This window comes from Festucalex cinctus, chromosome 6 (genome assembly GCF_051991245.1).
Source record: "Festucalex cinctus isolate MCC-2025b chromosome 6, RoL_Fcin_1.0, whole genome shotgun sequence".
Lineage (NCBI taxonomy): Eukaryota > Metazoa > Chordata > Actinopteri > Syngnathiformes > Syngnathidae > Festucalex > Festucalex cinctus.
In genome coordinates, this window is record NC_135416.1 from 28,053,573 (window position 1) to 28,125,661 (window position 72,089).

Sequence of the window (72,089 nt, forward strand, 5' to 3'; positions counted from 1 at the left end):
AGTGACTTATTGAGTCTACACACCAATTTCTTTCCTGTTTTCGACTTCACCTCAAACCCTTCAGGCTGCTCCATATAAATTTCACAATCTATAGGGGCATGCAAATATGCAGTTTTAACATCCATCTGATGGAGCTCTAAGTCGTACTGAGCTGCAAGTTGCATTAGCACACGGACTGAGGTCATATCAGGAGTAGGTGAGAACGTTTCATTATAATCAATACCAGCCACTTGACTATAACCTTTTGCCACATATCTAGCCTTGTAAATGGTCTCAACTGGGTTATCTTTAATGGCAAAAACCCATCTTCCCCCCACTGCATGTTTACCTTCAGGTAAAGATGTTAATGTAAAGGTGTCATTTTCTGTTAAAGAATCAATTTCTTCTTTCATGGCTTTAACCCACTGCTCTGATTTTGAAGAGCTCAAAGCCTCCTGTACTGTCAATGGAACATCACAAGTTACACGATAACAATAATCAACATCTATTGACCCTTCATCTTCAGTTTTTACTTCGTATTCATAATCAGTATAATACTGCGGGGGTCTTCTTTCTCTCTTTGGATAGCGAGGACTTTGGTTTCCCTCATCACTTTTTAGATCACTATTGGACTCACACAACTCGCTTTTTACTTTTTGTGGAATTACATTGGACAAATCAAGTTTCGGTTGCTGAAGGTCAGCTCTCATTTTGTGTTGGAAATAGTCGTGCAAATCATCTGTCTGAGTATCACATTCATTTGTATTCTTTGTGACAAACTTCACTAGCCTGTTTTTCATTACTTTACCCGTATTTGGATAATAGATTAAAAATGCAGGACTGTTTTTATCATAGCCAACAAATATTCCCTTTTCACAGCGCGTGTCTAACTTTTTCTTATCATATTTGTAGGCAAAACACTCTGTACCAAATGCTCTCATTTTGGACAAATCGGGTTTCTTCCCAGTTAATATGAAATATGGGGTTTGTTGACGACGTCTATTCAAGCATCGATTTCTAATTATAGCTGCAGTTTGTACTGCATATGTCCACAACTCTTTTGGTAGTCCGCTCTCAATTAACATACATCTTGCCATTTCAAACAGAGTCCTCCATGCTCTTTCTGCAGTCCCATTCTGATGGGGTGAGTAAGGAGCTGAGGTTTCATGTTTGATAGCGTTTCGACTGAGCAGAGACTGAAACAAAGAAGATGTAAATTCGGTTCCATTATCTGATCTCATACATTTTATTTTCCCATAAGGAGCAACATCTGCTATAAATTTTTCCGTAGCTTTAACTGTGTCACTCTTGGTTTTGAGGAAATAAGTGAACATAGCTCCTGAGTAGTCATCTGTAAATGCTAAAGCAAATCGAAAACCATCTTTTCCAGCTGGTTCTATAGGTCCAGCCAAGTCTGCATGAACAAGTTCCAAAATGTTTTTAGCTTTTTCATCAGAGGCTGTGTTTCTGCTCTGTGCAAATTTACCTTTGATGCACACTTCACATTTCAAATTACATTTCTGACTTTTCCCTTCAATTTTCATACCTTTTGTGACACTTTCCAGCTTTAACACGTCATCATAATTACAGTGACCCAATATTTCATGCCATGTCTGGACATCATAACACACATTGCACTCATCAATATCATTTTGAATGGTACTCAAATAATATAGTCTGTCTTTTGTATTTATGTCAAAAATCATACCATCTTTATGGATGAGTCTATTTTGTCCCTCCTTAAAGATGACTGTGGCTCCCTGCCCCGTTGCCGCTGTGACCGAAAAAACGTCTTGGGAAAATGACGGGACGTAGAGCGCCTCCATCAAGTTCACGTTGACATCGCGGCCTTCGCTGTTCCTTATGCGCACTTTGGCCGTACCTTTCTTCAGCGCAATCCCGCTTGTCCGCGCTCCGTCAGCCAACTCAAGAATGTGGCGCTGAGGTTTGAAGCTTGGATCAAACTCCTCAAATTTTTCGATGTCGGTGATGATGTGCTTCGTCGCTCCTGAGTCGACCATGAGGCCCTTCGCATTCACTGTGCTTACAGGCTCGTGCACCTTAAATGCGAACGTGTGGTCCTCCTCGTCCACCGCTTGCTTCGCTTCATCCCGCTTTCTCCGCCGACATTGTGCGTCCTTATGCGTAGCATTCTTGCAGAGACTGCACCATTGTCTTTTCTCTCTACGCTCTCCAGTCGATGCGCACTCCGCGGCTTTGTGGCCTTTTTGTCCACATTTAAAGCAGGTGATCTTTGCGGCCCAATTGTCTCTTCCTTTAACCTTCATCACGCTATCCTCGCCTGAGCTCGAAGCTCCAAACTTCTCGGTGCTTTCATAGCTTCTCAATTTTGTTTTAAATTCGGCGAAGGTTATCTTTTCGTCACTCTGCGTAACATGAACAGAGAACGGTTTAAACGTGTCAGGCAGGCCCTTTAAAACCATTGCGGTCAGCAAGCTGTCACTCAGTGTCTCTCCTGCGTTACGCAACGCTGTAATGGCAGTCTCTGTGCGAATAATGTAGTCCGTGACACTTTCGTTCACACCTTTTTGAAGAGATGTCAGTTCAGTGTACAAACTAATTACGCGCGGCTTTCCTTTACCTGCGTAATGGTCGCGCAGGATCTGCAGCGCTTTCCTGCCATCATCCGCGGCGTCCCTCATCACAAGTGACAAACTTTTGTCGTCCAACAGCTGAATTAGAACTGCGTACGCCTCTTCATTTTTACTGGTGTCTTCATCTGCATCATCCATGTCTGCATCGGAAGGTTCACTCAAGATCGTGTTCTTGAGATCGAGCAGACGCAAATGTGCCAGGAACTTTGTTTCCCACAGTTCATAATTCTTTTCATCTCCGTCAAAACATAAACGATTCCATCGGCTTCCAAAATCTTTCCCGTATCTACTACTGGGCCCATAACCTGTTGGCGCAGCCATGCCTCAGGACTTGGAAATGCCGGCAGACGGAGGAAAACACAATTGACAGCAGCAGTTTGCGTTCGGCCTGCATGCAACTCACATAGTGACTGAGTGCACAGCCATTTATTTGAATGAACACCGGTGTGTAACCCCGCCCACACCCAGTAGTAGATTACGTCAATTAAGGACACCTGACAACAATCCAACATCCTCCCTCATATACATATTGCATCTATGGTGTCATAAATTCAAGCCGTGGATCCTTTCTAAAAAACTATTAGCCAAGGGCTTACAGGAATACCCTTTGTAAGAGACTAAGGTGTTAATCTACTGATAAGAAGCTGATTTTGGTTAAATTGTTGCAAAGATCGGCTTTAAGATTAAAGATTAAGGGTTAAGTAGAGTATAAATCTATTAACGTATCAAGAAACTCAAAGTTTCATACTTTCAATTCTCTTAGTTTTAAATAGAAGGTATAGAATCGCTTGTATCGTAATACAAAGTATACTTCAGACTAAAGCATCAGATATAACAGTTTGTTTTACTAATGGGAAAAAACACAGGAAAAAAAAAAAAAAAAAAAACACGCACACACGCTGTCAGACGTCTGACCAATAATGTCCACGGGCAGGAACTGCCTGAGTTTGTGAATACGTATTCTCTCCAGAAATCAGTATTTTTTAAACTAGTACAATTATTATCTTTTTTAAACACACACACACACAAAAAAAAGTAAACAAATTTTCGCTACTCTAATGTCATACATTGTTCCGTCATTCAAAATGTATAATTTACAAATTGAATACCTTTGAATCAAATTTTTAGGTTTTACATTCATTATCAACATTTTAATACCCTAGTTTACTTTTGTAGACAAAATTATACCAACTTTATTGTGTTCATCCTACCGAGATTTCTTTATTACATTGCTATCAAATACAATGCACAAAACATCAACCGATTAATTTCACGCCTCACTCTAATTAAAATTAAAATAAAAGTGTACACACCCTTCTTCATGCACAAATACATCTATGGTGTCATAAATTCAGACCGTGGATCCTTTTATAGAAAACTATTAGCCAAAGGCTTACAGGAATACCCTTTGTAAGAGACTATGGTGTTAATCTACTAATAAGAAGATGATTTTGGTTAAATTGTTGCAGAGATCGGCTTTAAGATTAAAGATTAAGGGTTAAGTAGAGTATAAATCTAATAACGTATCAAGAAACTCAAAGTTTCATACTTTCAATTCTCTTAGTTTTAAAAAGAAGCAGACGTCTGACCAATAATGTCCACGGGCAGGAACTGCCTGAGTTTGTGAATACATATTCTCTCCCGAAATCAGTATTTTTTAAAAAAAACTAGTACAATTATTATCTTTTTTAAACACACAAAAAAAGGTAAACAAATTTTCCCATCCCTCCCAAAACAGCGTACTCTTATACACATCATAAACATAAAATAATAAAAACATACACGTCTAAGCATACCTATAAACATCACGTATATATAAAATGTACAAATTCTAGCATCCATCGTCTTATAATAGATACCATATAAAAATAAAACGTATCCTTTGTAACCGAAACGTAAATGAGTTAAGTTTGGTTTAATATAGGGATAGTGTTCAGTAACATTAAAAAGATGGCTGCAGGGGGGTTTAGTATGATACTAGTTTCGATCTGCTGTCGCCAAAAATTTAAAATTAACCCTACTTAATATTTAAAGGCTACTCTAATGCCATACATTGTTCCGTCATCCAAAATGTATAATTTACAAATTGAATACCTTTGAATCAAATTTTTAGGTTTTACATTCATTATCAACATTTTAATACCCTAATTTACTTTTGTAGACTAACTTTAATGCTCCCTCTCTTAATCATACGCTGTAACATCCTTTGCCCTTTAGATGGCGCCGTTTACCGCGGCGTGAGGGAGTCACACCTCCCCGCCACCCCCCATTGGCTTTTACATAGTCACACAGATACACAAGTTTTTAGTCTAAGAAAAAGGACGCGGTTCTGAAATGGGTTAAATAACCGCCCTTTACGCACGAATAATCTGTTTTTTCGTCTATATTTCCCCCTCTCCATCGGATAGAATTGGTTAGAAACAGAAACTTTATTTTTTTTATTTTATTTTTAAAAAAAGAAAAAAAAACCTCGAAGGAGACGCGACTTCATATTCCGAAACACCGGTAAGTCTCTTTTATTTATTTAAAAAACTCGAATAAGTGAGCCTCGTACTAATTTACATTCACGCACGCACATACCCGATAGAGGGCGGTGGTGGGGGCTTCCTGCCGCCCAACATGGTGATAAGGGGGGTCGGGGGTTCCTACGGTTGGTACCCGTTCTACTTCAAAGTAGGTAGCTTTATCAGTAATTCGAATTACAGGGGGGGGGGGGGGGGGCGCTTCCCCCATTGCTACTTCAAAAGCTGGTGGTAGGATCCTTCCTGTAAGATGAAAAAAAAGTTTATTAACACCTGGACAACAAAGCTACTGTTTGGGGGTTCAAAGGAAGTACGTAGACAATCGGTGGGGGGTGACCGGAACCCTATGTTTGTTAAAGGGGGTGGGGGGACCGGAAAACATGTGTTTGATGTTGTGGGAAACAGAATGTCATCAATCATTTTTGACAGAAGCCGTCTTCCGGCCTCTGATTGGCTAGGACGATGAGGGGGGTGGCTTCCAACCTCTGATTGGTTAAGACGATGAGGGGGGTGGGGAGGGGGGTGCAGAATGTCATCAATCATTTTTGACATTTGCCGTCCTGGGGTTCTGATTGGTTAAGAAGGTGGCAAGTGGGTAGGGCTTAATTCAAAATAACGGCTTCTGATTGGTTGAGATGCCGGAAGGGGGCGGGGCTTACTTCAAAGGGGTTTTATTGGGGGCAATAAATCACTTTTTGACATTTGCTGTATTGTTACTATATATCACTAGGCTTTATCAACTTCCCTTCTATCTGGGCTGTTGCGGCGAGCATTTTTACCACCGGATCAAATTCTGGTTGGGTGCTGACCAATTGCACAACATTATATTCGCTGAATATTTCCACCCACCATCTTAGCCATATTTCACCTTTTTCTTTTGTCTGTCCAACACCTGGATGCTTAACTACAGCAGTTAGCAAATATCCCTGTCCTGTGAGTTCAGCATAAAAAATGCCTTTATCCTGAATAGTATCTTCTATCAACCCTCCGAGTTTATCTGGGGGGATAGACGGGTTTAGACAGTTAATTGCTTCTCTTCTTTCATGATGCCAATTTCCTATACCTTGCCCATGAAGAAAAAGCCGTGTTTGAATATGAGGTTGTCCATGAACTGACTGTTGCGGTGCCTCAGGCCCTTCTTGACCCGAGGTCACTAAATTTTCACTGGATTCGCTTGGCCCTTGCATTCTGCTGCCTTACGATTTTAAAATAGTTGTAGGTCGAAGCTATTTTTTCAGTTGCCTCCCTCTTGCGCATAGAGGGTCAGGGACTTACTATAGCCTCTGGTTACTCAATGCCTCTGGTTACAGAGTCACTTCTTCTCTACTAACAAAAGGGCTATTACTTTAGCTAACTTTTATTAGTAACTTCTAGTGGTGGGATATTTCAATTAGGTTTCCTTCCTATTTCAACATTCCCCTTGATCAGCCTTTTTTGGCGTATTTCTGAGCCCGCCTTGCTGTACAGTTTACCCTGGACCTGAGCAGTCAGCCCAAATAAACTGGTGTTATTTTTATACCCTAAGGTCTTCAAACAACCAAACACATTTTTATTTGTTACCCTAAGACTGATCTCCACTATTTTTAGACCTATTCCAGTTGTAGCCTACAGCACAATTTCCCTCTTGGATATTTATGCTGCGGGTGCTGTTCCAGGAAACTCTATTCCTCACAGCCACTGTTTATACGTCTAACTAAGCTTATCTGACACTAAATTTATGTCCTTTCTGGGGTAGCGAGGTCCTGGGAAGTCAACCTCAGCTACTCCCCGTCCAGGTTCTTCCTACGGACATGAATCAATTAACTTTAATCAATTTCATGTCCCTGTTCGGGCGCCAAGTGTCTGATCTTGCTTACCTGGCCAACTCTCCGTTACAAAGGGTTAAGGCCCCCCTTTTATCTCAAACCGTAGTAACACGGGATTTACAGAGATGACGGGGACGCTTCAAGCTAGCGTAGAAAAGGATTCGTTTAGGTTCTCACCGCCCCAGTTTTAGAGTGTCAGCCCCGGCTTCCATTAGACTACACCCTTAACGAGTAACCTTTGATGATTTAAGGATATAAAATCTAATCACACTCTTTTTACAGCGGCTCCTTTCCTTATGATCGATTGCACTTAGAATGACCTAAACATGTTTTACTGTCCTTGTTAGAACCGTAAGGGCTTGTTTTATTTGTTTATGTAAGCCGAAATAACCTTTCAGGAATTTTTGGGAACGCAGCCAACATGTAGATGGAACTATTATCTATTCAATAAGGTATCTCTAAGTATGACTCAAATAGTGAGAGAAAAGTGTTAAAGCAGGAAAGTGAAGGTCGGGTTTAAAAAATCAATGATTAATGTGACCACACACATGAAAACCCTAAACCACATCTTGTCTTTCTTGATTTATTACTTGATCAGTGTTCAAACCAATAGCAAAGCAAAATTTGTACAATAATGAATATATGTTGATTAATGACAAAAAATAATGATTCACATCATAAATTCAAACAGAACCGAATCACATGTACTCACAATTTGTTGCTCCTTACTCCAGACCATCAATTGAAGAAACAAGAAAAAATAAAAAGAAAAGAAAAATCAAAAACCAAAAAGAAGGGCAAAAGCTTTGAAAAAGAATTATTCCTTTGCTGGGTAGTCACAACAGGTAGCTATTCTGTGATGAACCACCTGGGCCTAATTATCTTTGAGCTAAACTAGTAGCTCAAAGAAAATAATTGAGGAAGTTTACCATTTACTACCCCGGCTGTTTAATTTAATAAAACTGATCAAAACAAGGGGAACTATTATCTTCTAACAGCCAATCAAGACAATGTGTCTACCACAAATTACTCTTATTTTGATTGTTAGAATTACTTCCTCATTTAGCATATAGGGGTAAATGGGGCGCAGAGACGAAAATGCCCTTCTCGACAGAGAGAGAGCCTCGATCTTTTTTGGACGCGCAGTTTCGTTTCGTCCCCGCCAATTTATACCCTCGGGATGCTGAACATAGCATGACTAAGCACAGATGAGTGTGTTCCAGTCAATCCGTACCAAAGTTTGAACTGCTGAGTTCTAAATGTCTGGTGCTTACTTCCTCTTTTCAGTTCCTCTTAACAATGCGACCTTAACAGTTTTGCAAAACACATTTGTTGACAAGGTCTAATTTTCTATGCTGACAAAACATTCATGACTTTAAAATAAACTGTACTTCCCATTTGTGGATAAAATCCCTTCAAAGCTTTTTACTCATAATGCCCCACACCAATACTGATTAATATAAAAATTCAAACCAAACTCCAAACAAAATACATGGTATGTTAAAACCACGTCTCTTGCAATCTCATGGTGGCCTGTCAAAACCACATTTCTTGCCACCTCATAGTGACAGGCCAAAATCTTTACTCCCGTACTCCATATAAGTATGTGTGCTATGGCCGATGAGTGTGTGTTGTGTGTATGCAACTGTGTTACCGTAAATGGATGTATGTGTATGTGTTGTGTTTTATGCTGGCTGCTGGTTCACAACTATATTTACCAATTATGGGGCATGTTTAAACGCTAATGAAGTTGACAGTTACACCAAAGACATTTCAGACTAGTGTTGTGTGACATACCAGTTTTGTGTGACATAGCGACTATCTCAAACAATCATTGCATCGTTGCATTCATTTGTTAATACATGGCACAGGTTCACATTATTCATGTTAGTGACATCATCCATATTTTAACTTTTGGTGACATCTGCTCAGCCCTCAGCCCGTGTTATCCGTCAATAGGTTCTTCCTGAGAAATCAACATTTCTTTTACCTTGGTTATTGTTTGTTTTAGTGGTAGTGTGTTTTCATAATCCTGCTAATTGACCCCAAAAAAATTAAATGAGCCGTTAATGACCACCTGTTCAGGGCCTGTGGGGAGCGTGCCGTAGCCCGACAGAGTGTTGTTTAAACATGATTACCACCCAACAATGTGGGCTGGGGGCACATGATGGAGTGTGCGTCGAAAGGGAGCCATTTGGGTGTTAATGATGTTTTGGAGGCTCGAACAGACTTCAGAATTGAGACTATTGAAGTGACACAGAGGCAGAGTGGCTCTTGTTGTCGCATCTGTGTGGATGATGCCACTGGCTATTTACGAGCGCCGTAAAACCTACAGAAAGCACAGGAATAGGTGAGAGGACACAGGCTAGGCCTCCTTTAGCAGTATGGCAGTTTAATTTCTTCTGTTACCAAGCTGGTAACTTTACTCGTATACCAAAACAATTTTCCCCAATAATTGAATTGAAGTGGCATTAACTCTTTCCAGCAAAAAACAAACAAACAAACAAAAAAAAACCACTACAATTGTTTTTGTTACGTTTTTTTTAATAAAGAAAAATAGAACTTCATTTTTTAAAATATAAATATCAAAATGTAAAAAAAAAAGTGATGAGAGAAAAATAAAAACTGGCTTTATATAGTGTAATTAAGTCAAACAAACATACTGTCATATTTGTGTGACTGCCTTTAAAGTGGGTTGGGCCTTGTAAATGATATCAGGAGCTGCAGTCAGTCAGGTTCGCCTTTTTGCAGTGTGGTTAGTTCAGTTCGCATCTTTTCCATGTACATTATTATTGCTTTCATTTTGCATTTGTGTGTGTTTCGTTCAATAAACTTCTAAAAGTGCCATGGCGATGTTGGCTTTCCTTTTTTGGGGGGATAGTCGAGAACGCGCCGTCGGTCGATACCAGTATCGGCTGCCCTCTTGTGGCTGTTATACAATCAGGAACGATAAATTCGAAGAATATGAAATTGCCATTTATTTCATGTAACTTTAAGGAAAATGCTTTATTGGGAAATATAGGTCTTTCTTGAAAAATTGTCGATTATTATTTTTATTTTATGTATCAAAAGTACGTGTGGTATAGTTACCTTGTATCGGTATTGGAGACTATTCAAAAGATGAATACTCGTACTGGTATCAGTCTAAAAAAAAAAGTGGCATAGAACATTCCTACTTGTTTTGCAATTCACTCATTCAGTGTCATATGTGAAGCACACTTGTAAGTCAAATTTTGACTCCCAACACAATGTAAACAAATCCACCAAGTCGACGCCTTCGTAAAATAATCGCCTAAATTACATCTCGGCTGGATTACTGTAATGCAGGGCCGGCCCGACATGATTTGGTACCCTAGGCGAAAATGTACATGGTAGCCCCCCCCCCCCCCCCCCCCCCAATCCCATAAAAAAAAAAACACAAAAAAAAAAATTATAGATATATTATATTTAATAGCACACCACACAATAAATACCAAATTCCACAAACAAATAAAAATAAGAAAAATAACAGAAGTACAATGCAATGCAACTTTTTATTGCATTTTTTGCAAAATGACAGTATTTAAAACCTCAAAATGTTTTCACTATGTACATTAATAATTGTGTAAGATACAAAAAAATAGTAAATGTATCAATATACAAACTTTGATATATCGTAAAACTTTGGCAATAAGGTGATTCACAGATAATGTGAATAGTGTGCAAAAAAACTTCACTAAATAACTTAGGAACATAACGGCAAATACTTAAAAAATAGTGCACGCCGGGACCTCCTTGCAGCAAAGGCATCAATTGGTGCGTCAAAGGATAGCTGCCTGGATACTTCTTGATTGATGCTGATAAGTGCCACTCTAGTTAGCCGTTCTTGTGACATGGTAGACCTGAAATAGTTTTTTATTAGTTTAAGCTTGGAAAAGCATCTCTCAGCTGATGCTACAGTCACTGGTATGGTAGCGGCCACTCTGAGTGCTACCCACATGTTGGGATAGATTTCTCTAAGTTTTTTCTCCTCTAGAAAAACTAAAAGTTCCATGCTTGACATATTGGATTTTGGCCAGGTAAGAAATGACTGCATCTCTGCTAAGAGTTTTTTTTTTTATTTATTTTTATTTTTTATTTATTAGAGTACATATTGCACAAATAAGTAGACCCCGAGAAAAAGGCTTGTTAATTCCAGGCCTAGCAGACATGTTGCTACCCATAACAGTCATGGAGCGCATAGAAAATACTAGATGTAGTCGTTTTTGTTGTGGGTTGCTTTTTTTTTTTTTTTTTTTTGCATTAGTTAATTTGATTAAATTGAAGATTTTGTAATCTATGCATCCTATTACAACCTTACTTTCATGTTGTGAGTTAAGTGCGTATTCTACAGAAAACATTTTGTCAATATTTTGGAAATTGTTCTTATGTTTATTGAGATATTGAACATCCATCCATCCATCCATTTTCTTGACCGCTTATTCCTCACAAGGGTCGCGGGGAGATCCATCCATCCATCCATCCATTTTCTTGACCGCTTATTCCTCACAAGGGTCGCGGGGAGATCCATCCATCCATCCATCCATTTTCTTGACCGCTTATTCCTCACAAGGGTCGCGGGGAGATATTGAACAAAATCTTTACATTTTTCAAAGGTGGTATACTCATATATGCTGAGCACTGTACATGATGCAGCAATAGCTGATATAACTGAAATAGTCACCTGGATCTAGAAGATCGAGCTTTGTGTCACTCAAAGTACTGCTGATTGGTGCTTGACTGGCTGTTGCTTCAGCTGTACATTAAACAAAATACATCACTTCAAATTATTTTGGTGTTAAAGCAGGGAAAACAAATCCATTTGCATTATGATAGAATACAATGTCAGAAATTATGGCTGTTTGTATTAAATGCACCATCCATGCACTTACATTCAGTAGCCTTTGGTGAAGATGACACTGAAGGATTTTTTACCACAGCTTCTGCAGGTGCTTGTTGTGGCTGCAAATATTTTCTCAGCGAATCTAGTTAAAAAAAAAAATACATTTACTATATCGATGTTTACATTAAACCAGCACATAATTCTTATTTTCAATAAATTAATAAATTAATGTGGTTATGTGAAACAATGACTTGTGCAAATCCATTGGCAGGTATCTAGACTTACTGGCTGTTTTAGTTTAAACTCAGCAAGCGTTGCCCCACTCTTGTGTGCAAAGTAGCATGGATGTAATGGTGCAGTAAACAAGTTACAAGCAAGCTAAGAAGCTAACGCTATTTTCGTGTTTATTTTATAAACAATGATGATTGACAGACATACGTACCTCTACCCTGGGCCCGTTTTTCCTCCTCCTCCTCCTTTCGCCGCTTTCTTAATGCAGCACTTGAAGGCTTGGACCTTTTCATTGTTGTCGATGTCAATGTATAAACAACACAAGTGTGCCAACCATCTATCTATCTTTCTAAAGTGCTGCCACTACACTCTGAGATGATATACGACCCCTCCCCCTACCTTTCATTCATTGTAAGCGGCAGCAGCGGGTCAGGTTCAGGGCGCCAGGACAGCAGGTCGTGAACTCACAGTCATTTATTTGAAATAGAAGTAATTTAAAAAAAAAGGAACTCAATAAAATATATTTTCTATATAACATTTTATGCTAGAAAACACGAGAGGGGGGGAGGGCTTTTTGTGTTTTTTAAATTTTATTTTTTTTCCTTTCTGCAATTTGGCGCCCCCTCCACAAGATGGCGCCCTAGGCGACCGCCTAGCTCGCCTGTAGCCTGCTGTAATGCACTTTATTTTGGGATCAGCCAGTCCTCCCTGCAGCGTCTCCAGCTTGTCCGAAATGCTGCTGCTCGTCTCCTTACTGGTGCCTGTAAGAGGGAACACATAACCCCTATTCTGGCCTCTCTTCACTGGCTGCCCATGAAATTTAGAATCCACTTTAAGATTCTTCTATTTGTTTTCAAATCTCTCAATGGTCTTGCCCCACCTTATCTCGCCGAGCTCTTGCAACACTATACACCTGCCCGGTGCCTCAGGTCAGCAGACCAGACTCAATTGAAGGTACCGAGGGCTAAGCAGAGGCTTAGAGGAGATCGAGCCTTTGCTGTTGCCGGTCCCTCCTTTTGGAACGAACTTCCGCTAAATATTAGGCAGTCCCCCTCGTTATCCTCTTTTAAAACGTCTTAAAACACATCTGTATTCTTTGGCTTTTGGCGCACCATGAGACTTGTTCTTGGTGTTTTGTGGTGTGTATGAGTTTGATGTTTAGTCTACTTATTTATGTATTTATTTATCTCTTTATTCACTACTTATTTATTTACTTATGTAAAATGTATTTACTTATTAAAAAAAACTGTATTCGCACTTCAAAATGTTTGCTTTGTTCTTGTCTTCTGCAAAACTGATGTTTATGTTTATGTACAGCACTTTGTATACAGCAATGCCTGTTCTTAAAGCGCTTTATAAATAAAGTTGAGTTAAGTTAAGTCATTTTATCAGCTTCTTCAAGAAACAGAAAAAAAAATTTGAACCATTTGCATCATGAGGTTCGGAGCCCCTAAAGTGACATGGGAGAAAAAAAAAAAATTAAATGTTTCTCGTCCGGACGAGAAACTTTCTCGTCCGGACAAGAAACATTCTCGTCCGGACGAGAAACATTTAATTTTTTTTTTTTTCTCCCATGTCACTTTAGGGGCTCCGTAATGAGGAGATGATTAAGGCAAAAAAAATATTTTTAGAAAAAAAAATGACTTCTGCAATTATTTTAAGAGGATTACGAATTGCGAGTTCGTAACTCAAAACAGTGTCATTTGTGTCCCTCCTGAGTCCCGGTTCCTCTGCACGGCTTTGTTCTTTTTCCGCTGACAAAATTCCATCCCATTTCTCCTCTCACCCACTTTGACTTTTTCCTCATCCGACTTCCCACAGATCTGAAGGATAATGCTCTTTTCCCCCCCGCTCAGCCTCTGAATCAAATCTAATTTCTCTCAGGCCCACTCCTGCTAATTTAGCCTTAATGCTCCAAATCTCCCTCCTTCACCCCCAGCGCTCTTATCTGTCTGAAGCTCTTTTACTCACAATGAAATTCAAGTGTAATTTGAAAACCTCCCTCTGAATCTAATCAAATTCTTCTCACCGTCTCTCACTCTAATGTGTATTTAAAAAGATCTAATGCTATACAGTACTTTCTCCCTCAGTGGCGCAAGCCCTATCCGCTTCCTTATACCCATTTGTGAAATGCCAGAAAAAAAGATGTTTGGAGGGAAATATGATATATTTCTATAAGACATGAGATAATCCAATGCTTCGTCCACATTATATCTTATGATCTTGCAGAACAATTTCTTCACATTTCTTTCTACATTACTTTTTTTTTTTCTTCTTGCTCTCTCTAACCTCCCCTCTCTCCTCTCCAGCCCATCCTCTCGTCTAAGGTGTTATTAAGGGTGCGAGATGTCTGGTCAGAGAAAATGTTCCCACATATCAAAAAGCCTCCTGGGTTCTGGGTGGACGTGTCCAAGAGGAGGAAAAGGTCGTTGAATACAGTGACTGAGGAAAGATCCATGAGGCCGAAGCTGGGACTGAAGGTGATTAATACCAGCAGAGCTGAGGCTACGCTGTTGAAAGGAGGGCGCTGGGAGCGCTGCACTGCTTTGTACTTCATTTGCTCCTGAAAAATCTATCTTTTCATCGTGTTAAATGTTTTAGCACGCTGTCCGTCTTTATTAGGATCAGCTTGGATTATGAAGCCTATAACAGGACGGCATCTTGCAGCTCGCAGCACTTTTTCGCTGTACAATCTGATTGAGTTCTATCGCAGCAGACTCATCTGAACATGTCAGGCTTTTTGTATAACAGACAATGCTGGAGAAAAAAAAAATGCCTTCCCTAGATTATTCCCACAAAGCACACATTTATCCGTATTGTGTTGATAAATTTAAACAATGACATTTGAGTAAAACAACAAACGATTTATTCAATGAGTCAGTCTGTGGGTTCCGTCAGTGGTTATTTTAAATAAACAAAACCAAAACATATTCTATTGTTTATTAGACTATAATGTGGTAATTGTTCCACCTTCAAATCTTACCAAGTTTGATCAAATCCCACACAAGATCGTATCAGAATTGTCCAGAATGTTTCAGCAGTAATTAAGGAGTCTATCCCAACCCTCGCTTGATGCATTAATTGAAAATAGGGATGCCAATACCAGGCCTTATTTCAAAGGTATCAGCACTCAAAATGGTGGCCGATACCTTAATCAAATCAAATCAAATCAAATTTTCTTTACATAGCACCTTTCATACATTAAAATGCAACTCGAAGTGCTGAACAATTAAAACATCCATAGTACAATAAAAAGATAACCCACCCCTCCCCCCAACATCCCCATGATCATACCCACAAACACACGCACACAAACCACAACATGTCCAGGCACAGAAAAACCCTGTGAGGTACTACCACAGGGAGTAATATCATCCCAGAGACCCCAGCCCAGATTGACCAAGGCCCGTCCACAGTGAGGTGCGCCACAGTACCCCGTGGTCAAGGATCCCCCAGGACGTCGTCCTGCCCGCCCACAGGGGAAGACCGACCATCCCTCCCAGTGCGGACACTACCCCATGAGGAAACACTGGAGCTAAAAACTTAGTAAGAAACAAATAAAAACAGTTAAATGTTAAAAGAAAACAGCTACACACAAGAAGAAAACAGAATAAAAAGCAAAAACAAAGCTAAAAGACAATATGATTAAAAATAAAGAAATACAAGGGGTTAAAAAAAAGGAAGATAATTCAAATGCCAAACTAAAAAGGTGAGTCTTGAGCCATTTCTCTCTCTCTCTCTCTCTCTCTCTCTCTCTCTCTCTCTCTCTCCTCTCTGTGTGATCTGCCGTGGATGTTGTGCAGCAAATGGCATGCACTGCTGTCTGACACGACGAGGTAAGGTAGGACTCAGACGCAGGAGTAAGGTAGGCCACCAAGGCAACAGGTTTATTTCCGGCCAACAGCTGTCTCCTCTCAAACTGAGAGGAGAACGGGGAAGCAAAAAAGTGGAGAACAAAAAGCGCTCCACTAGGGAGGAAAAAACAGGCAAAAGGTACTGGGGACAACTAAAGGCGCTCCGCTGGGGAGGAAAAAGGGCACAAGGCAAAAGGGGTAACGAAAGGCGCTCCACTGGGGAGGAAAAGGCTCAAAAACAAGGCAAAAATACAAGGCAACATGAACGAGGACATGAGGACTGTGGGACGCTTCCATGCACTGACTGTGACACTTCGGCAATGGAGGGGAGAATGCAGGTGGCTTTTATTGACTGGCTTGATTGGTGGCAGGTGGTGATAATCATGGGCGGGGACCGGTAATGAGGGAGCGGCAGGAAGGGCAAGTGACGAGAGTTAGGATTTCAAAGTAATACAGGAAACAGGGACACAAAAATAAAAGCATGAACCGCCACGCCGGTGGCGGCGTGACACTGTCATGATTGGGATCGAGGTTGCGTCAGGGTAATACATGTTTTCCAAAAACGTTATTTGCGTCACGCAAACGTGGTGTGGCTATTTGCGCTGGCGTTAGTGAATTAGACGCTGTATATCAATGAGTCTCATTTGCATTGGGGTGGGCATATTTTGCGTCAAATGTATGCAAATTTCCTAATTTACATACGCGCAAATAACACTGGCGCACCGTGATGCAATCTGTTTGGCAGCGCACTTAGTGACGGATTACCCCATCTGCACGTCTTTAGTGAATTAGGCGCTCCCAGATTGCTCCATTTTTGCCGGTTAGCGCGGTGCAAAGGTGACGCAAACCTTTAGTGAATAGGCCCCTGTCTTTAAAGCGGATAACATATAATTAAAAACTATGAAGCTTATGTGAATCATGTATAGAAAACATATATATCATATTTTTTATTTGCGTCATACTTAATCCTGAGAAATATGTGTGTAGGAAAAGAATGTGAAAGTGACCACTTTCAGGAGTAAATCATATATGAGACTGATAAGCACAGCACAATGATTTCTTGTAAGTTTTATGTATATCTTTTCTGTATGGGAACAGCCAGCATATGCTGAAAACTATTATTGACAAGGACGCTAATGTGTGCCGATGTTGAGGCCATTCGGGAATCTGCTGAAATTCACGAATGGCCACCGCATCCCCCTTTGCAAATATTACAGAAAACACATCATTTCGAGTTTGTTGTATTGTAAGAAGCTAATTTGTCGCTGAGTTTTACCCATTAAGTATCGGTATTTCTTCTGCAGCAGTGTACTTTGTGTATGAGTCAGATTGTGTTATCCAACTAGGGAAGACGTGAATGCAGTTGAGCTATTTTGCACAGTGAAATTAAGCTGACTCTGTTTTTTTCTGTTTAGGTTCATGTCATTCAGTGTGGACTGTCCATATATGTTCCAGGTGAGCATTCACATCATTTGCTTATGTGTCGCTTTCTTTTTTTTCTTTATTTACCACGTCTAGAAACTAATTAACAACACTGACCTTAGATTACTGTGTCACTTCTCTCTCTCACTCCCCCAAGGCTTGTTTCCTCACGCCACATAACAGCCTCTTGAAAAATTAAAATGAACTCACAATAAGCATATTTGCTCCCCCACAGGACACTATTGAGGGGTGCTCAACAACAGTGCAAGGTGCTCCAATCAATGGCCTTGTTCCCACAACGCGGGCCTACAGCTTGTAATTTGCATGACATTAGCGGATCGGCTCCCACTCGCTGCCACGCACGCAGTACTGACTGCGTGTTAGCATGTACGCACACTGCTCCCCATTTTAAATCGCGTATTAATAAAATAAAGTGATGATACGGAGACAAAGAAACAAGACCTTTTGGGTTCCTTCAAACAATAATGGACACAAATTGAAAACTGTTCTGCAATTATAAAGTACTCTGAAGAAGCAAAACAAAAAATATTCTGCCAAATTTTACGTGTGATATAATAATAATAATAATAATAATAATAATAATAATAAAAATAATAATAATAATAATAACTAGAGCTGCGAGCAGCTATAAAGGGCCCTCGCAACCTGGGCCACGTTGGGGTACTTGCACGTCGGGGTACTGGCATGTTGGGGTACTGTTTCATAGGAAACCGTCTAAATTGTAAATGTATTTGCCATGCTTTGTGCTTGCAAAGTTTCATGGAAAGGCCAAAAATGATGCACAATTAACAAAATAAAATCAAAATGGTTTGGCACATGGCTATAGAATAATTTTTGTAGGTATTAGGCTGATAGGTGTGCCTCCAAATATTCACACATCTAGCTGAATCAAATAATCGGAAATACTTCATAAAAATGTCTAGAGGGCGCTATTGAGCCATTTATTACAAATTGCACAACAAATCTCTAAAATATTCATGTTCTTGAGAGGTCTGATCTGTGTGCAAAGTTTTGAGTTTTCGCTCATGTTTAGACAAAAAAAAAAGCATTTTTCTTTGCAAACAATGCATCGCTAGAGCAAAGGCGTGACAAAAAATTTCAATAACTTTTCATCTTAAATATCTTCAGAAGAAACATGCCAAAGAATGAAGACAATCTGATAAGTTTTGTAGAAAATATGAGGCCTATAAAAGGCCCCAAAAAATGGCTACTTTGGAATGTGTTGCCATTTTTTTGGGCCATTTCATAGGGGTCATATTTTAACAAACTCCTCCTACAGAGTTTATCCGATCATCTTCAAACTTGGTGTGATTCATCTTAAGATGTTGAAAATGAAAAGTTATTGAAAGTTTTTTATTTCGTCACACGCTGTTGTCGTGGCATGCACTTTTTGCAAAGGAAAAAAATCCTTCTTAATGAAGCATTTCCAGTTGTACAGCAGCTCGAGCGACGAAAAATTGTAGACATATGTAACAGCCCAGGATGTACAAAAAAGTCTCTTGGTGCCATGTGCTAAACCCAACAGGAAGTCCCCCAGGGGACTCACATCACATCGCATCGCATCACATCGCATCACATTTTGAGCTAAAAAAACTCCTCTTTAACGAAGCATTCCCAGTTGTACGTTTCACCTAGCGCTATGATAATTTGCAGGCATACATAAGAGCCCATGATGTACAAAAATGTCTCTTGGAACCATGTGCTAAACCAAACAGGAAGTCTGCCATTTTGATTTATGATGGGATTTGTTGCCATTTTTTGTGGCCTTTTTCAGGGGTCATATTTTAACGAACCCCTCCTACAAAATTTATCCGACACTAAACGTGAACGAAAACTCACCAAACTTTACACGCACATCAGGCCTGGCGAAAAATTTGATATTTTAAAGTCGCCATACATGATAACAGAAAAATGGCTCTGTAGCGCCACCTACATAGGTTTAACGGATCCCTGTCCCGCTACGATTGTCCTACGGCTACGAAAATTGTGTGGCACCTGTAGCACATCCAGATGAACAAAAACCTCTTTGATAGTTGTACCCTAAAATAGACAGGAAGTGAGGTATGATCATTTGAATGTCCAATTTTGGCCCATTTTTGCACATTTACAGGGGTCATACTTTTGCCCACTTCTCCTACACGGTTAACCCGATTGAGTTCAAACTTGGGATGTACCATCTCAACACCTGGGACAACACCATGGTAAAAAATCTAAAGTTTTTGACATACTATATGACGGCGGCGGGGCATCAAATTTAGAGTTTCAAAATTCTTACTTAACGTAGTATTGCCGGTTGTACGTTTAACCTAGAGCTACGAAAATTGGTACACATATGTAACAGACTATGATCTACAAAAAAGTCTGTTGGTGCCATATGCTAAACCCAACAGGAAGTCCACCAGAGGTGGGGCATCTAATTTTGCGTTTCAAAATTCTTAATTAAAGAAGCATTCCCGGCTGTACGTTTCACCTAGAGTTACCAAAATTTGAAGACATATGTAACAGCCCTCAAGGTACAAAAAACTCTTTTTGAACCATGTGCTAAACCTAACAGAAAGTCCACCATTTTGATTTACTTTGGAACGTGTTGCCATTTTTTTGGCCATTTCATAGGGGTCTTATTTTAACGAACTCCTCCTACAGAGTTTATCCCATCATCTTCAAACTTGGTGTGATTCATCTTAAGATGTTGAAGATGAAAAGTTATTGAAAGCTTTTTATTTCGTCGCACGCTGTTGCCGTGGCATGCACTTGTTTGCAAAGGAAAAAATTTCTTCTTAAGGAAGAATTCCCAGTTGTACGAAGCAGCTAGAGCTACGAAAATTTGAAGACATATGTAACAGCCCACGATGTACAAAAAAAGTCTCTTGGTGCCATGTACTAAACCCAACAGGAAGTCCCCCATTTTGTGCTAAAAAAACAACAACTCCTCTTTAACGAAGCATTCACGGTTGTACGTTTCACCTAGAGCTATTATAATTTGGAGGCATACATAAGAGCCCACGATGTACAAAAAAGTCTCTTGGAACCATATGCTAAACCAAACAGGAAGTCTGACATTTTGATTTACTTTGGTATTTGTAGCCACTTTTTGGGGCCTTTTATAGGGGTCATATTTTCTGCAAAACTTATCACATTGTCTTCATTCTTTGGCATGTTTCATCTTAAGATATTTAAAAAGTTGATGAAAAGTTATTGAATTTTTTTATTTTGTCACACGCCTTTGCTGTAGCGATGCATTGTTTGCAAAGAATTTTTTTTTTTGAGAGTCTAAACATGGGCAAAAACTCACAAAATTTTGCACACAGATCAGATCTCTCACGAACATGAATATCTTATAATTTGTTGTGCAATTTGTAATAAATGGCTCAATAGCGCCGTCTAGATATTTTTATGAAGTATATCCGATTATATGGTTCAGCTAGATGTGTGAATATTGGGAGGCATACATAGCCTAATACTTCCAAAAATTATTCTATAGCCATGTGCCAATTCATTTTGATTTTATTTTAATTGTGCATCATTTTTGGCCTTCCATGAAACTTTGCAAACACAAAGCATGTCAAAAACATTTACAATTTAGACGGTTTCCTATGAAACAGTACCCCAACATGCCAGTACCCGGACATGCAAATACCCCAACGTGGCCCGGTTTGCGAGGGCCCTATATAGCTGCTCGCAGCTCTAGTTAGGGCCCGAGCAGCGACCGCTGCGAGGTCCCTATTGTTTTTGTAAAAATTATTATTATTATTATTATTATTAGGGCCCGAGCAGCGACCGCTGCGAGGTCCCTATTGTTTTTGTAAAAATTATTATTATTAGGGCCCGAGCAGCGACCGCTGCGAGGTCCCTATTGTTTTTGTAAAAATTATTATTATTATTATTATTATTATTATTATTATTATTATTCTTCTTTATTCTCCGCAAACGATCGCGATTTTGGGTACCTAAACATTCACGAAAACTCACCGAACTTTGCGCACTCTTCGGGCCCGGCGAAAAATTTGATATTATGAAGGCGTCATAACAACGCGACTCTATAGTGCCCCCTAGCGTAGAAAAATAATAACCAAGCCCGGCACGTTTGAGCTAGAGCAACGACAATTGGCAGGCACGTGTAGCACCCCGAGACGCACAAAAAAGTCTATTGGGACCATGTAGCTAAAATGTACAGGAAATGAGCTATGAATTTTTTAATGACCAATTTTGGCCTATTTTGGCACATTCACTGTGGTCATGCTTTTTCCCCCTTTGCAAACATTTTTCATCCAGTTGACTTCAAAATTGGCATTTATCATCTCAAGACCTGAGACAACAACTGGGCAAAAACCCTTGACTTTTTGAAATACTATATGACGGGGGCGGGGCATCAAATATTGCCTTGAAAATTTCATTTGTCCAGAAAGAGCAAATGCTTAATAACTCCCATGTTCAAGCTCCGAAAAATCTCAAACTTCTCAGACAACGTAATAGTCACGGCCTGAAAACATCTATATGATAAAATTCAGTTATACATATAGCGCCACCTAGTGGTAACAATAAATGTCATACTTTACGTTTTTAGCTACTGTGCTGAGCTCGTTGAAGGGATCCAGTTGAAAATTGGTCAGAAAAGCCTTAAGATGTTGATCATGCCCCACACCGAATATTGTAACTTTTCGCCAAAGGGCGTGGCCGCTACGGTGACGCAAAGTCTGAAGATTTTTCGTGACAATAAAAGCTGCATTAACTTGACCGAGATGATCCTATCTTCTCAAAATTTCACACATTTGATGAGAGTCCAGCCCTAAAGACATCTACGAACTTATATTTCATCTTACTGATAGCGCCACCTAGTGGCATTTTTCTTTTCTTACGAAATTTCTTCTACGTTTTTGTCCAAACACGTTAACTGGACCTACCTCAGATTTGCTCAGATGAGGGTTTCGGCCTTCATGATGTCACAACACGAAGTTTGTGAGTTTTCGTGAATTGCTGTGGGCATGGCTAAGAACTGTTCGCCAAGAAAACAACGCCGGTTTTGAGGGTCTAAACATGCACAGAAACTCATGAAACTTGGCACACACATCTGGCCTGGTAAAATGAGCAATATTTTATTGTTGATTGTGCTATTTTTACAAAAATGACTCAATAGCGCCCCCTAGAATTTTTAACGAAGCAGCCCCGGTTGTACGTTTAAGCAAGAACGACGAATATTTTTAGGTGTATGAGGGAGCCCAAGACCTACAAAAAAGTCTCTGGGACCCATATGCTAAAATGAACAGGAAGTGAGCTACGAATTTTTGAATGTCCATTTTTGACAATTTTTGCACATTCACAGGGGGCAGACTTTTGCCCACTTCTCCTACACGTTTCATCTGACTGAGTTAAGACTTGACCTGGACCATGTCAAGACCTGAGCCAACGACAGGGGGAAAAATCTTGACCTTTCGAAATACTATATGATGAAGGCGGGGCATCAAAATTTGTGTTTCGCACTGAAAAAGGATATGCATAATAACTCCCCGGTACATGCTCCAAAAAATCCCAAACTTGACATGTATGTTTATCGTCAAGGCCTGAAGCTATCTCTATGACAACATTCAGTTATATATGCAGCGCCACCTAGCCCTTGAGGCATAAAAAAAAAATACCCCACATACGGTATTTTGTACAAAAAATGTAAACTCATTCTAAGTGTGATAACTAAGTCATTTATGAATATTCTTTTAGTTTCCACCACTCAAAATGTTCACTGGCATCAGACTTATCCAAACATATATATATTTGTATTTATTTTTGATAGCCTCTGTGGACATTAAAAGCAATATCGTGAATGAAGGATATGCTTAATAACTCCACGGTACATGCTCCAAAAAAAATCCCACACTTGACATGTATGCTTATAATCAAGGCCTGAAGGTATCTCGATGACAACATTCAGTTATAAATACAGCGCCACCTAGCCCTTGAGGCTTATATAAAAAAAAAAAAACACATACGGTATTTTGTACAAAAAAATGTAAACTCATTCTAAGTGTGATGACTAAGTCATTTATGAATATTCTTTTAGTTTCCACCACTCAAATTGTTCACTGGCTTCACACCGATCCAAACGTATGTACGTTTCCATTTTGTTTTATTCATTTTTGATTGCCCCTTTGGACAATAAAAGTAACATTGTGCAATGAGTACAACGAGCGATGATGTATATATACACTTTTACAAAAAATACCAATCAGGGCAACTCATTGCCTAAAAATAAAAAAGGACGCTGATATTTGCAGGTCTTAACAATCACCAAAACCCGTTGAGCTTGACACACACTGGCAAAAAAATTTTTCTACATGTAAACGTTTATTATGCCATTTTCAAAGAAATTTTGCTTCCAATATGCCAGTACCCCAACGTGCCAGTACCCTAACGTGCAAGTACCCCAACGTGCAAGGACTCCAACGTGGCCCGGGCTGCGAGGGCCCTTTATAGCTGCTCGCAGCTCTAGTTGGTTCTTGCATTGGTTTAAGGTCGATAGACAATTCATCCATCCAGTCAGGGTAACTAGTTAAAATTCTTCTGTCAGAAGTGGGATTCGAACCCACGCCTCCAGTGGAGACTGCGACCTGAACGCAGCGCCTTAGACCGCTCGGCCATCCTGACACGTTCAAGTGCTTGATAACTCTTCACTGATTGGTTCATTAGTTTTGTCAGCTTGCAAGGTTATTCTTGGAACTGTTTGATTAATTGGTTCAACGGAGATAGACAATTCATCCATCCAGTCAGGGTCGCTAGTTAAAATTCTTCTGTCAGAAGTTTTGACTCCTGGTACTGTTTGTTTAATTTATTCTTGCATTGGTTTAAGTTAGATAGACAATTCATCCATCCAGTCAGGGTAACTAGTTAAAATTCTTCTGTCAGAAGTGGGATTCGAACCCACGCCTCCAGTGGAGACTTAGACCGCTCGGCCATCCTGACATGTTGACGTGTTTGATTACACTTCACTGGTTGTTTTATTAGTTTTATCAGCTTGCACTGTGCTTGGTGGTACTGTTTGTTTAATTAGTTCAACGGAGAAAGACAATTTATCCATCCAGTCAGGGTCGCTAGTTAAAATTCTTCTGTCAGAAGTGGGATTCGAACCCACGCCTCCAGTGGAGACTGCGACCTGAACGCAGCGCCTTAGACCGCTCGGCCATCCTGACACGTTGAAGAGTTTGATAACTCCTCACTGGTTGGTTTATTAGTTTTGTCAGCTTGCAAAGTTATTCTTGGTACTGTTTGATTAATTGGTTCAACGTAGAGAGACAATTTATCCATCCAGTCAGGGTCGCTGGTTAAAAGTCTTCTGTCAGAAGTGGGATTAGAACCCACGCCTCCAGTGGAGACTGCAACCTAAACGCAGCGCCTTGGACCGCTCAGCCATCCTGACATGTTCAAGTTCTTGATAACACTTCACTGGTTGGTTTACTAGTTTTTTCAGCTTGCAAAGTTATTCTTGGAACTGTTTGATTAATTGGTTCAACGTAGATAGACAATTTATCCATCCAGTCAGGGTCGCTAGTTAAAATTCTTCTGTCAGAAGTGGGATTCGAACCCACGCCTCCAGTGGAGACTGCGACCTGAACGCAGCGCCTTAGACCGCTCGGCCATCCTGACATGTTGAAGAGTTTGATAACTCCTCACTGGTTGGTTTATTAGTTTTATCAGCTTGCAACAAGTTTCTTGGTACTGTTTGTTTAATTGGTTCTGGCATTGGTTTAAGGTCGATAGACAATTCATCCATCCAGTCAGGGTAACTAGTTAAATTTCTTCTGTCAGAAGTGGGATTCGAACCCACGCCTCCAGTGGAGACTGCGACCTGAACGCAGCGCCTTAGACCGCTCGCCCATCCTGACACGTTGAAGAGTTTGATAACTCCTCACTGGTTGGTTTATTAGTTTTGTCAGCTTGCAAAGTTATTCTTGGTACTCTTTGATTAATTGGTTCAACGTAGAGAGACAATTTATCCATCCAGTCAGGGTCGCTAGTTAAAAGTCTTCTGTCAGAAGTGGGATTAGAACCCACGCCTCCAGTGGAGACTGCAACCTAAGCGCAGCGCCTTAGACCGCTCGGCCATCCTGACATGTTCAAGTGCTTGATAACACTTCACTGGTTGGTTTACTAGTTTTTTCAGCTTGCAAAATTTTTCATGGAACTGTTTGTTTAATTGGTTCAACGTAGATAGACAATTTATCCATCCAGTCAGGGTCTCTAGTTAAAATTCTTCTGTCAGAAGTGGGATTCGAACCCACGCCTCCAGTGGAGACTGCGACCTGAACGCAGCGCCTTAGACCGCTCGGCCATCCTGACACGTTCAAGTTCTTGATAACTCTTCACTGGTTGGTTTATTTTTTCAGATTGCATTGTTTCTTGGTACTGTTTGTTTAATTGGTTCTTGCATTGGTTTCAGGTCTATAGACAATTTATCCATCCTTTCAGGGTCGCTAGTCAAAATTCTTCTGTCAGAAGTGGGATTCTAACCAACGCCTCCAGGGGAGACTACAAACTGAAAGCAGCGCCTTCTACCGCTCTGCCATCCTGACACGTTTAAGTTTTTGATAACTCTTCACTGGTTGGTTTATTAGTTTTATCAGCTTGCACAGTGTTTCTTGGTAGTGTTTGTTTAATTGGTTCTTGCATTGGTTTAAGGTTGATGGACAATTCATCCATCCAGTCAGGATAACTAATTAAAATAAGTCTGTCAGAAGTGGGATTCCAACCCACGCCTCCAATTGAGACTGTAACCTGAACGCAGTGCCTGAGACCGCTCGGCCATCCTGACACGTTGAAGTGTTTGATAACTCTTCACTGGTTGGTTTATTTTATCAGCTTGCACTGCTGGTACTGTTTAATTGGTTCTTGCATTGGTTTCAGGTCGATAGACAATTTATCCATCCACTCAGGGTTGCTAGTCAAAATTCTTCTGTCAGAAGTGGGATTCGAACCCACGCCTCCAGTGGAGACTGCGACCTGAACGCAGCGCCTTAGACCGCTCGGCCATCCTGACACGTTGAAGAGTTTGATAACTCCTCACTGGTTGGTTTACTAGTTTTTTTCAGCTTGCAAAGTTATTCTTGGAACTGTTTGATTAATTGGTTCAACGTAGATAGACAATTTATCCATCCAGTCAGGGTCGCTAGTTAAAATTGTTCTGTCAGAAGTGGGATTCAAACCCACGCCTCCACTGGAGACTGCGACCTGAACGCAGCGCCTTAGACCACTCGGTCATCCTGACACTTTGTAGTGTTTGATAACTCTTCACTGGTTGCTTTATTAGTTTTATCAGCTTGCAAGAAGTTTCTTGGTACAGTTTGTTTAATTGGTTCTGGCATTGGTTTAAGGTAGATAGACAATTCATCCATCCAGTCAGGGTAACTAGTTAAATTTCTTCTGTCAGAAGTGGGATTCGAACCCACGCCTCCAGTGGAGACTGCGACCTGAACGCAGCGCCTTAGACCGCTCGGCCATCCTGACACGTTGAAAAGTTTGATAACTCCTCACTGGTTGGTTTATTAGTTTTGTCAGCTTGCAAAGTTATTCTTGGTACTGTTTGATTAATTGGTTCAACGTAGAGAGACAATTTCAAGTTCAAGTGCTTGATAACACTTCACTGGTTGGTTTACTAGTTATTTCAGCTTGCAAAGGTATTCTTGGAACTGTTTGATTAATTGGTTCAACGTCGATAGACAATTTATCCATCCAGTCAGGGTCGCTAGTTAAAATTCTTCTGTCAAAAGTGGGATTCGAACCCACGCCTCCAGTGGAGACTGCGACCTGAACGCAGCCCCTTAGACCGCTCAGCCATCCTGACATGTTGACGTGTTTGATTACACTTCACTGGTTGTTTTATTAGTTTTATCAGCTTGCACTGTGCTTGGTGGTACTGTTTGTTTAATTAGTTCAACGGAGAAAGACAATTTATCCATCCAGTCAGGGTCGCTAGTTAAAATTCTTTTGTCAGAAGTGGGATTCGAACCCACGCCTCCAGTGGAGACTGCGACCTGAACGCAGCGCCTTAGACCACTCGGCCATCCTGAGACTTCAAAGTGTTTGATAACTCTTCACTGGTTGGTTTATTAGTTTTATCAGCCTGCAACATTTCTTCTGTCAGAAGTGGGATTCGAACCCACGCCTCCAGGGGAGACTGCAAACTGAAAGCAGCGCCTTCGACCGCTCGGCAATCCTGACACGTTCAAGTTTTTGATAACTCTTCACTGGTTGGTGTATTAGTTTTATCAACTTGCACTGTTTCTTGGTACTGTTTGTTTAATTGGTTCTTGCATTGGTTTAAGGTAGATAGACAATTTATCCATCCAGTCAGGGTCGCGAGTTAAAATTCTTCTGTCAGAAGTGGGATTCTAACCCACGCCTCCAGTGGAGACTGCAACCTGAACGCAGCGCCTTAGACCGCTCGGCCATCCTGAAACGTTCAAGTGCTTGATAACTCTTCACTGGTTGGTTCATTAGTTTTGTCAGCTTGCAAAGTTATTCTTGGTACTGTTTGATTAATTGGTTCAACGTAGATATATAATTTATCCATCCAGTCAGGGTCGCTAGTTAAAATTCTTCTGTCAGAAGTAGGATTCAAACCCACGCCTCCAGTGGAGACTGCGACCTGAACGCAGCGCCTTAGACCGCTCGGCCATCCTGACACGTTCAAGTGCTTGATAACTCTTCACTGGTTGGTTCATTAGTTTTGTCAGCTTGCAAAGTTATTCTTGGTACTGTTAGATTAATTGGTTCAACGTAGATATATAATTTATCCATCCAGTCAGGGTCGCTAGTTAAAATTCTTCTGTCAGAAGTAGGATTCAAACCCACGCCTCCAGTGGAGACTGCGATCTGAACGCAGCGCCTTAGACCGCTCGGCCATCCTGACACGTTCAAGTTCTTGATAACTCTTCACTGGTTGGTTTATTTTTTCAGATTGCATTGTTTCTTGGTACTGTTTGTTTAATTGGTTCTTGCATTGGTTTCAGGTCTATAGACAATTTATCCATCCTTTCAGGGTCGCTAGTCAAAATTCTTCTGTCAGAAGTGGGATTCTAACCAACGCCTCCAGGGGAGACTACAAACTGAAAGCAGCGCCTTCTACCGCTCTGCCATCCTGACACGTTTAAGTTTTTGATAACTCTTCACTGGTTGGTTTATTAGTTTTATCAGCTTGCACAGTGTTTCTTGGTACTGTTTGTTTAATTGGTTCTTGCATTGGTTTAAGGTTGATGGACAATTCATCCATCCAGTCAGGATAACTAATTAAAATAATTCTGTCAGAAGTGGGATTCGAACCCACGGCTCCAATGGAGACTGTAACCTGAACGCAGTGCCTGAGACCGCTCGGCCATCCTGACACGTTGAAGTGTTTGATAACTCTTCACTGGTTGGTTTATTTTATCAGCTTGCACTGCTGGTACTGTTTAATTGGTTCTTGCATTGGTTTCAGGTCGATAGACAATTTATCCATCCAGTCAGGGTCGCTAGTCAAAATTCTTCTGTCAGAAGTGTGATTCGAACCCACGCCTCCAGGGGAGACTGCAAACTGAAAGCAGCGCCTTCTACCGCTCGGCAATCCTGACACGTTCAAGTTTTTGATAACTCTTCACTGGTTGGTGTATTAGTTTTATCAGCTTGCACAGTGTTTTTTGGTACTGTTTGTTTAATTGGTTCTTGCATTGGTTTAAGGTCCATAACAATTCATCCATCCAGTCAGGGTAACTAGTTAAAATTCTTCTGTCAGAAGTGGGATTCGAACCCACGCCTCCAGTGGAGACTGCAACCTGAACGCAGCGCCTTAGACCGCTCTGCCAACCTGACACATTCAAGTGCTTGATAACTCTTCACTGGTTGGTTCATTAGTTTTGTCAGCTTGCAAGGTTATTCTTGGAACTGTTTGATTAATTGGTTCAACGGAGATAGACAATTCATCCATCCAGTCAGGGTCGCTAGTTAAAATTCTTCTGTCAGAAGATTTGACTCCTGGTACTGTTTGTTAGGGCCCGAGCAGCGACCGCTGCGAGGTCCCTATTGTTTTTGTAAAAATTCTTCTTCTTCTTCTTCTTCTTCTTCTTCTTCTTCTTCTTCTTCTTCTTCTTCTTCTTCTTCTTCTTCTTCTTTATTCTCCGCAAACGATCGCGATTTTGGGTACCTAAACATTCACGAAAACTCACCGAGCTTTGCACACTCCTCAGGCCCGGCGAAAAATTTGATATTATTAAGTCGTCATAACAATGCGACTCTATAGCGCCCCCTAGCGTAGAAAAATAAAAATCAAGCCCGGCACGTTTGAGCTAGAGCAACGAAAATTGGCAGGCACGTGTAGCACCCTGAGATGCACAAAAAAGTCAATTGGGACCATGTAGCTAAAATGTACAGGAAATGAGCTATGAATTTTTTAATGTCCAATTTTGGCCTATTTTGGCACATTCACTGTGGTCATGCTTTTTCCCCCTCTGCAAACATTTTTCATCCAATTAACTTCAAACTTGGCATTTATCATCTCAAGACGTGAGAGAACAACTGGGCAAAAAGTCTTGCCTTTTCGAAATACTATATGATGGGGGCGGGGCATCAAATATCGCCTTTAAAATTTAATTTGTCCAGAAAGAGCAAATGCTTAATAACTCCCATGTTCAAGCTCCAAAAAATCTCAAACTTCTCAGGCAATGTAATAGTCACGGCCTGAAAACATCTATATGATAAAATTCAGTTATACATATAGCGCCACCTAGTGGTAACAATAAATGTCATACTTTACGTTTTTAGCTACTGCGCTGAGCTCGTTGAAGGGATCCAGTTGAAAATTGGTCAGAAAAGCCTTAAGATGTTGATCATGCTCCACACCGAATATTGTAACTTTTCGCCAAAGGACGAGCCATTTTTCTGTTATCATGTATGGCGACTTTAAAATATCAAATTTTTCGCAATAAAAGCTGCATTAACTTGACCGAGATGATCCTATCTTCTCAAAATTTCACACATTTGATGAGAGTCCAGCCCTAAAGACATCTACTGACTTATATTTCATCTAACTGATAGCGCCACCTAGTGGCAATTTTTTTTCTTACGAATTTTCTTCTACGTTTTTCTCCAAACACGTTAACTGGACCTACCTCATATTTGCTCAGATGAGGGTTTCGGCCTTCATGATGTCACAACACGAAGTTTGTGAGTTTTCGCGAATTGCTGTGGGTGTGGCTAAGCGCTGTTCGCCAAGAAAATAACGCCAGTTTTGAGGGTCTAAACATGCACAGAAACTCATGAAACTTGGCACACACATCTGGCCTGGTAAAATGAGCAATATTTTATTGTTGATTGTGCTATTTTTACAAAAATGACTCAATAGCGCCCCCTAGAAGTTTTTAACGAAGCAGCCCCGGTTGTACGTTTAAGCAAGAACGACGAATATTTTTAGGTGTATGAGGGAGCCCAAGACCTACAAAAAAGTCTCTAGGACCCATATGCTAAAATGAACAGGAAGTGAGCTACGAATTTTTGAATGTCCCATTTTTGACAATTTTTGCACATTCACAGGGGGCAGACTTTTGCCCACTTCTCCTACACGTTTCATCTGACTGAGTTAAGACTTGACCTGGACCATGTCAAGACCTGAGCCAACGACAGGGGGAAAAATCTTGACCTTTCGAAATACTATATGATGAAGGCGGGGCATCAAAATTTGTGTTTCGCACTGAAAAAGGATATGCATAATAACTCCCCGGTACATGCTCCAAAAAATCCCAAACTTGACATGTATGTTTATCGTCAAGGCCTGAAGCTATCTCTATGACAACATTCAGTTATATATGCAGCGCCACCAAGCCCTTGAGGCATAAAAAAAAAATACCCCACATACGGTATTTTGTACAAAAAATGTAAACTCATTCTAAGTGTGATAACTAAGTCATTTATGAATATTCTTTTAGTTTCCACCACTCAAAATGTTCACTGGCATCAGACTTATCCAAACATATATATATTTTTATTTATTTTTGATAGCCTCTGTGGACATTAAAAGCAATATCGTGAATGAAGGATATGCTTAATAACTCCACGGTACATGCTCCAAAAAAATCCCACACTTGACATGTATGCTTATAATCAAGGCCTGAAGGTATCTCGATGACAACATTCAGTTATAAATACAGCGCCACCTAGCCCTTGAGGCTTATATAAAAAAAAACAACCCACATACGGTATTTTGTACAAAAAAATGTAAACTCATTCTAAGTGTGATGACTAAGTCATTTATGAATATTCTTTTAGTTTCCACCACTCAAATTGTTCACTGGCTTCACACCGATCCAAACGTATGTACGTTTCCATTTTGTTTTATTCATTTTTGATTGCCCCTTTGGACAATAAAAGTAACATTGTGCAATGAGTACAACGAGCGATGATGTATATATACACTTTTACAAAAAATACCAATCAGGGCAACTCATTGCCTAAAAATAAAAAAGGACGCTGATTTTTGCAGGTCTTAACAATCACCAAAACCCGTTGAGCTTGACACACACACTGGCAAAAAAATATTCTACATGTAAACGTTTATTATGCCATTTTCAAAGAAATTTTGCTTCCAATATGCCAGTACCCCAACGTGCCAGTACCCCAACGTGCAAGTACCCCAACGTGCAAGGACCCCAACGTGGCCAGGGCTGCGAGGGCCCTTTATAGCTGCCCGCAGCTCTAGTTAGGGCCCGAGCAGCGACCGCTGCGAGGTCCCTATTGTTTTTGTAAAAATTATTATTATTATTATTATTATTATTATTATTATTATTATTATTATTATTATTATTATTATTATTATTATTATTATTAGGGCCCGAGCAGCGGCGGCGGCGCTGCGAGGCCCTATTGTTTTTGTAGGAATTCTTCTTATTATTCTTCTTTTTCTTCTCCGCAAACAATCGCATTTTTGAGACACTAAACGTGAACGAAAACTCACCAAACTTTACACGCACATCAGGCCTGGCGAAAAATTTTATATTTTAAAGTCGCCATACATGATAACAGAAAAATGGCTCCTTAGCGCCCCCTACATAGGTTAAACGGATCCCTGTCCCGCTACGATTGTCCGACGGCTATGAAAATTGTGTGGCACCTGTAGCACATCCCAATGAACAAAAACCTCTTTGAAGTGTGTACCCTAAAATAGACAGAAAGTGAGGTATGAGTATTTAAATGTCCAATTTTTGCCAATTTTTGCACATTTACAGGGGTCATACTTTTGCCCGCTTCTCCTACACGGTTAACCCGATTGACTTCAAACTTGGGATGTACCATCTCAACACCTGGGACAACATCATTGTGAAAAATGAAAAGTTTTTGACATACTATATGACGGCGGCGGCGCATCAAATCTAGAGTTTAAAAATTCTTACTTCACGAAGCATTGCCGGTTGTACGTTTAATCTAGAGCTACGAAAATTGGTACACATATGTAACAGGCTATGACCTACAAAAAACTCTTTTTGAACCATATGCTAAACCTAACAGGAAGTCCACCATTTTGATTTATTTTGGAACGTGTTGCCATTTTTTTGGCCATTTCATTGGGGTCTTATTTTAACGAACTCCTCCTACAGTGTTTATCCGATCATCTTCAAACTTGGTGTGATTCATCTTAAGATGTTGAAGATGAAAAGTTATTGAAAGCTTTGTATTTCGTCGCACATTGTTGTCATGGCATGCACTGTTTTTAAAGGGAAAAAAATATCCTTAAAGAAGCATTCCCATTTGTACGAAGCAGCTAGAGCTACGAAAATTTGTAGACATATGTAAAAGCCCAAGATGTACAAAAAAGTCTCTTGGTGCCCTGTGCTAAACCCAACAGGAAGTCCCCCAGGGGCCGGGCATCACATTTTGAGCTAAATAACTCCTCTTTAACAAAGCATACCCGGCTGTACGTTTCACATAGAGTTACCAAAATTTGTAGAGGTATATAACAGCCCTCGAGGTACAAAAAACTATTTTTGAACCATATGCTAAACCTTACAGGACGTCCGCCATTTTGATTTACTTTGGAATGTGTTGCCATTTTTTTTGGCCATTTCATAGGGGTCATATTTTAACAAACTCCTCCTACAGAGTTTATCCGATCATCTTCAAACTTGGTGTGATTCATCTTAAGATGTTGAAAATGAAAAGTGATTGAAAGTTTTTTATTTCGTCACACGCTGTTGTCGTGGCATGCACATTTTGCAAAGGAAAAAAAATCTTATTAATGAAGCATTCCCAGTTGTACGAAGCAGCTAGAGCGACGAAAAATTGTAGACATATGTAACAGTCCAGGATGTACAAAAAAGTCTCTTGGTGCCATGTGCTTAACCTAACAGGAAGTCCCCCAGGGGCCGGGCATCACATTTTGAGCTAAAAAACTCCTCTTTAACGAAGCATTCCCGGTTGTACGTTTCACCTAGCGCTATGATAATTTGCAGGCATACATAAGAGCCCATGATGTACAAAAAAAGTCTCTTGGAACCATGTGCTAAACCAAACAGGAAGTCTGCCATTTTGATTTATGATGGGATTTGTTGCCATTTTTTGTGGCCTTTTTCAGGGGTCAAATTTTAACGAACCCCTCCTACAAAATTTATCCGACTGTCTTCAAACTTGGTGTGTTTCATCTTAAGATGTTTAAGATGCAAAGTAATCGAAAGTGTTTTATTTTGTAACACGCTGTTGCCATAGCAATGCATTGTTTGTCAAGTGCTGCTTTTTTTTTTTTTATACACATGAAAACTCATGAAACTTTGCAAACACATCAGACTTGTCATGAACATGAATTTTCAGAGATTTATTGTGCAATTTGCAATAAATAGCGTCCTCTAGACATTTTTATGAAGCATTTCCGATTGTATGATTATCCTAGACCTACAAAAAAGTATTATGTAGCCATTTGCCAAACCAAAGAGGAAGTCCGCTATTTTGATTTTATTTTGGGAATTATACATCATTTTTGGCCTTTTTCATTAAACTTTGCACAGACAAGGCATGGAAAAAACTAACATTTTAAATGGTCCTTGTTCCATGTAACAGTACCCCAATGTGCCAGTACCCTGACGTGCAAGTAACCCAACGTTGTGCTCAATAGCGCCCTCTATGCATTTTTATGGAGCATTTCCAATTGTATGATTCAAGCAATACACAACTAAAGATGACTTGACCAAGATTTATGAAAACTGGGAGGCATACCTATTAGCTTAAGACCTACAAAAGGTATTCTGTAGCCGTATGCTAAACCTAAAAGGAAGTCCACCATTTTGAATTTATTTTGGGAATTGCACACCATATTTTGCGTTTTGATTAAACTTTGCACACACAAGGCTTGTCAAAAACATTTTAGATGGTCCTTGTCCTATTTGACAGTACCCCAACGTGCCAGTACCCCGACGTGCAAGTACCCCAACGTGGCCGGGTTGCGAGGGCCCTTTATAGCTGCTCGCAGCTCTAGTTATTATTCTTCTTCTTCTTCTTTGTTATTATTCTTTTCCGCAAACAACCACATTTTTGAGGCACTAAACATGAACGAAAACTCACCAAACTTTACACGCAGATCGGGTCTGGCGAAAATTTTGATATTTTAAAGTCGCCATACATGATAACAGAAAAATGGCTCTGTAGCGCCACCTACATAGGTTTAACGGATCCCTGTCCCGCTACGATTGTCCTATGGCTACGAAAATTGTGTGGCACCTGTAGCACATCCAGATGAACAAAAACCTCTTTGATATGTGTACCCTAAAATAGACAGGAAGTGAGGTATGAGTATTTGAATGTCCAATTTTGGCCCATTTTTGCACATTTACAGGGGTCATACTTTTGCCCGCTTCTCCTACACGGTTAACCCGATTGACTTCAAACTTGGGCTGTACCATCTCAACACCTGGGACAACATCATGGTAAAAAATCTAAAGTTTTTGACATACTATATGACGGTGGCGGGGCATCAAATTTACAGTTTCAAAATTCTTACTTAACGAAGCATTGCCGGTGGTACGTTTAATCTAGAGCTACGAAAATTGGTACACATATGTAACAGACTATGATCTACAAAAAAGCCTGTTGGTGCCATATGCTAAACCTAACAGGAAGTCCGCCAGAGGCGAGGCATCAAATTTTGTGTTTCAAAATTCTAACTTAATGAAGCATTCCCGGCTGTACATTTCACCTAGAGTTACCAATATTTGAAGACATATGTAACAGCTCTCAAGGTACAAAAAACTCTTTTTGAACCATATGCTAAACCGAACAGGAAGTCCGCCATTTTGATTTACTTTGGAACGTGTTGCCATTTTTTGGGCCATTTCATAGGGGTCTTATTTTAACGAACTCCTCCTACAGAGTTTATCCGATCATCTCCAAACTTGGTGTGATTCATCTTAAGATGTTGAAGATGAAAAGTTATTGAAAGCTTTTTATTTTGTCGCACGCTGTTGCCGTGGCATGCACAGTTTGCAAAGGAAAAAATTACTTCTTAATGAAGCATTCCCAGTTGTACGAAGCAGCTAGAGCTACGAAAATTTGGAGACAAATGTAACAGCCCACGATGTACAAAAAAGTCTCTTGGTGCCATGTGCTAAACCCAACAGGAAGTCCCGTAGGGGCCGGGCATCACATTTTGAGCTAAAAAACTCCTCTTTAACGAAGCATTCCCGGTTGTACGTTTCACCTAGCGCTATGATAATTTAGAGGCATACATAAGAGCCCACGATGTACAAAAAAAGTCTCTTGGAACCATGTGCTAAACCAAACAGGAAGTCCGCCATTTTGATTTATGATGGGATTTGTAGCCTTTTTTTGTGGCCTTTTTTAGGGGTCATATTTTAACTCCTCCTACAAAATTCATCCGACCGTGTTCAAACTTGGTGTGTTTCATCTTAAGATGTTTAAGATGCAAATTTATCGAAAGTTTTTTATTTTGTCGCACGCTGCTGCTATAGCGATGCATTGGTTGCCAAGTAAAGTGCTGCTTTGTTTTTTTTTATCTATACATGTGTGAAAACTCGTGAAACTTTGCACACACATCAGACTTGTCATTAACATGAATTTTTAGAGATTTCTTGTGCAATTTGCAATAAATCGCACCCTCTATACATTTTTTATGGAGCATTTCCGATTGGATGATTCAAGCGCAAAATAACTAAAGATGACTTGACTTGACCTAGATTTGTGAAAACTCAGAGGCATACCTATTATATTATTATTATTTTTTGTACCTTACAAGATTATCTCTTGTGCCACATTAAACCCCTTTGCAGGCCTGAGCCAAACCACGGTCCATACATTTGATACCACTGCTTTATTTCAATGGTCAAGTACTTCATAACCACACCTACTTATGCTTGTCCTTGCATATATAGTAGACAAAGAGCTCTTTCAACAAAAGACATTTCCATCTACAAAGTCATACAAGGTAAGCACTCTATAAATTCTGCAATCACTACACTTCTATTCCTAAATTATCACTTCAAATACCAACAATGGTTAATACAGCTACAAATTTCTTGTATGTTTATGAAGTATGATACTGTATTTATTTCTACTCCTTTGCTTTTCTACAGAACATGAACAAATCAACAAGCAAATTCTCTTTTGATAAAGACCCTCTAATCATCTCCATACGCAAAGATTGCCAACTTTTTTCCGTAAGTATACAATACATAAACTAAACAGGACAACTTTCTCAATCATATACAGTATGCCATACATATATGTATTAAGTTCTCATTTATTAACAGGTTTGTTAAAGGCACCTTTAGTGTGTTTTTCTGTTTGTAATGTTTCTCCACGAGCACGTCTAGCCATTGATATCATGTAGAACACATATGCTAACCTTTTAGAGACAATTGAAGCTTACTTGCACAGTAGCCACTATCTTAACCACTTAATTCACATGTCTACTTGACAACTTATTACATGTAGTGAAATGGTACTTTGTGCGTCTTATGCTTTTTTCTGAACACTGCTTTTCAACTCTTTCCTTAAAACCAATACATGCGGCACTGTTATACTGTATAAATATATATGTCCGTGTGTATATATTTGTATATTCTTTCAAATAAACTCGTTTTGACACACACAGCCATTGAGTAACATGCAACACGACCACAACATTTTGCACCAACACGTTACCTCTGCTATTTAGAATCATGGAATCTAACATGACTGATTTTCATTGAATGCTTTGTCATTACAGTATGCATGCATTGATCATGCTCTCAGTCGCAACGACTTATACCAGCGCAGCCTTGATCTTCATTCCCAAATGAACCAACTCGTCCATGTGACTCGAGTCAATCGAGCACTTGAAAAACAGATAGACTTCAAAACCAAGCTTGTGAAAGAACTCCAGACTGCATTGGATATAAAGGATGCATGTGATGCATTTGTCCGTGATGGTAAGCTATATGACATGGAAGACACACAAACACTAACACAGCAAGCATCCCCATCCTACACATTGTGTATAATGAATGACATGTTTGACAATGGACATTTTTACATTTTTTTGTTAATGCACGTTCCTTTTTTTCTGTTAGGAATATCTTGAAGGTAACATTGGACTGTTAACTAAAACACTGACTGATTATTGAGCCGCAATTTCTCAATGTATATAATGTTAATACATACTACACTTGATTACTTTCAAATGTGACTGATATCATGTAGCTATGCTGTGATCTTGCCCTCTTTCATCCACTGATAGACACTTCAAAGTTCTTTTTTTTCTGTATCTTCTCAAAATAACTGACATATTCATGGAAAAGATTGTATTTAAATTCTATCATTATTAATTACTATTATTATGTTTATGTCTTTGCCCCTGATTATGATGTTTCTATACCATAGATTTTTTTAAAAAAAATTTTTGGACATACTGTGACTTGACCTTTACAATACTAATTTTTACTAAGAAAAAATCAATCACACACCATAATATTTTATACTTATCCTGCATGTATCTGGACACACCATGCCAAATTTTACACTTACATAACCATTTATGTACCTGTCGTATCCTTACTTTTATTCATCATTTCATCACACAATCCTAAAACATTGCTTTTTGACCCAGAGGATTCAACTATACCATTTTTGCGTGTCTTATTACTTACTAGCTATATTATTTATTAACGGGCAAAAACTATGAATATAAGATCACCGTCAAATATTACGTCTGTAATATCCATATACAGTGCATTACATAATATGCATTTGTATTAAGACACTACCATGCTAAAAATATGCACACGACTGTTCTGTAAACTACACCTAAGACAACCAAACTTCACAGATCTAACATGATTCTTCATTCTTTTTTGTTCTACAGATGTATCAAATGCTGCCACACAGACAGAAGAAGCCACTGAGGACATGCACGAAGACGATGATCACAATATAACAGGACAGGTTAACCCCCCTGAAGTTTTAGCCCGCAGGTCAAAGCGTCCTAGGACTAATTCATCCATGGAGGTTACATTATCCTAAGACAGACTATGTGCTAACCCAAACTCTTTGACCCCAAAGGATTCATCTGTCCCAGAAAACTTTTACACTAAAGAGTTTATCTGTCCTAGGGCGCTGTTAACCCCAGGTTAAAGTGTTATTTAATCTGTCCTGTTACAACAGCTATACATAAACAGCTGCATTCCTCTCCTGTTCCATCTCTCGCACTTCTTTCATCTCTTTTTCTCCTCTACTTATACCTATGCTTGCTCATGTGCTTTTTTCCCCTTTAGATGATGTCATTGGTTAGCCTGCTTCAAAGCTACATTTTTTCTTGAATAACTGTCACACATTTACTGTTTGCTGGACCCTACAAAACTGTCACAATACTTCACTATGTCATGAATACATATGTGTTGCACAGCGACACCACATTAAGAGTCATCAAAAAGCTTTTTATTTGATCACACACCATCTCTGTGCCATGCAATGTTTTCAAATAAACAGATGCTGGTTTTGAATATCAAACGAGCGACTTTTCATGAAACTTTGCACACACATCAGAAAGTCCACACTTTTGAATTTATTTTGGGAATTGTGCATCATTTTTGGCCTTTTACTGCACCTTTTTACACACAAGGCACGGCAAATGCATTTCTATTTTCCATGGTCCTTGTCTATTTAACAGTACCCCAACGTGCAAGTCCCCCGACTTGCATATACCCCAACGTGGCCCGGGTTGCGAGGGCCCTTTATTATTAGGGCCCGAGCAGCGACCGCTGCGAGGTCCCTATTGTTTTTGTAAAAATTATTATTATTATTATTATTATTATTATTAGGGCCCGAGCAGCGACCGCTGCGAGGTCCCTATTGTTTTTGTAAAAATTCTTCTTCTTCTTCTTCTTCTTCTTCTTCTTCTTCTTCTTTATTCTCCGCAAACAATCGCGATTTTGGGTACCTAAACATTCACGAAAACTCACCGAACTTTGCACACTCCTCAGGCCCGGCGAAAAATTTGATATTATTAAGTTGTCATAAAAATGCGACTCGATAGCGCCCCCTAGCGTAGAAAAATAAAAACCAAGCCCGGCACGTTTGAGCGAGAGCAACAAAAATTGGCAGGCACGTGTAGCACCCCGAGACGCACAAAAAAGTCTATTGGGACCATGTAGCTAAAATGTACAGGAAGTGAGCTATGAATTTTTTAATGTCCAATTTTGGCCTATTTTGGCACATTCACTGTGGTCATGCTTTTTCCCCCTTTGCAAACATTTTTCATCCAATTGACTTCAAACTTGGCATTTATCATCTCAAGACCTGAGAGAACAACTGGGCAAAACATCTTGCCTTTTTGAAATACTATATGACGGGGGCGGGGCATCAAATATTGCCTTTAAAATTTCATTTGTCCAGAAAGAGCAAATGCTTAATAACTCCCATGTTCAAGCTCCCAAAAATCTCAAACTTCTCAGGCAACGTAATAGTCACGGCCTGAAAACATCTATATGATAAAATTCAGTTATACATATAGCGCCACCTAGTGGTTACAATAAATGTCATACTTTACGTTTTTAGCTACTGTGCTGAGCTTGTTGAAGGGATCCATTTGAAAATTGGTCAGAAAAGCCTTAAGATGTTGATCATGCCCCACACTGAATATTGTAACTTTTCACCAAAGGGCGTGGCCGCTACTGTGACGCAAAGTCTGAAGATTTTTCGTGAAAATAAAAGCTGCATTAACTTGACCGAGATGATCCTATCTTCTCAAAATTTCACACATTTGATGAGAGTCCAGCCCTAAAGACATCTACTGACTTATATTTCATCTAACTGATAGCGCCACCTAGTGGCAATTTTTTTTCTTACGAATTTTCTTCTACGTTTTTCTCCAAACACGTTAACTGGACCTACCTCATATTTGCTCAGATGAGGGTTTCGGCCTTCATGATGTCACAACACGAAGTTTGTGAGTTTTCGCGAATTGCTGTGGGTGTGGCTAAGCGCTGTTCGCCAAGAAAACAACGCCAGTTTTGAGGGTCTAAACATGCACAGAAACTCATGAAACTTGGCACACACATCTGGCCTGGTAAAATGAGCAATATTTTATTGTTGATTGTGCTATTTTTACAAAAATGACTCAATAGCGCCCCCTAGAATTTTTAACAAAGCAGCCCCGGTTGTACGTTTAAGCAAGAACGACGAATATTTTTAGGTGTATGAGGGAGCCCAAGACCTACAAAAAAGTCTCTTGGACCCATATGCTAAAATGAACAGGAAGTGAGCTACGAATTTTTGAATGTCCCATTTTTGACGATTTTTGCACATTCACAGGGGGCAGACTTTTGCCCACTTCTCCTACACGTTTCATCTGACTGAGTTAAGACTTGACCTGGACCATGTCAAGACCTGAGCCAACGACAGGGGGAAAAATCTTGACCTTTCGAAATACTATATGATGAAGGCGGGGCATCAAAATTTGTGTTTCGCACTGAAAAAGGATATGCATAATAACTCCCCGGTACATGCTCCAAAAAATCCCAAACTTGACATGTATGTTTATCGTCAAGGCCTGAAGCTATCTCTATGACAACATTCAGTTATATATGCAGCGCCACCTAGCCCTTGAGGCATAAAAAAAAAATACCCCACATACGGTATTTTGTACAAAAAATGTAAACTCATTCTAAGTGTGATAACTAAGTCATTTATGAATATTCTTTTAGTTTCCACCACTCAAAATGTTCACTGGCATCAGACTTATCCAAACATATATATATTTTTATTTATTTTTGATAGCCTCTGTGGACATTAAAAGCAATATCGGGAATGAAGGATATGCTTAATAACTCCACGGTACATGCTCCAAAAAAAATCCCACACTTGACATGTATGCTTATAATCAAGGCCTGAAGGTATCTCTATGACAACATTCAGTTATAAATACAGCGCCACCTAGCCCTTGAGGCTTATATAAAAAAAAAAATAAATACCCCACATACGGTATTTTGTACAAAAAATGTACACTCATTCTAAGTGTGATAACTAAGTCATTTATGAATATTCTTTTAGTTTCCACCACTCAAATTGTTCACTGGCTTCACACCGATCCAAACGTATGTACGTTTCCATTTTGTTTTATTCATTTTTGATTGCCCCTTTGGACAATAAAAGTAACATTGTGCAATGAGTACAACGAGCGATGATGTGTATATACACTTTTACAAAAAAATACCAATCAGGGCAACTCATTGCCTAAAAATAAAAAAGGACGCTGATTTTTGCAGGTCTTAACAATCACCAAAACCCGTTGAGCTTGATACACACACTGGCAAAAAAATATTCTACATGTAAACGTTTATTATGCCATTTTCAAAGAAATTTTGCTTCCAATATGCCAGTACCCCAATGTGCCAGTACCCCAACGTGCAAGTACCCCAACGTGCAAGGACGCCAACGTGGCCCGGGCTGCGAGGGCCCTTTATAGCTGCTCGCAGCTCTAGTTATTAGGGCCCGAGCAGCGGCGGCGGCGGTGCCGCTGCGAGGCCCTATTGTTTTTGTAGGAATTCTTCTTATTATTCTTCTTTTTCTTCTCCGCAAACAATCGCATTTTTGAGACACTAAACGTGAACGAAAACTCACCAAACTTTACACGCACATCAGGCCTGGTGAAAAATTTGATATTTTAAAGTCGCCATACATGATAACAGAAAAATGGCTCTGTAGCGCCACCTACATAGGTTTAACGGATCCCTGTCCCGCTACGATTGTCCTACGGCTACGAAAATTGTGTGGCACCTGTAGCACATCCAGATGAACAAAAACCTCTTTGATAGTTGTACCTTAAAATAGACAGGAAGTGAGGTATGATCATTTGAATGTCCAATTTTGGCCCATTTTTGCACATTTACAGGGGTCATACTTTTGCCCACTTCTCCTACACGGTTAACCCAATTGAGTTCAAACTTGGGATGTACCATCTCAACACCTGGGACAACACCATGGTAAAAAATCTAAAGTTTTTGACATACTATATGACGGCGGCGGGGCATCAAATTTAGAGTTTCAAAATTCTTACTTAACATAGTATTGCCGGTTGTACGTTTAACCTAGAGCTACGAAAATTGGTACACATATGTAACAGACTATGATCTACAAAAAAGTCTTTGGTGCCATATGCTAAACCCAACAGGAAGTCCGCCAGAGGCGGGGCATCTAATTTTGCGTTTCAAAATTCTTAATTAAAGAAGCATTCCCGGCTGTACGTTTCACCTAGAGTTACCAAAATTTGAAGACATATGTAACAGCCCTCAAGGTACAAAAAACTCTTTTTGTACCATGTGCTAAACCGAACAGAAAGTCCACCATTTTGATTTACTTTGGAACGTGTTGCCATTTTTTTGGCCATTTCATAGGGGTCTTATTTTAACGAACTCCTCCTACAGAGTTTATCCGATCATCTTCAAACTTGGTGTGATTCATCTTAAGATGTTGAAGATGAAAAGTTATTGAAAGCTTTTTATTTCGTCGCACGCTGTTGCCGTGGCATGCACTTGTTCGCCTAAGAAAAAAAATTCTTCTTAATGAAGAATTCCCAGGTGTACGAAGTAGCTAGAGCTACGAAAATTTGTAGACATATGTAACAGCCCACAATGTACAAAAAAGTCTCTTGGTGCTATGTGCTAAACCCAACAGGAAGTCCCCCAGGGGCCGGGCATCACATTTTGAGCTAAAAAACTCCTCTTTAACGAAGCATTCCCGGTTGTACGTTTAATCAAGAGCTACGAAAATTGGTACACATATGTAACAGACTATGATCTACAAAAAAGCCTGTTGGTGCCATATGCTAAACCTAACAGGAAGTCCGCCAGAGGCGAGGCATCAAACTTTGTGTTTCAAAATTCTTACTTAATGAAGCATTCCCGGCTGTACATTTCACCTAGAGTTACCAAAATTTGAAGACATATGTAACAGCCCTTAAAGTACAAAAAACTCTTTTTGAACCATATGCTAAACCGAACAGGAAGTCCGCCATTTTGATTTACTTTGGAACGTGTTGCCATTTTTTGGGCCATTTCATAGGGGTCTTATTTTAACGAACTCCTCCTACAGAGTTTATCCGATCATCTCCAAACTTGGTGTGATTCATCTTAAGATGTTGAAGATGAAAAGTTATCGAAAGTTATTTATTTTGTCGCACGCCGTTGTCATGGCGATGCATTGTTTGCCAAGTAAAATGCTGCTTTTTTTGGTCTAAACGTGCAAAAACTCATGAAACTTTACACACACATCAGGCTTGTCATAAGCATGAATATTTTAGAGATTTATTATTCAATTTGCAATAAATGGTTCAATAGCACCCTCTAGACATTTTTATGAAGCTTTTGCAAATGTTTTGTATTTTATGATTCAGCTAGATTTGTAAAAATTGGGATACCTATCAGCCTAAGACTTACAAAAAGGTTTCTAAAGCCATATGCTGAATCAAACAGGAAGTCTGCCATTTTTTGGGGCCTTTTATAGGGGTCATATTTTCAACAGAACTTATCAGATCGTCTTCATTCTTTGGCGTGTTTCATCTTAAGATATTTAAGATGAAAAGTTATTGAATTGTTTTATTTTGTCACACGCCTTTGCTGTAGCCATGCATTGTTTGTGAAGAAAAATGCTTTTTTGAGAGTCCAAATATGGGCGAAAACTCACAAAACTTTGCACACACACCAGACCTGTCTGGAACATGAATATTTTATTTAGAGATTTGTTGTGCAATTTGTAATAAATTGCTCAATAGCGCCCTCTAGACATTTTTGTGAAGTCTTTCCGATTATATGATTCAGCTAGATGTGTCAATATTGGCAGGCATGCCTAATATATTCAAAAAGTATTCTATATAGCCATGTGACAATCCATTTTGATTTTATTTTGTTAATTGTGCATCATTTTTGGCCTTTCCATGAAACTTTACAAACACAAAGCATGGCAAAAACGTTTACAATTTAGATGGTTTCCTATTTGACAGTACCCCAACATGCCAGGACCCCGACGTGCAAATACCCCAACGTGGCCCGGGTTGCGAGGGCCCTTTATAGCTGCTCGCAGCTCTAGTTCTTATTATTATTATTCTCCGCAAACAATCACATTTTTGAGACACTAAACGTGACCGAAAACTCACCAAACTTTACACGCACATCAGGCCTGGCGAAAAATTTGATATTTTAAAGTCGCCATACATGATAACAGAAAAATGGCTCCTTAGCGCCCCCTACATAGGTTAAACGGATCCCTGTCCCGCTACGATTGTCCGACGGCTATGAAAATTGTGTGGCACCTGTAGCACATCCCAATGAACAAAAACCTCTTTGAAGTGTGTACCCTAAAATAGACAGAAAGTGAGGTATGAGTATTTAAATGTCCAATTTTTGCCAATTTTTGCACATTTACAGGGGTCATACTTTTGCCCGCTTCTCCTACACGGTTAACCCGATTGACTTCAAACTTGGGATGTACCATCTCAACACCTGGGACAACATCATTGTGAAAAATGAAAAGTTTTTGATATACTATATGACGGCGGTGGCGCATCAAATTTAGAGTTTAAAAATTCTTACTTCACGAAGCATTGCCGGTTGTACGTTTAATCTAGAGCTACGAAAATTGGTACACATATGTAACAGGCTATGACCTACAAAAAACTCTTTTTGAACCATATGCTAAACCTAACAGGAAGTCCACCATTTTGATTTATTTTGGAACGTGTTGCCATTTTTTTGGCCATTTCATTGGGGTCTTATTTTAACGAACTCCTCCTACAGTGTTTATCCGATCATCTTCAAACTTGGTGTGAATTCATCTTAAGATGTTGAAGATGGAAAGTTATTGAAAGCTTTGTAGTTCGTCACACGCTGTTGTCATGGCATGCACTGTTTGCAAAGGAAAAAAAATATCCTTAAAGAAGCATTCCCATTTATACGAAGCAGCGAGAGCTACGAAAATTTGTAGACATATGTAATAGCCCAAGATGTACAAAAAAGTCTCTTGGTGCCCTGTGCTAAACCCAACAGGAAGTCCCCCAGGGGCCGGGCATCACATTTTGAGCTAAAAAACTCCTCTTTAACAAAGCATACGTTTCACCTAGAGTTACCAAAATTTGTAGAGGTATATAACAGCCCTCGAGGTACAAAAAACTCTTTTTGAACCATATGCTAAACCTAACAGGACGTCCGCCATTTTGATTTACTTTGGAATGTGTTGCCATTTTTTTGGCCATTTCATAGGGGTCTTATTTTAACGAACTCCTCCTACAGTGTTTATCCGATCATCTTCAAACTTGGTGTGACTCATCTTAAGATGTTGAGGATGAAAAGTTATTGAAAGCTCTTTATTTCGTCGCACGCTGTTGTCGTGGCATGCACTTTTTGCAAAGGAAAAAAATCCTTCTTAATGAAGCATTCCCAGTTGTACGAAGTAGCTAGAGCTACAAAAATTTGTAGACATATGTAACAGCCCACAATGTACAAAAAAGTCTCTTGGTGCCATGTGCTAAACCCAACAGGAAGTCCCCCAGGGGCCGGGCATCACATTTTGAGCTAGAAAACTCCTCTTTAACGAAGCATTCCCGGTTGTACGTTTCACCTAGCGCGATGATAATTTGCAGGCATACATAAGAGCCCACGATGTACAAAAAAGTCTCTTGGAACCATGTGCTAAACCAAACAGGAAGTCTGCCATTTTGATTTACGATGGGATTTGTTGCCATTTTTTGTGGCCTTTTTCAGGGGTCATATTTTAACGAACTCCTCGTACAAAGTTCATCCGACCGTCTTCAAACTTGGTGTGTTTCATCTTAAGATGTTTAAGATGCAAAGTTATCGAAAGTTTTTTATTTTGTCGCACGCTGCTGCTATAGCGATGCATTGTTTGCCAAGTAAAGTGCTGCTTTGTTTTTTTATCTATACATGTCTGAAAACTCATGAAACTTTGCAAACACATCAGACTTGTCATGAACATGAATTTTTAGAGATTTATTGTGCAATTTGCAATAAATAGCGCCCTCTAGACATTTTTATGAAGTATTTCCGATTGTATGATTCTGCTAGATTTGTGAAAATTAGGACAGACCCCTATCAGCCTAATACCTACAAAAAAGTATTATGTAGCCATTTGCCAAACCAAAGAGGAAGTCCGCTATTTTGATTTTATTTTGGGAATTATACATCATTTTTGGCCTCTTTCATAGAACTTTGCACAGACAAGGCATGGGAAAAACTAACATTTTAAATGGTCCTTGTTCCATGTAACAGTACCCCAACGTGCCAGTACCCTGACGTGCAAGTAACCCAACGTTGTGCTCAATAGCGCCCTCTATGCATTTTTATGGAGCATTTCCAATTGTATGATTCAAGCGATACACAACTAAAGATGACTTGACCTAGATTTTTGAAAACTGGGAGGCATACCTATTAGCTTAAGACCTACAAAAAGTATTCTGTAGCCGTATGCTAAACCTAAAAGGAAGTCCGCCATTTTGAATTTATTTTGGGAATTGCACACCATCTTTGGCCTTTTGCACTCACAAAGCTTGTCAAAAACATTTTAGATGGTCCTTGTCCGATTTGACAGTACCCCAACGTGCCAGTACCCCGACGTGCAAGTACCCCAACGTGGCCCAGGTTGCGAGGGCCCTTTATAGCTGCTCGCAGCTCTAGTTATTATTATTATTATTATTATTATTCTTTATTCTCCGCAAACAATCGCGATTTTGGGTACCTAAACATTCACGAAAACTCACCGAACTTTGCACACTCCTCAGGCCCGGCGAAAAATTTGATATTATTAAGTCGTCATAACAATGCGACTCGATAGCGCCCCCTAGCGTAGAAAAATAAAAACCAAGCCCGGCACGTTTGAGCTAGAGCAACAAAAATTGGCAGGCACGTGTAGCACCCCGAGACGCACAAAAAAGTCTATTGGGACCATGTAGCTAAAATGTACAGGAAGTGAGCTATGAATTTTTTTATGTCCAATTTTGGCCTATTTTGGCACATTCACTGTGGTCATGCTTTTTCCCCCTTTGCAAACATTTTTCATCCAATTGACTTCAAACTTGGCATTTATCATCTCAAGACCTGAGAGAACAACTGGGCAAAACATCTTGCCTTTTTGAAATACTATATGACGGGGGCGGGGCATCAAATATTGCCTTTAAAATTTCATTTGTCCAGAAAGAGCAAATGCTTAATAACTCCCATGTTCAAGCTCCAAAAAATCTCAAACTTCTCAGGCAACGTAATAGTCACGGCCTGAAAACATCTATATGATAAAATTCAGTTATACATATAGCGCCACCTAGTGGTTACAATAAATGTCATACTTTACGTTTTTAGCTACTGTGCTGAGCTTGTTGAAGGGATCCATTTGAAAATTGGTCAGAAAAGGCTTAAGATGTTGATCATGCCCCACACCGAATATTGTAACTTTTCGCCAAAGGGCGTGGCCGCTACGGTGACGCAAAGTCTGAAGATTTTTCGTGAAAATAAAAGCTGCATTAACTTGACCGAGATGATCCTATCTTCTCAAAATTTCACACATTTGATGAGAGTCCAGCCCTAAAGACATCTACTGACTTATATTTCATCTAACTGATAGCGCCACCTAGTGGCAATTTTTTTTCTTACGAATTTTCTTCTACGTTTTTCTCCAAACACGTTAACTGGACCTACCTCATATTTGCTCAGATGAGGGTTTCGGCCTTCATGATGTCACAACACGAAGTTTGTGAGTTTTCGCGAATTGCTGTGGGTGTGGCTAAGCGCTGTTCGCCAAGAAAACAACGCCAGTTTTGAGGGTCTAAACATGCACAGAAACTCATGAAACTTGGCACACACATCTGGCCTGGTAAAATGAGCAATATTTTATTGTTGATTGTGCTATTTTTACAAAAATGACTCAATAGCGCCCCCTAGAAGTTTTTAACGAAGCAGCCCCGGTTGTACGTTTAAGCAAGAACGACGAATATTTTTAGGTGTATGAGGGAGCCCAAGACCTACAAAAAAGTCTCTTGGACCCATATGCTAAAATGAACAGGAAGTGAGCTACGAATTTTTGAATGTCCCATTTTTGACGATTTTTGCACATTCACAGGGGGCAGACTTTTGCCCACTTCTCCTACACGTTTCATCTGACTGAGTTAAGACTTGACCTGGACCATGTCAAGACCTGAGCCAACGACAGGGGGAAAAATCTTGACCTTTCGAAATACTATATGATGAAGGCGGGGCATCAAAATTTGTGTTTCGCACTGAAAAAGGATATGCATAATAACTCCCCGGTACATGCTCCAAAAAATCCCAAACTTGACATGTATGTTTATCGTCAAGGCCTGAAGCTATCTCTATGACAACATTCAGTTATATATGCAGCGCCACCTAGCCTTTGAGGCATAAAAAAAAAATACCCCACATACGGTATTTTGTACAAAAAAATGTAAACTCATTCTAAGTGTGATAACTAAGTCATTTATGAATATTCTTTTAGTTTCCACCACTCAAAATGTTCACTGGCATCAGACTTATCCAAACATATATATATTTTTATTTATTTTTGATAGCCTCTGTGGACATTAAAAGCAATATCGTGAATGAAGGATATGCTTAATAACTCCACGGTACATGCTCCAAAACAAATCCCACACTTGACATGTATGCTTATAATCAAGGCCTGAAGGTATCTCGATGACAACATTCAGTTATAAATACAGCGCCACCTAGCCCTTGAGGCTTATATAAAAAAAAAACCCCACATACGGTATTTTGTACAAAAAAAATGTAAACTCATTCTAAGTGTGATGACTAAGTCATTTCTGAATATTCTTTTAGTTTCCACCACTCAAATTGTTCACTGGCTTCACACCGATCCAAACGTATGTACGTTTCCATTTTGTTTTATTCATTTTTGATTGCCCCTTTGGACAATAAAAGTAACATTGTGCAATGAGTACAACGAGCGATGATGTGTATATACACTTTTACAAAAAAATACCAATCAGGGCAACTCATTGCCTAAAAATAAAAAAGGACGCTGATTTTTGCAGGTCTTAACAATCACCAAAACCCGTTGAGCTTGACACACACTGGCAAAAAAAATATTCTACATGTAAACGTTTATTATGCCATTTTCAAAGAAATTTTGCTTCCAATATGCCAGTACCCCAACGTGCCAGTACCCCAACGTGCCAGTACCCTAACGTGCAAGTACCCCAACGTGCAAGGACTCCAACGTGGCCCGGGCTGCGAGGGCCCTTTATAGCTGCTCGCAGCTCTAGTTATTAGGGCCCGAGCAGCTACCGCTGCGAGGTCCCTATTGTTTTTCGATCGGATTATTATTATTATTATTAGGGCCCGAGCAGCTACCGCTGCGAGGTCCCTATTGTTTTTCGATCGGATTATTATTATTATTCTTCTTCTTCTTCTCCGTAAACGATCACGATTTTGGGTACCTAAACATTTACGAAAACTCACCAAACTTTGCACACTCCTCAGGCCCGGCGAAAAATTTGATATTATGAAGTCGTCATAACAACGCGACTCTATAGCGCCCCCTAGCATAGAAAAATAAAAACCAAGCCCGGCACGTTTGAGCTAGAGCAACGAAAATTGGCAGGCACGTGTAGCACCCCGAGACGCACAAAAAAGTCTATTGGGACCATGTAGCTAAAATGTACAGGAAGTGAGCTATGAATTTTTTTATGTCCAATTTTGGCCTATTTTGGCACATTCACTGTGGTCATGCTTTTTCCCCCTTTGCAAACATTTTTCATCCAATTGACTTCAAACTTGGCATTTATCATCTCAAGACCTGAGAGAAAAACTGGGCAAAACATCTTGCCTTTTTGAAATACTATATGACGGGGGCGGGGCATCAAATATTGCCTTTAAAATTTCATTTGTCCAGAAAGAGCAAATGCTTAATAACTCCCATGTTCAAGCTCCAAAAAATCTCAAACTTCTCAGGCAACGTAATAGTCACGGCCTGAAAACATCTATATGATAAAATTCAGTTATACATATAGCGCCACCTAGTGGTTACAATAAATGTCATACTTTACGTTTTTAGCTACTGTGCTGAGCTTGTTGAAGGGATCCATTTGAAAATTGGTCAGAAAGGCCTTAAGATGTTGATCATGCCCCACACCGAATATTGTAACTTTTCGCCAAAGGGCGTGGCCGCTACGGTGACGCAAAGTCTGAAGATTTTTCGTGAAAATAAAAGCTGCATTAACTTGACCGAGATGATCCTATCTTCTCAAAATTTCACACATTTGATGAGAGTCCAGCCCTAAAGACATCTCCTGACTTATATTTCATCTAACTGATAGCGCCACCTAGTGGCAATTTTTTTTCTTACGAATTTTCTTCTACGTTTTTCTCCAAACACGTTAACTGGACCTACCTCATATTTGCTCAGATGAGGGTTTCGGCCTTCATGATGTCACAACACGAAGTTTGTGAGTTTTCGCGAATTGCTGTGGGTGTGGCTAAGCGCTGTTCGCCAAGAAAATAACGCCAGTTTTGAGGGTCTAAACATGCACAGAAACTCATGAAACTTGGCACACACATCTGGCCTGGTAAAATTAGCAATATTTTATTGTTGATTGTGCTATTTTTACAAAAATGACTCAATAGCGCCCCCTAGAAGTTTTTAACGAAGCAGCCCCGGTTGTACGTTTAAGCAAGAACGACGAATATTTTTAGGTGTATGAGGGAGCCCAAGACCTACAAAAAAGTCTCTTGGACCCATATGCTAAAATGAACAGGAAGTGAGCTACGAATTTTTGAATGTCCCATTTTTGACAATTTTTGCACATTCACAGGGGGCAGACTTTTGCCCACTTCTCCTACACGTTTCATCTGACTGAGTTAAGACTTGACCTGGACCATGTCAAGTCCTGAGCCAACGACAGGGGGAAAAATCTTGACCTTTCGAAATACTATATGATGAAGGCGGGGCATCAAAATTTGTGTTTCGCACTGAAAAAGGATATGCTTAATAACTCCCCGGTACATGCTCCAAAAAATCCCAAACTTGACATGTATGTTTATCGTCAAGGCCTGAAGCTATCTCTATGACAACATTCAGTTATATATGCAGCGCCACCTAGCCCTTGAGGCATAAAAAAAAAATACCCCACATACGGTATTTTGTACAAAAAATGTCAACTCATTCTGAGTGTGATAACTAAGTCATTTATGAATATTCTTTTAGTTTCCACCACTCAAAATGTTCACTGGCATCAGACTTATCCAAACATATATATATTTTTATTTATTTTTGATAGCCTCTGTGGACATTAAAAGCAATATCGTGAATGAAGGATATGCTTAATAACTCCACGGTACATGCTCCAAAAAAAATCCCACACTTGACATGTATGCTTATAATCAAGGCCTGAAGGTATCTCTATGACAACATTCAGTTATAAATACAGCGCCACCTAGCCCTTGAGGCATTTATATATATATATATATATATATATATATATATATAAACCCACATACGGTGTTTTGTACAAAAAATGTACACTCATTCTAAGTGTGATAACTAAGTCATTTATGAATATTCTTTTAGTTTCCACCACTCAAATTGTTCACTGGCTTCACACCGATCCAAACGTATGCACGTTTCCATTTTGTTTTATTCATTTTTGATTGCCCCTTTGGACAATAAAAGTAACATTGTGCAATGAGTACAACGAGCGATGATGTGTATATACACTTTTACAAAAAATACCAATCAGGGCAACTCATTGCCTAAAAATAAAAAAGGACGCTGATTTTTGCAGGTCTTAACAACCACCAAAACCCGTTGAGCTTGACACACACTGGCAAAAAAAAATATTCTACATGTAAACGTTTATTATGCCATTTTCAAAGAAATTTTGCTTCCAATATGCCAGTAGCCCAACGTGCAAGGACCCCAACGTGGCCCGGGCTGCGAGGGCCCTTTATAGCTGCTCGCAGCTCTAGTTAGGGCCCGAGCAGCGACCGCTGCGAGGTCCCTCTTGTTTTTGTAAGAATTATTATTATTCTTCTTCTTCTTCTTCTCCGTAAACGATCGCATTTTTGAGGGCCTAAACATTTACGAAAACTCACCAAACTTTGCAGTCTCTTCGGGCCCGGCGAAAAATTTGATATTATGTAGTTGTCATAACAACGCGACTCTATAGCGCCACCTAGCGTAGAAAAATAAAAACCAATCCCGGTCCGTTTGAGCTAGAGCTACGAAAAATGGCAGGCACGTGTAGCACTACGAGACGCACAAAAAAGTCAGTGGAAGCCATTTCCTAAAATGTACAGGAAGTGAGCTATGAATTTTTTAATGTCCAATTTTGGCCTATTTTGGCACATTCACTGTGGTCATGCTTTTTCCCCCTATGCAAACATTTTTCATCCCATTGACTTTAAACTTGGCATTTATCATCTCAAGACTTAAGAGAAAAACTAGGCAAAAAATCTTGCGTTTTCGAAATACTATATGACGGGGGCGGGGCATCAAATATTGCCTTTAAAATTTCATTTGTCCAGAAAGAGCAAATGCTGAATAACTCCCATGTACAAGCTCCAAAAAATCTCAAACTTCTCAGGCAACGTAATAGTCACGGCCTGAAAACACCTATATGAAAAAATTCAGTTATACATATAGCGCCACCTAGTGGTTACAATAAATGTCATACTTTACGTTTTTAGCTACTGTGCTGAGCTCGTTGAAGGGATCCAGTTGAAAATTGGTCAGAAAAGCCTTAAGATGTTGATGATGCCCCACACCGAATATTGTAACTTTTCGCCAAAGGGCGTGGCCGCTACGGTGACGCAAAGTCTGAAGATTTTTCGTGACAATAAAAGCTGCATGAACTTGACCGAGATGATCCTATCTTCTCAAAATTTCACACATTTGATGAGAGTCCAGCCCTAAAGACATCTACGAACTTATATTTCATCTAACTGATAGCGCCACCTAGTGGCAATTTTTTTTCTTACGAATTTTCTTGTACATTTTTCTCCAAACACGTTAACTGGACCAACCTCATATTTGCTCAGATGGGGGTTTCGGCCTTCATGATGTCACAACACGAAGTTTGTGAGTTTTCGCGAATCGCTGTGGGCGTGGCTAAGCACTGTTCACCAAGAAAACAACGCTAGTTTTGATGGTCTAAACATGCGCAGAAACTCATGAAACTTGGCACACACATCTGGCCTGGCAAAATGAGCAATATTTTATCATGTATTGTCCTATTTTTACAAAAATGACTCAATAGCGCCCCCTAGAAATTTTTAACGAAGCAGCCCCGATTGTACGTTTAAGCAAGATCTACGAAAATTTTTAGGTGTATGAGGGAGTCCATGACCTACAAAAAAGTCTCTTGGACCCATGTGCTAAAATGAACAGGAAGTGAGCTATGAATTTTTGAATGTCCCATTTTTGACGATTTTTGCACATTTTCAGGGGGCATACTTTTGCCCACTTCTCCTACACATTTCATCCGACTGACTTTAGACTTGACCTGGACCATGTCAAGACCTGAGCCAACTACAGGCAGAAAAATCTTGACTTTTGGAAATACTATATGATGAGGGCGGGGCATCAAATTTTGTGTTTCGCACTGAAAAAGGATATGCTTAATAACTCCCCGGTACATGCTCCAAAAAATCCCAAACTTGACATGTATGTTTATAGTCAAAGCCTGAAGGTATCTCTATGACAAAATTCAGTTATATATGCAGCGCCACCTAGCCCTTCAGGCGTGAAAAAAAAATACCCCACATACGGTATTTTGTACAAAAAATGTCAACTCATTCTAAGTGTGATAACTCCCATGTTCAAGCTCCAAAAAATCTCAAACTTCTCAGGCAACGTAATAGTCACGGCCTGAAAGCATCTATATGATAAAATTCAGTTATACATATAGCGCCACCTAGTGGTAACAATAAATGTCATACTTTACGTTTTTAGCTACTGTGCCGAGCTCGTTGAAGGGATCCAGTTGAAAATTGGTCAGAAAAGCCTTAAGATGTTGATCATGCCCCACACCGAATATTGTAACTTTTCGCCAAAGGGCGTGGCCGCTACGGTGACGCAAAGTCCGAAAATTTTTCGTGACAATAAAAGCTGCATGAACTTGACCGAGATGATCCTATCTTCTCAAAATTTCACACATTTGATGAGAGTCCAGCCCTAAAGACATCTACGAACTTATATTTCATCTTACTGATAGCGCCACCTAGTGGCAATTTTTTTTCTTACGAATTTTCTTGTACATTTTTCTCCAAACACGTTAACTGGACCAACCTCATATTTGCTCAGATGAGGGTTTCGGCCTTCATGATGTCACAACACGAAGTTTGTGAGTTTTCGCGAATCGCTGTGGGCGTGGCTAAGCACTGTTCGCCAAGAAAACAACGCTAGTTTTGAGGGTCTAAACATGCGCAGAAACTCATGAAACTTGGCACACACATCTGGCCTGGTAAAATGAACAATATTTTATTGTTGATTGTACTATTTTTACAAAAATGACTCAATAGCGCCCCCTAGAAATTTTTAACGAAGCAGCCCCGATTCTACGTTTAAGCAAGATCTACGAAAATTTTTACGTGTATGACGGAGCCAAAGACCTACAAAAAAGTCTCTTGGACCCATATGCTAAAATGAACAGGAAGTGAGGTACGAATTTTTGAATGTCCCATTTTTGACGATTTTTGCACATTTTCAGGGGGCATACTTTTGCCCACTTCTCCTACATGTTTTATCCGACTGACTTATGACTTGACCTGGACCATGCCAAGACCTGAGCCAACAACAGACGGAAAAATCTTGACTTTTGGAAATACTATATGATGAGCGCGGGGCATCAAAATTTGTGTTTCGCACTGAAAAAGGATATGCTTAATAACTCCCCGATACATGCTCCAAAAAATCCCAAACTTGACATGTATGTTTATCGTCAAGGCCTGAAGGTATCTCTATGACAACATTCAGTTATATATGCAGCGCCACCTCGCCCTTGAGGCAAAACAAAAAAATACCCCACATACGGTATTTTGTACAAAAAATGTAAACTCATTCTAAGTGTGATAACTAAGTCATTTATGAATATTCTTTTACTTTCCACCACTCAAAATGTTCACTGGCATTAGACTTATCCAAACATGTACTTTTTTATTTATTTTTGATAGCCTCTAATGGACATTAAAAGCAATATCGTGAATGAAGGATATGCTTAATAACTCCACGGTACATGCTCCAAAAAAATCCCACACTTGACATGTATGTTTAGAGTCAAGGCTTGAAGGTATCCCTATGACAACATTCCATTATATATACAGCGCCACCTAGCCCTAGAGGCATAAAAAAAAATACACCAACTTAACGGTATTTTTACAAAAAAAAAAAAAATCCACATGTCAAGGTTTATCATGCCATTTTCAAAGAAATTCTGCTTCCAATGTGCCTTACCTAAACTTGCCAGTACCCCAACGTGCCAGTACCCCAACGTGCAAGTACCCCAACGTGCAAGTACCCCAACGTGGCCCGGGCTGCGAGGGCCCTTTATAGCTGCTCGCAGCTCTAGTTATTATTATTATTCTTTTTCTCCGTAAACGATCACGATTTTGGGTACCTAAACATTTACGAAAACTCACCAAACTTTGCACACTCCTCAGGCCCGGCGAAAAATTTGATATTATGAAGTCGTCATAACAACGCGACTCTATAGCGCCCCCTAGCATAGAAAAATAAAAACCAAGCCCGGCATGTTTGAGCTAGAGCAACGAAAATTGGCAGGCACGTGTAGCACCCCGAGACGCACAAAAAAGTCTATTGGGACCATGTAGCTAAAATGTACAGGAAGTGAGCTATGAATTTTTTTATGTCCAATTTTGGCCTATTTTGGCACATTCACTGTGGTCATGCTTTTTCCCCCTTTGCAAACATTTTTCATCCAATTGACTTCAAACTTGGCATTTATCATCTCAAGACCTGAGAGAACAACTGGGGAAAAAATCTTGCCTTTTCGAAATACTATATGACGGGGGCGGGCATCAAATATTGCCTTTAAAATTTCATTTGTCCAGAAAGAGCAAATGCTTAATAACTCCCATGTTCAAGCTCCAAAAAATCTCAAACTTATCAGGCAACTTAATAGTCACGGCCTGAAAACATCTATATGCTAAAATTCAGTTATCCATGTAGCGCCACCTAGTGGTAACAATAATTGTCAGACGTTACGTTTTTAGCTACTGTGCTGAGCTCGTTGAAGGGATCCAGTTGAAAATTGGTCAGAAAAGCCTTAAGATGTTGATCATGCCCCACACCGAATATTGTAACTTTTCGCCAAAGGGCGTGGCCGCTACGGTGACGCAAAGTCTGAAGATTTTTCGTGACAATAAAAGCTGCATGAACTTGACCGAGATGATCCTATCTTCTCAAAATTTCACACATTTGATGAGAGTCCAGCCCTAAAGACATCTACGAACTTATATTTCATCTAACTGATAGCGCCACCTAGTGGCAATTTTTTTTCTTACGAATTTTCTTGTACATTTTTCTCCAAACACGTTAACTGGACCAACCTCATATTTGCTCAGATGGGGGTTTCGGCCTTCATGATGTCACAACACGAAGTTTGTGAGTTTTCGCGAATCGCTGTGGGCGTGGCTAAGCACTGTTCGCCAAGAAAACAACGCTAGTTTTGATGGTCTAAACATGCGCAGAAACTCATGAAACTTGGCACACACATCTGGCCTGGCAAAATGAGCAATATTTTATCATGTATTGTCCTATTTTTACAAAAATGACTCAATAGCGCCCCCTAGAAATTTTTAACGAAGCAGCCCCGATTGTACGTTTAAGCAAGATCTACGAAAATTTTTAGGTGTATGAGGGAGTCCAAGACCTACAAAAAAGTCTCTTGGACCCATGTGCTAAAATGAACAGGAAGTGAGCTATGAATTTTTGAATGTCCCATTTTTGACGATTTTTGCACATTTTCAGGGGGCATACTTTTGCCCACTTCTCCTACACATTTCATCCGACTGACTTTAGACTAGACCTGGACCATGTCAAGACCTGAGCCAACTACAGGCAGAAAAATCTTGACTTTTGGAAATACTATATGATGAGGGCGGGGCATCAAATTTTGTGTTTCGCACTGAAAAAGGATATGCTTAATAACTCCCCGGTACATGCTCCAAAAAATCCCAAACTTGACATGTATGTTTATAGTCAAAGCCTGAAGGTATCTCTATGACAAAATTCAGTTATATATGCAGCGCCACCTAGCCCTTCAGGCGTGAAAAAAAAATACCCCACATACGGTATTTTGTACAAAAAATGTCAACTCATTCTAAGTGTGATAACTCCCATGTTCAAGCTCCAAAAAATCTCAAACTTCTCAGGCAACGTAATAGTCACGGCCTGAAAGCATCTATATGATAAAATTCAGTTATACATATAGCGCCACCTAGTGGTAACAATAAATGTCATACTTTACGTTTTTAGCTACTGTGCCGAGCTCGTTGAAGGGATCCAGTTGAAAATTGGTCAGAAAAGCCTTAAGATGTTGATCATGCCCCACACCGAATATTGTAACTTTTCGCCAAAGGGCGTGGCCGCTACGGTGACGCAAAGTCCGAAAATTTTTCGTGACAATAAAAGCTGCATGAACTTGACCGAGATGATCCTATCTTCTCAAAATTTCACACATTTGATGAGAGTCCAGCCCTTAAGACATCTACGAACTTATATTTCATCTTACTGATAGCGCCACCTAGTGGCAATTTTTTTTCTTACGAATTTTCTTGTACATTTTTCTCCAAACACGTTAACTGGACCAACCTCATATTTGCTCAGATGAGGGTTTCGGCCTTCATGATGTCACAACACGAAGTTTGTGAGTTTTCGCGAATCGCTGTGGGCGTGGCTAAGCACTGTTCGCCAAGAAAACAACGCCAGTTTTGAGGGTCTAAACATGCGCAGAAACTCATGAAACTTGGCACACACATCTGGCCTGGTAAAATGAACAATATTTTATTGTTGATTGTACTATTTTTACAAAAATGACTCAATAGCGCCCCCTAGAAATTTTTAACGAAGCAGCCCCGATTCTACGTTTAAGCAAGATCTACGAAAATTTTTACGTGTATGAGGGAGCCAAAGACCTACAAAAAAGTCTCTTGGACCCATATGCTAAAATGAACAGGAAGTGAGGTACGAATTTTTGAATGTCCCATTTTTGACGATTTTTGCACATTTTCAGGGGGCATACTTTTGCCCACTTCTCCTACATGTTTTATCCGACTGACTTATGACTTGACCTGGACCATGCCAAGACCTGAGCCAACAACAGACGGAAAAATCTTGACTTTTGGAAATACTATATGATGAGCGCGGGGCATCAAAATTTGTGTTTCGCACTGAAAAAGGATATGCTTAATAACTCCCCGATACATGCTCCAAAAAATCCCAAACTTGACATGTATGTTTATCGTCAAGGCCTGAAGGTATCTCTATGACAACATTCAGTTATATATGCAGCGCCACCTCGCCCTTGAGGCAAAACAAAAAAATACCCCACATACGGTATTTTGTACAAAAAATGTAAACTCATTCTAAGTGTGATAACTAAGTCATTTATGAATATTCTTTTACTTTCCACCACTCAAAATGTTTACTGGCATTAGACTTATCCAAACATGTACTTTTTTTTTATTTATTTTTGATAGCCTCTAATGGACATTAAAAGCAATATCGTGAATGAAGGATATGCTTAATAACTCCACGGTACATGCTCCAAAAAAATCCCACACTTGACATGTATGTTTAGAGTCAAGGCTTGAAGGTATCCCTATGACAACATTCCATTATATATACAGCGCCACCTAGCCCTAGAGGCATAAAAAAAAATACACCAACTTAACGGTATTTTTACAAAAAAAAAAAAAATCCACATGTCAAGGTTTATCATGCCATTTTCAAAGAAATTCTGCTTCCAATGTGCCGTACCTAAACTTGCCAGTACCCCAACGTGCAAGTACCCCAACGTGGCCCGGGCTGCGAGGGCCCTTTATAGCTGCTCGCAGCTCTAGTTATTCTTCTTCTTCTTCTTCTTCTTCTTTATTCTCCGCAAACAATCGCGATTTTGGGTACCTAAATATTCACGAAAACTCACCGAACTTTGCACACTCCTCAGGTCCGGCGAAAAATTTGATATTATGAAGTCGTTATAACAATGCGACTCGATAGCGCCCCCTAGCGTAGAAAAATAAAAACCAAGCCCGGCACGTTTGAGCAAGAGCAACAAAAATTGGCAGGCACGTGTAGTACCCCGAGACGCACAAAAAAGTCTCTTGGGACCATGTAGCTAAAATGTACAGGAAGTGAGCTATGAATTTTTTTATGTCCAATTTTGGCCTATTTTGGCACATTCACTGTGGTCATGCTTTTTCCCCCTTTGCAAACATTTTTCATCCAATTGACTTCAAACTTGGCATTTATCATCTCAAGACCTGAGAGAACAACTGGGCAAAACATCTTGCCTTTTTGAAATACTATATGACGGGGGCGGGGCATCAAATATTGCCTTTAAAATTTCATTTGTCGAGAAAGAGCAAATGCTTAATAACTCCCATGTTCAAGCTCCAAAAAATCTCAAACTTCTCAGGCAACGTAATAGTCACGGCCTGAAAACATCTATATGATAAAATTCAGTTATACATATAGCGCCACCTAGTGGTTACAATAAATGTCATACTTTACGTTTTTAGCTACTGTGCTGAGCTTGTTGAAGGGATCCATTTGAAAATTGGTCAGAAAAGCCTTAAGATGTTGATCATGCCCCACACCGAATATTGTAACTTTTCGCCAAAGGGCGTGGCCGCTACGGTGACGCAAAATCTGAAGATTTTTCGTGAAAATAAAAGCTGCATTAACTTGACCGAGATGATCCTATCTTCTCAAAATTTCACACATTTGATGAGAGTCCAGCCCTAAAGACATCTACTGACTTATATTTCATCTAACTGATAGCGCCACCTAGTGGCAATTTTTTTTCTTACGAATTTTCTTCTACGTTTTTCTCCAAACACGTTAACTGGACCTACCTCATATTTGCTCAGATGAGGCTTTCGGCCTTCATGATGTCACAACACGAAGTTTGTGAGTTTTCGCGAATTGCTGTGGGTGTGGCTAAGCGCTGTTCGCCAAGAAAACAACGCCAGTTTTGAGGGTCTAAACATGCACAGAAACTCATGAAACTTGGCACACACATCTGGCCTGGTAAAATGAGCCATATTTTATTGTTGATTGTGCTATTTTTTACAAAAATGACTCAATAGCGCCCCCTAGAAGTTTTTAACAAAGCAGCCCCGGTTGTACGTTTAAGCAAGAACGACGAATATTTTTAGGTGTATGAGGGAGCCCAAGTCCTACAAAAAAGTCTCTTGGACCCATATGCTAAAATGAACAGGAAGTGAGCTATGAATTTTTGAATGTCCAATTTTTTACGATTTTTGCACATTCACAGGGGGCAGACTTTTGCCCACTTCTCCTACACGTTTCATCCGACTGAGTTAAGACTTGGCCTGGACCATGTCAAGACCTGAGCCAACGACAGGGGGAAAAATTTTGACTTTTCGAAATACTATATGATGAGGGCGGGGCATCAAATTTTGTGTTTCGCAATGAAAAAGGATATGCTTGATAACTCCCCGGTACATGCTCCAAAAAATCCCAAACTTGACATGTATGTTTATCGTCAAGGCCTGAAGTTATCTCTGTGACAACATTCAGTTATATATGCAGCGCCACCTCGCCCTTGAGGAATAAAAAAAAAAATACCCCACATACGGTATTTTGTACAAAAAATGTACACTCATTCTAAGTGTGATAACGAAGTCATTTCTGAATATTCTTTTAGTTTCCACCACTCAAAATGTTCACTGGCATCAGACTTATCCAAACATATATATATTTTTATTTATTTTTGATAGCCTCTATGGACATTAAAAGCAATATCGTGAATGAAGGATATGCTTAATAACTCCACGGTACATGCTCCAAAAAAAATCCCACACTTGACATGTATGCTTATAATCAAGGCCTGAAGGTATCTCTATGACAACATTCAGTTCTAAATACAGCGCCACCTAGCCCTTGAGGCTTATATAAAAAAAAAAAAAATACCCCACATACGGTATTTTGTACAAAAAATGTACACTCATTCTAAGTGTGATAACTAAGTCATTTATGAATATTCTTTTAGTTTCCACCACTCAAATTGTTCACTGGCTTCACACCGATCCAAACGTATGTACGTTTCCATTTTGTTTTATTCATTTTTGATTGCCCCTTTGGACAATAAAAGTAACATTGTGCAATGAGTACAACGAGCGATGATGTGTATATACACTTTTACAAAAAAATACCAATCAGGGCAACTCATTGCCTAAAAATAAAAAAGGACGCTGATTTTTGCAGGTCTTAACAATCACCAAAACCCGTTGAGCTTGACACACACACTGGCAAAAAAATATTCTACATGTAAACGTTTATTATGCCATTTTCAAAGAAATTTTGCTTCCAATATGCCAGTACCCCAACGTGCAAGTACCCCAACGTGCAAGGACCCCAACGTGGCCCGGGCTGCGAGGGCCCTTTATAGCTGCTCGCAGCTCTAGTTATTATTATTCTTTATTCTCCGCAAACGATCGCGATTTTGGGTACCTAAACATTCACGAAAACTCACCGAACTTTGCACACTCCTCAGGCCCGGCGAAAAATTTGATATTATTAAGTCGTCATAACAATGCGACTCGATAGCGCCCCCTAGCGTAGAAAAATAAAAACCAAGCCCGGCACGTTTGAGCTAGAGCAACAAAAATTGGCAGGCACGTGTAGCACCCCGAGACGCACAAAAAAGTCTATTGGGACCATGTAGCTAAAATGTACAGGAAGTGAGCTATGAATTTTTTAATGTCCAATTTTGGCCGATTTTGGCACATTCACTGTGGTCATGCTTTTTCCCCCTTTGCAAACATTTTTCATCCAATTGACTTCAAACTTGGCATTTATCATCTCAAGACCTGAGAGAACAACTGGGAAAAACATCTTGCCTTTTTGAAATACTATATGACGGGGGCGGGGCATCAAATATTGCCTTTAAAATTTCATTTGTCCAGAAAGAGCAAATGCTTAATAACTCCCATGTTCAAGCTCCAAAAAATCTCAAACTTCTCAGGCAACGTAATAGTCACGGCCTGAAAACATCTATATGATAAAATTCAGTTATACATATAGCGCCACCTAGTGGTTACAATAAATGTCATACTTTACGTTTTTAGCTACTGTGCTGAGCTTGTTGAAGGGATCCAGTTGAAAATTGGTCAGACAAGCCTTAAGATGTTGATCATGCCCCACACCGAATATTGTAACTTTTCGCCAAAGGGCGTGGCCGCTACGGTGCCACAAAGTCTAAAGATTTTTCGTGACAATAAAAGCTGCATTAACTTGACCGAGATGATCCTATCTTCTCGAAATTTCACACATTTGATGAGAGTCCAGCCCTAAAGACATCTACTGACTTATATTTCATCTAACTGATAGCGCCACCTAGTGGCAATTTTTTTTATTACGAATTTTCTTCTACGTTTTTCTCCAAACACGTTAACTGGACCTAACTCATATTTGCTCAGATGAGGGTTTCGGCCTTCATGATGTCACAACACGAAGTTTGTGAGTTTTCGCGAATTGCTGTGGGTGTGGCTAAGCGCTGTTAGCCAAGAAAATAACGCCAGTTTTGAGGTTCTAAACATGCACAGAAACTCATGAAACTTGGCACACACATCTGGCCTGGTAAAATTAGCAATATTTTATTGTTGATTGTGCTATTTTTACAAAAATGACTCAACAGCGCCCCCTAGAAGTTTTCAACGAAGCAGCACCGGTTGTACGTTTAAGCAAGAACGACGAATATTTTTAGGTGTATGAGGGAGCCCAAGACCTACAAAAAAGTCTCTTGGACCCATATGCTAAAATGAACAGGAAGTGAGCTACGAATTTTTGAATGTCCCATTTTTGACAATTTTTGCACATTCACAGGGGGCAGACTTTTGCCCACTTCTCCTACACGTTTCATCTGACTGAGTTAAGACTTGACCTGGACCATGTCAAGTCCTGAGCCAACGACAGGGGGAAAAATCTTGACCTTTCGAAATACTATATGATGAAGGCGGGGCATCAAAATTTGTGTTTCGCACTGAAAAAGGATATGCTTAATAACTCCCCGGTACATGCTCCAAAAAATCCCAAACTTGACATGTATGTTTATCGTCAAGGCCTGAAGCTATCTCTATGACAACATTCAGTTATATATGCAGCGCCACCTAGCCCTTGAGGCATAAAAAAAAAATACCCCACATACGGTGTTTTGTACAAAAAATGTAAACTCATTCTGAGTGTGATAACTAAGTCATTTATGAATATTATTTTAGTTTCCACCACTCAAAATGTTCACTGGCATCAGACTTATCCAAACATATATATATTTTTATTTATTTTTGATAGCCTCTGTGGACATTAAAAGCAATATCGTGAATGAAGGATATGCTTAATAACTCCACGGTACATGCTCCAAAAAAAATCCCACACTTGACATGTATGCTTATAATCAAGGCCTGAAGGTATCTCGATGACAACATTCAGTTATAAATACAGCGCCACCTAGCCCTTGAGGCTTATATAAAAAAAAAACCCCACATACGGTATTTTGTACAAAAAAATTTAAACTCATTCTAAGTGTGATGACTAAGTCATTTCTGAATATTCTTTTAGTTTCCACCACTCAAATTGTTCACTGGCTTCACACCGATCCAAACGTATGTACGTTTCCATTTTGTTTTATTCATTTTTGATTGCCCCTTTGGACAATAAAAGTAACATTGTGCAATGAGTACAACGAGCGATGATGTATATATACACTTTTACAAAAAATATCAATCAGGGCAACTCATTGCCTAAAAATAAAAAAGGACGCTGATTTTTGCAGGTCTTAACAATCACCAAAACCCGTTGAGCTTGACACACACACTGGCAAAAAAATATTCTACATGTAAACGTTTATTATGCCATTTTCAAAGAAATTTTGCTTCCAATATGCCAGTACCCCAACGTGCCAGTACCCCAACGTGCCAGTACCCTAACGTGCAAGTACCCCAACGTGCAAGGACTCCAACGTGGCCCGGGCTGCGAGGGCCCTTTATAGCTGCTCGCAGCTCTAGTTATTCTTCTTCTTCTTCTTCTTCTTTATTCTCCGCAAACAATCGCGATTTTGGGTACCTAAACATTCACGAAAACTCACCGAACTTTGCACGCTCCTCAGGCCTGGCGAAAAATTTGATATTATGAAGTCGTCATAACAATGCGACTCTATAGCGCCCCCTAGCATAGAAAAATAAAAACCAAGCCCGGCACGTTTGAGCTGGAGCAACGAAAATTGGCAGGCACGTGTAGCACCCCGAGACGCACAAAAAAGTCTATTGGGACCATGTAGCTAAAATGTACAGGAAGTGAGCTATGAATTTTTTAATGTCCAATTTTGGCCTATTTTGGCACATTCACTGTGGTCATGCTTTTTCCCCCTATGCAAAAATTTTTCATCCCATTGACTTCACACTTGGCATTTATCATCTCAAGACCTAAGAGAACAACTAGGCAAAAAATCTTGCCTTTTGGAAATACTATATGACGGGGGCGGGGCATCAAATCTTGCCTTTAAAATTTCATTTGTCCAGAAAGAGCAAATGCTGAATAACTCCCATGTACAAGCTCCAAAAAATCTCAAACTTCTCAGGCAACGTAATAGTCACGGCCTGAAAACATCTATATGACAAAATTCAGTTATACATATAGCGCCACCTAGTGGTTACAATAAATGTCATACTTTACGTTTTTAGCTACTGTGCTGAGCTCGTTGAAGGGATCCAGTTGAAAATTGGTCAGAAAAGCCTTAAGAAGTTGATGATGCCCCACACCGAATATTGTAAATTTTCGCCAAAGGGCGTGGCCGCTACGGTGACGCAAAGTCTGAAGATTTTTCGTGACAATAAAAGCTGCATTAACTTGACCGAGATGATCCTATCTTCTCAAAATTTCACACATTTGATGAGAGTCCAGCTCTAAAGACATCTACTAACTTACATTTCATCTAACTGATAGCGCCACCTATGGCAATTTTTTTTCTTACGAATTTTCTTCTACGTTTTTCTCCAAACACGTTAACTGGACCTACCTCATATTTGCTCAGATGAGGGTTTCGGCCTTCATGATGTCACAACACGAAGTTTGTGAGTTTTCGTGAATTGCTGTGGGCGTGGCTAAGCGCTGTTCGCCAAGAAAACAATGCCAGTTTTGAGGGTCTAAACATGCACAGAAACTCCTGAAACTTGGCACACACATCTGGCCTGGTAAAATGAGCAATATTTTATTGTTGATTGTGCTATTTTTACAAAAATGAATCAATAGCGCCCCCTAGAAATTTTTAACGAAGCAGCCCCGGTTGTATGTTTAAGCAAGAACGACAAATATTTTTAGGTGCATGAGGGAGCCCAAGACCTACAAAAAAGTCTCTTGTACCCATTTGCTAAAATGAACAGGAAGTGAGCTATGAATTTTTGAATGTCCCATTTTTTACGATTTTTGCACATTCACAGGGGGCAGACTTTTGCCCACTTCTCCTACACGTTTCATCCGACTGAGTTAAGACTTGGCCTGGACCATGTCAAGACCTGAGCCAACGACAGGGGGAAAAATGTTGACTTTTCGAAATACTATATGATGAGGGCGGGGCATAAAATTTTGTGTTTCGCAATGAAAAAGGATATGCTTGATAACTCCCCGGTACATGCTCCAAAAAATCCCAAACTTGACATGTATGTTTATCGTCAAGGCCTGAAGTTATCTCTGTGACAACATTCAGTTATATATGCAGCGCCACCTAGCCCTTGAGGAATAAAAAAAAAATACCCCACATACGGTATTTTGTACAAAAAATGTACACTCATTCTAAGTGTGATAACTCAGTCATTTATGAATATTCTTTTAGTTTCCACCACTCAAATTGTTCACTGGCTTCACACCGATCCAAACGTATGTACATTTCCATTTTGTTTTATTCATTTTTGATTGCCCCTTTGGACAATAAAAGTAACATTGTGCAATGAGTACAACGAGCGATGATGTGTATATACACTTTTACAAAAAATACCAATCAGGGCAACTCATTGCCTAAAAATAAAAAATAAGACGCTGATTTTTGCAGATCTTAACAATCACCAAAACCCATTGAGCTTGACACACTCATCACACCTGGCAAAAAAAAAAAAAAAAAAATCCACGTTTATCATGCCATTTTCAAAGAAATTCTGCTTCCAATGTGCCAGTACCCCAATGTGCAAGTTCCCCAACGTGCAAGTACCCCAACGTGGCCCGGGCTGCGAGGGCCCTTTATAGCTGCTCGCAGCTCTAGTTAGGGCCCGAGCAGCGACCGCTGCGAGGTCCCTATTGTTTTTGTAAAAATTATTATTATTATTATTATTATTAGGGCCCGAGCAGCGACCGCTGCGAGGTCCCTATTGTTTTTGTAAAAATTATTAGTATTATTATTATTATTATTATTATTATTATTATTAGGGCCCGAGCAGCGACCGCTGCGAGGTCCCTATTGTTTTTGTAAAAATTATTATTATTATTATTATTATTCTTCTTCTTCTTTATTCTCCGCAAACAATCGCGATTTTGGGTACCTAAATATTCACGAAAACTCACCGAACTTTGCACACTCCTCAGGTCCGGCGAAAAATTTGATATTATGAAGTCGTTATAACAACGCGACTCGATAGCGCCCCCTAGCGTAGAAAAATAAAAACCAAGCCCGGCACGTTTGAGCTAGAGCAACAAAAATTGGCAGGCACGTGTAGCACCCCGAGACGCACAAAAAAGTCTATTGAGACCATGTAGCTAAAATGTACAGGAAGTGAGCTATGAATTTTTTAATGTCCAATTTTGGCCTATTTTGGCACATTCACTGTGGTCATGCTTTTTCCCCCTTTGCAAACATTTTTCATCCAATTGACTTCAAACTTGGCATTTATCATCTCAAGATCTGAGAGAACAGCTGGGCAAAACATCTTGCCTTTTCATAATACTATATGACGGGGGCGGAGCATCAAATATTGCCTTTAAAATTTCATTTGTCCAGAAAGAGCAAATGCTTAATAACTCCCATGTTCAAGCTCCAAAAAATCTCAAACTTCTCAGGCAACGTAATAGTCACGGCCTGAAAACATCTAGATGATAAAATTCAGTTATACATATAGCGCCACCTAGTGGTTACAATAAATGTCATACTTTACGTTTTTAGCTACTGTGCTGAGCTTGTTGAAGGGATCCATTTGAAAATTGGTCAGAAAAGCCTTAAGATGTTGATCATGCCCCACACCGAATATTGTAACTTTTCGCCAAAGGGCGTGGCCGCTACGGTGCCGCAAAGTCTGAAGATTTTTCGTGAAAATAAAAGCTGCATTAACTTGACCGAGATGATCCTATCTTCTCAAAATTTCACACATTTGATGAGAGTCCAGCCCTAAAGACATCTACTGACTTATATTTCATCTAACTGATAGCGCCACCTAGTGGCAATTTTTTTTCTTACGAATTTTCTTCTACGTTTTTCTCCAAACACGTTAACTGGACCTACCTCATATTTGCTCAGATGAGGGTTTCTGCCTTCATGATGTCACAACACGAAGTTTGTGAGTTTTCGTGAATTGCTGTGGGTGTGGCTAAGCTCTGTTCGCCAAGAAAACAACGCCAGTTTTGAGGGTCTAAACATGCACAGAAACTCATGAAACTTGGCACACACATCTGGCCTGGTAAAATGAGCAATATTTTATTGTTGATTGTTCTATTTTTACAAAAATGACTCAATAGCGCCCACTAGAAGTTTTTAACGAAGCAGCCCCGGTTGTACGTTTAAGCAAGAACGACGAATATTTTTAGGTGTATGAGGGAGCCCAAGACCTACAAAAAAGTCTCTTGGACCCATATGCTAAAATGAACAGGAAGTGAGCTACGAATTTTTGAATGTCCCATTTTTGACGATTTTTGCACATTCACAGGGGGCAGACTTTTGCCCACTTCTCCTACACGTTTCATCTGACTGAGTTAAGACTTGACCTGGACCATGTCAAGACCTGAGCCAACGACAGGGGGAAAAATCTTGACCTTTCGAAATACTATATGATGAAGGCGGGGCATCAAAATTTGTGTTTCGCACTGAAAAAGGATATGCTTAATAACTCCCCGGTACATGCTCCAAAAAATCCCAAACTTGACATGTATGTTTATCATCAAGGCCTGAAGCTATCTCTATGACAACATTCAGTTATATATGCAGCGCCACCTAGCCCTTGAGGCATAAAAAAAAAATACCCCACATACGGTATTTTGTACAAAAAATGTAAACTCATTCTAAGTGTGATAACTAAGTCATTTATGAATATTCTTTTAGTTTCCACCACTCAAAATGTTCACTGGCATCAGACTTATCCAAACATATATATATTTTTATTTATTTTTGATAGCCTCTGTGGACATTAAAAGCAATATCGTGAATGAAGGATATGCATAATAACTCCACGGTACATGCTCCAAATAAAATCCCACACTTGACATGTATGCTTATAATCAAGGCCTGAAGGTATCTCTATGACAACATTCAGTTATAAATACAGCGCCACCTAGCCCTTGAGGCATAATATATATAAAAAAAAAAACACATACGGTATTTTGTACAAAAAATGAAAACTCATTCTAAGTGTGATAACTAAGTCATTTATAAATATTCTTTTAGTTTCCACCACTCAAATTGTTCACTGGCTTCACACCGATCCAAACGTATGTACGTTTCCATTTTGTGTTAGTCATTTTTGATTGCCCCTTTGGACAATAAAAGTAACATTGTGCAATGAGTACAACGAGCGATGATGTATATATACACTTTTACAAAAAATACCAATCAGGGCAACTCATTGCCTAAAAATAAATAAGGACGCTGATTTTTGCAGGTCTTAACAATCACCAAAACCCGTTGAGCTTGACACACACTGGCAAAAAAAATATTCTACATGTAAACGTTTATTATGCCATTTTCAAAGAAATTTTGCTTCCAATATGCCAGTACCCCAACATGCCAGTACCCTAACGTGCAAGTACCCCAACGTGCAAGGACCCCAACGTGGCCCGGGCTGCGAGGGCCCTTTATAGCTGCTCGCAGCCCTAGTTATTAGGGCCCGAGCAGCTACCGCTGCGAGGTCCCTATTGTTTTTCGATCGGATTATTATTATTATTATTATTAGGGCCCGAGCAGCGACCGCTGCGAGGTCCCTATTGTTTTTGTAAAAATTATTATTATTATTATTATTATTATTATTATTATTAGGGCCCGAGCAGCGGCGGCGGCGGTGCCGCTGCGAGGCCCTATTGTTTTTGTAGGAATTCTTCTTATTATTATTCTTATTATTATTCTTCTCCGCAAACAATCGCATTTTTGAGACACTAAACGTGACCGAAAACTCACCAAACTTTACACGCACATCAGGCTTGGCGAAAAATTTGATATTTTAAAGTCGCCATACATGATAACAGAAAAATGGCTCCTTAGCGCCCCCTACATAGGTTAAACGGATCCCTGTCCCGCTACGATTGTCCGACGGCTATGAAAATTGTGTGGCACCTGTAGCACATCCCAATGAACAAAAACCTCTTTGAAGTGTGTACCCTAAAATAGACAGAAAGTGAGGTATGAGTATTTAAATGTCCAATTTTTGCCAATTTTTGCACATTTACAGGGGTCATACTTTTGCCCGCTTCTCCTACACGGTTAACCCGATTGACTTCAAACTTGGGATGTACCATCTCAACACCTGGGACAACATCATTGTGAAAAATGAAAAGTTTTTGATATACTATATGACGGCGGCGGCGCATCAAATTTAGAGTTTAAAAATTCTTACTTCACGAGGCATTGCCGGTTGTACGTTTAATCTAGAGCTACGAAAATTGGTACACATATGTAACAGGCTATGACCTACAAAAAACTCTTTTTGAACCATATGCTAAACCTAACAGGAAGTCCACCATTTTGATTTATTTTGGAACGTGTTGCCATTTTTTTGGCCATTTCATTGGAGTCTTATTTTAACGAACTCCTCCTACAGTGTTTATCCGATCATCTTCAAACTTGGTGTGATTCATCTTAAGATGTTGAAGATGAAAAGTTATTGAAAGCTTTGTATTTCGTCGCACGCTGTTGTCATGGCATGCACTGTTTGCAAAGGAAAAAAATATCCTTAAAGAAGCATTGCCAGTTGTACGAAGCAGCTAGAGCTACGAAAATTTGTAGACATATGTAACAGCCCAAGATGTACAAAAAAGTCTCCTGGTGCCCTGTGCTAAACCCAACAGGAAGTCCCCCAGGGGCCGGGCATCACATTTTGAGCTAAAAAAAACTCCTCTTTAACAAAGCATACCCGGCTGTACGTTTCACCTAGAGTTACCAAAATTTGTAGAGGTATATAACAGCCCTCGATTTACAAAAAACTCTTTTTGAACCATATGCTAAACCTAACAGGACGTCCGCCATTTTGATTTACTTTGGAATGTGTTGCCATTTTTTTTGGCCATTTCATAGGGGTCATATTTTAACAAACTCCTCCTACAGAGTTTATCCGATCATCTTCAAACTTGGTGTGATTCATCTTAAGATGTTGAAAATGAAAAGTTATTGAAAGTTTTTTATTTCGTCACATGCTGTTATCGTGGCATGCACTTTTTGCAAAGGAAAAAAATCCTTCTTAATGAAGCATTCCCAGTTGTACGAAGCAGCTAGAGTGACGAAAAATTGTAGACATATGTAACAGCCCAGGATCTACAAAAATGTCTCTTGGTGCCATGTGCTAAACGCAACAGGAAGTCCCCCAGGGGCCGGGCATCACATTTTGAGCTAAAAAACTCCTCTTTAACTAAGCATTCCCGGTTGTACGTTTCACCTAGCGCTATGATAATTTGCAGGCATACATAAGAGCCCACGATGTACAAAAAAGTCTCTTGGAACCATGGGCTAAACCAAACAGGAAGTCCGCCATTTTGATTTATGATGGGATTTGTTGCCATTTTTTGTGGCCTTTTTCAGGGGTCATATTTTAACGAACCCCTCC

At 39.7% G+C, this 72,089-nt stretch overlaps 1 long non-coding RNA gene and 17 other non-coding genes across 18 annotated transcripts; 1 reads left to right on the top strand and 17 right to left on the bottom strand.

Moving 5' to 3' along the window:
* Positions 1 to 23,863: 23,863 nt before the first annotated feature.
* Positions 23,864 to 23,946, bottom strand: trnal-cag (transfer RNA leucine (anticodon CAG)). Its single transcript has one exon. It is a non-coding gene; the product is annotated as a tRNA-Leu (tRNA).
* A 459-nt stretch (positions 23,947 to 24,405) lies between these two features.
* trnal-cag (transfer RNA leucine (anticodon CAG)) lies at positions 24,406 to 24,488 on the bottom strand. Its single transcript has one exon. It is a non-coding gene; the product is annotated as a tRNA-Leu (tRNA).
* Positions 24,489 to 24,632: 144 nt separating this feature from the next.
* Positions 24,633 to 24,715, bottom strand: trnal-uag (transfer RNA leucine (anticodon UAG)). The gene has a single exon. It is a non-coding gene; the product is annotated as a tRNA-Leu (tRNA).
* A 144-nt stretch (positions 24,716 to 24,859) lies between these two features.
* Positions 24,860 to 24,942, bottom strand: trnal-cag (transfer RNA leucine (anticodon CAG)). The gene has a single exon. It is a non-coding gene; the product is annotated as a tRNA-Leu (tRNA).
* Positions 24,943 to 25,098: 156 nt separating this feature from the next.
* Positions 25,099 to 25,181, bottom strand: trnal-cag (transfer RNA leucine (anticodon CAG)). Its single transcript has one exon. It is a non-coding gene; the product is annotated as a tRNA-Leu (tRNA).
* Positions 25,182 to 25,325: 144 nt separating this feature from the next.
* Positions 25,326 to 25,408, bottom strand: trnal-uag (transfer RNA leucine (anticodon UAG)). Its single transcript has one exon. It is a non-coding gene; the product is annotated as a tRNA-Leu (tRNA).
* A 144-nt stretch (positions 25,409 to 25,552) lies between these two features.
* trnal-cag (transfer RNA leucine (anticodon CAG)) lies at positions 25,553 to 25,635 on the bottom strand. Its single transcript has one exon. It is a non-coding gene; the product is annotated as a tRNA-Leu (tRNA).
* A 614-nt stretch (positions 25,636 to 26,249) lies between these two features.
* On the bottom strand, positions 26,250 to 26,332 carry trnal-cag (transfer RNA leucine (anticodon CAG)). Its single transcript has one exon. It is a non-coding gene; the product is annotated as a tRNA-Leu (tRNA).
* Positions 26,333 to 26,477: 145 nt separating this feature from the next.
* Positions 26,478 to 26,560, bottom strand: trnal-cag (transfer RNA leucine (anticodon CAG)). Its single transcript has one exon. It is a non-coding gene; the product is annotated as a tRNA-Leu (tRNA).
* A 156-nt stretch (positions 26,561 to 26,716) lies between these two features.
* Positions 26,717 to 26,799, bottom strand: trnal-cag (transfer RNA leucine (anticodon CAG)). Its single transcript has one exon. It is a non-coding gene; the product is annotated as a tRNA-Leu (tRNA).
* A 254-nt stretch (positions 26,800 to 27,053) lies between these two features.
* Positions 27,054 to 27,136, bottom strand: trnal-cag (transfer RNA leucine (anticodon CAG)). Its single transcript has one exon. It is a non-coding gene; the product is annotated as a tRNA-Leu (tRNA).
* Positions 27,137 to 27,280: 144 nt separating this feature from the next.
* On the bottom strand, positions 27,281 to 27,365 carry trnal-cag (transfer RNA leucine (anticodon CAG)). The gene has a single exon. It is a non-coding gene; the product is annotated as a tRNA-Leu (tRNA).
* Positions 27,366 to 27,430: 65 nt separating this feature from the next.
* On the bottom strand, positions 27,431 to 27,513 carry trnal-cag (transfer RNA leucine (anticodon CAG)). The gene has a single exon. It is a non-coding gene; the product is annotated as a tRNA-Leu (tRNA).
* Positions 27,514 to 27,667: 154 nt separating this feature from the next.
* Positions 27,668 to 27,750, bottom strand: trnal-cag (transfer RNA leucine (anticodon CAG)). The gene has a single exon. It is a non-coding gene; the product is annotated as a tRNA-Leu (tRNA).
* A 144-nt stretch (positions 27,751 to 27,894) lies between these two features.
* On the bottom strand, positions 27,895 to 27,977 carry trnal-cag (transfer RNA leucine (anticodon CAG)). The gene has a single exon. It is a non-coding gene; the product is annotated as a tRNA-Leu (tRNA).
* A 144-nt stretch (positions 27,978 to 28,121) lies between these two features.
* On the bottom strand, positions 28,122 to 28,204 carry trnal-cag (transfer RNA leucine (anticodon CAG)). Its single transcript has one exon. It is a non-coding gene; the product is annotated as a tRNA-Leu (tRNA).
* Positions 28,205 to 29,056: 852 nt separating this feature from the next.
* trnal-cag (transfer RNA leucine (anticodon CAG)) lies at positions 29,057 to 29,139 on the bottom strand. Its single transcript has one exon. It is a non-coding gene; the product is annotated as a tRNA-Leu (tRNA).
* A 7,350-nt stretch (positions 29,140 to 36,489) lies between these two features.
* Positions 36,490 to 39,200, top strand: LOC144021389 (uncharacterized). The gene is made up of 3 exons (XR_013284124.1): positions 36,490 to 36,974; positions 37,526 to 37,727; positions 38,660 to 39,200. It is a non-coding gene; the product is annotated as an uncharacterized LOC144021389 (long non-coding RNA).
* The last annotated feature ends 32,889 nt before the right edge of the window (positions 39,201 to 72,089 follow it).